This window comes from Salvelinus alpinus, chromosome 4 (assembly GCF_045679555.1).
Source record: "Salvelinus alpinus chromosome 4, SLU_Salpinus.1, whole genome shotgun sequence".
Lineage (NCBI taxonomy): Eukaryota > Metazoa > Chordata > Actinopteri > Salmoniformes > Salmonidae > Salvelinus > Salvelinus alpinus.
The window spans coordinates 96,148,711-96,220,799 of record NC_092089.1 but is presented as its reverse complement, the minus strand read 5'-3'; the positions used below and the strand labels follow the sequence as shown (position 1 = coordinate 96,220,799).

General features: G+C 45.1%; 3 protein-coding genes and 1 long non-coding RNA gene across 11 annotated transcripts in view; 1 reads left to right on the top strand and 3 right to left on the bottom strand.

The window, feature by feature from the left end:
* The window catches only part of LOC139574722 (BTB/POZ domain-containing protein KCTD12-like), a 9,825-nt gene extending 2,561 nt beyond the window's left edge, over positions 1-7,264 (bottom strand). The window contains exon 1 of the mRNA XM_071399552.1: positions 1-7,264. This exon is cut by the window's left edge and continues 2,561 nt beyond it. Coding sequence (XP_071255653.1) covers positions 5,304-6,158 — 855 coding nt within the window. The 5' untranslated portion in view covers positions 6,159-7,264 and the 3' untranslated portion in view covers positions 1-5,303.
* Positions 7,265-22,662: 15,398 nt separating this feature from the next.
* On the bottom strand, positions 22,663-46,042 carry LOC139574718 (zinc finger protein 711-like). Of its 2 annotated transcripts, XM_071399543.1 has the most exons (10): positions 45,830-46,041; positions 44,550-44,629; positions 44,200-44,297; positions 43,300-43,959; positions 40,359-40,508; positions 38,869-39,027; positions 38,402-38,539; positions 34,413-34,553; positions 26,481-26,647; positions 22,663-25,542 (listed from the first exon to the last, which is right to left on the bottom strand). In XM_071399543.1, exons 3-10 carry the CDS (start codon positions 44,276-44,278, stop codon positions 24,397-24,399), a joined length of 2,640 nt encoding a protein of 879 aa, XP_071255644.1. In that variant the 5' UTR covers positions 44,279-44,297; positions 44,550-44,629; positions 45,830-46,041; the 3' UTR covers positions 22,663-24,396. The 2 variants fall into 2 exon arrangements, with proteins under 2 accessions (XP_071255644.1, XP_071255645.1); XM_071399544.1 differs by lacking the exon at positions 34,413-34,553 and having other exon boundaries at positions 45,830-46,042.
* On the top strand, positions 36,254-39,706 carry LOC139574721 (uncharacterized). Its single transcript, XR_011674821.1, has 2 exons — positions 36,254-36,516; positions 38,407-39,706. It is a non-coding gene; the product is annotated as an uncharacterized lncRNA (long non-coding RNA).
* A 428-nt stretch (positions 46,043-46,470) lies between the features above and the next one.
* Positions 46,471-64,271, bottom strand: LOC139574719 (SLAIN motif-containing protein-like). Of its 7 annotated transcripts, none has more exons than XM_071399545.1 (9): positions 64,030-64,271; positions 62,774-63,459; positions 55,963-56,117; positions 52,858-52,983; positions 50,877-51,017; positions 50,223-50,552; positions 49,877-50,020; positions 47,805-48,072; positions 46,471-47,599 (listed from the first exon to the last, which is right to left on the bottom strand). In XM_071399545.1, exons 2-9 carry the CDS (start codon positions 63,442-63,444, stop codon positions 47,533-47,535), a joined length of 1,902 nt encoding a protein of 633 aa, XP_071255646.1. In that variant the 5' UTR covers positions 63,445-63,459; positions 64,030-64,271; the 3' UTR covers positions 46,471-47,532. The 7 variants fall into 7 exon arrangements, with proteins under 7 accessions (XP_071255646.1, XP_071255648.1, XP_071255650.1 ...); XM_071399547.1 differs by having other exon boundaries at positions 49,877-50,017; XM_071399549.1 differs by having other exon boundaries at positions 55,978-56,117.
* Positions 64,272-72,089: the final 7,818 nt, after the last annotated feature.

Genomic DNA, 72,089 nt, shown 5'->3' with positions numbered 1-72,089 from the left:
TTGATGGTAAAGATCAGAGACTCAGTTTACTCTGTTTTGATGGTAAAGATCAGACTCAGTTTACTCTGTTTTGATGGTAAAGATCAGAGACTCAGTTTACTCTGTTTTGATGGCAAAGATCAGAGACTCAGTTTACTCTGTTTTGATGACAAAGATCAGAGACTCAGTTTACTCTGTTTTGATGACAAAGATCAGAGACTCAGTTTACTCTGTTTTGATGACAAAGATCAGAGACTCAGTTTACTCTATTTTGATGGCAAAGATCAGAGACTCAGTTTACTCTGTTTTGATGGCAAAGATCAGAGACTCAGTTTACTCTGTTTTGATGACAAAGATCAGAGACTCAGTTTACTCTATTTTGATGGCAAAGATCAGAGACTCAGTTTACTGTTTTGATGGCAAAGATCAGAGACTCAGTTTACTGTTTTGATAGCAAAGATCAGATAACTAGTTTTCTCGGTTTCAATGGTAAAGATCAAAGACTTAGCTTACTCTATTATGATGGCAAAGATCAGAGTTAAATTTCTCTGTTTTGATGACCTAGTTTTCTGTTTTGATGAAAACCAGTGTTCCCTGTTTGCGGTCTACCTGACCTGGCTGTCACTCAACAACAACTATGTTTATTAATGTCTTGTGTCTGACTGATACTAGGTTGCTACAGTATACTCAGGTCTAATTAATGGATTAGAGGCAGAGACACACAGAGGTTCTGTAATCTGCTTTGACAGAGCCACTTACCTACCGTTGCTATTCCAGATCCGCTCTGTCACTGACTCTGGCCTGCCTTTTCACTGCGAGATAGAGAGGGAGAGGGTAGAGAGAGAGGCCTGCCTTTTCACTGCGAGATAGAGAGGGAGAGGGTAGAGAGAGAGGCCTGCCTTTTCACTGCGAGAGAGAGAGTGAGAAAGATAGAGAGGGAGAGGGTAGAGAGAGGCCAGCATTTCACTGCGAGATGGAGAAAGATGTGAAAAAGATAGAGGGAGAGGTTAGAGAGAGAGGCCTGTCTTTCACTGCGAGAGAGGGAGAACGATAGATAGAGAGAGAGAGAGGGTGGAGAGGGAGGCCAGCCTTTCACAACAAGATCCCACTGAGAACCCACTGAAGAAAAAGAGAGAGAGATTGAGGTGGAGAGAGAGAGAGAGAGAGAGAGAGAGAGAGGTGGAGAGGTGGAGAGGTGGAGAGAGAGAGAGAGAGAGAGAGAGAGAGAGAGAGAGAGAGAGAGAGAGAGAGAGAGAGAGAGAGAGAGAGAGAGAGAGAGAGAGAGAGAGAGAGAGAGAGAGAGAGAGAGAGAGAGAGAGAGAGAGAGAGAGAGAGAGAGAGAGTCTTGGAAGTATACAGTTACTTTATAGGCTTGTGGTGTCTTCAGTCAAAATAATTAAGAGTTTACTTGTGGAATATTTGTATGTTTTTTTTAAACAATTTTAGGTTCCAATAATAATATAAATGTACACAACTCTCCTGAAGCATGTCACCCTACTTTACCAGGTTAGTTAATAAATAATTCATAACGGACGTACAATGCAACTGTAGCAGACGATAAATAACACATTGGAATTGACAGATTACATTTTCCTTCCGCCTGCTGTATAACAAAAGACAGAAGCTGACGCACACCCAAAAATGTTTTGTAGAGGTGCTGACTAACGGAGAGTAGAAATAACAGCAAACATAAAGAAAGTCTCACACTAATCATGTTCCCACAACATGTAATAGGTATAGCAACCAGTGTTTTCTTCAGGGTGTACGGTGTACCTACTGAACGACAAAGATCTTTCCTCTGTTGACGTTTGGTCTATGTTTGACTTGTGACATCGATACTGAAGCTGACAAAAACATTGGCTCCGGAGTGGCGTAGTGGTCTAAGACATTGCATCTCAGTGCTAGAGGTGTCACTACAGAACCTGGTTCGATCCTGGGCTGTATCCCAACTGGCTGTGATTTGGAGTCCCATAGGGACGAGCACAAATGGCCCAGTGTCGTCTGGGTTTGGCAGAGGTAGGCCGTCATTGTAAAATAATAATTTGTTCTTTACTGACTTGCCTGGTTACATTTTTAATTTTTTTTTATTGCTCCTGTCAACACCGTGCTAACATACTCAAAGAATGTGCTATCATACTCTAGCGATTTCCAAGAAAACATTTATCATCCGTCAGGCATTCAGAATGTCTTCTTCACACCTTCACTCAAATTAAAATCCCTCTGTCTACCGAACCGCAAAGAACGTTTCTTGAACAAGAGTTTCACTTTATCAGGGAGAATATTCTGTAATTTACTAGTCACATTACTAGTTGATCCATTGATTATTACTGGTACAAGTTGAGCCTTTTCAGATAATTAGTGTTCCTTGGTATTTGGAGATGATTCGAAGCTTTATTTTACCTACTGAGGCACGGAAAGTTCAAATTGTAATGTTGTTGTTGAAATGCAGACTTGCCCTGAGTATACCTTAAAATGACCCCTACCACTTAACCCCTATTAACCCCTCTTAACCTTTAACCCTGTCTTAACCACTCTTAACATTTAACCCTGTCTTAACCCCTCTTAACATTTAACCCTGTCTTAACCACTCTTAACATTTACCCATTCTTAACCCCTCTTAACATTTAACCCTGTCTTAACCACTCTTAACATTTACCCATTCTTAACCCCTCTTAACATTTAACCCTGTCTTAACCCCTCTTAACATTTACCCATTCTTAACCCCTCTTAACATTTGACCATTCTTAACCCCTCTTAACATTTAACCCCTCTTAACATTTAACCATTCACACACTGTCTCCTGTTACTGTGGTTATAGTTGCTCTGGTTACAATTACTGTTCAGTCCAACTATAGTCAACTCCTGATATACAACTGTTATAACTGTAATGACAATGTGCACCAACCAGTGATTTTGCACTTATAAGAGGTGTACTTATCAGGAATCGACTGTATTACAACATTCCCCCCAAAATATCCACAATATCCATGTGCTATCCAAAGTCCTGTCCTGTACTGTTGTTTAGCTGCTACAGTTTTGAGAGAATGTCGTTCTTTGCTTGGCTATGGCGTAATCCTTTCTCCTTCTCATGGGTATACACATTATAGTCAATGAGAGCCATCATCAAATATGAAAGAGCTTAAAACTGGAATACTGAACTGAATAGAAGAGCTTGGGATAGATAGCTGAATAAAAACACACTCCAAAGAGAAAAAGAAACCACAGTTTCAGAAGAGGGCTAAGAGCCAAACGCTGTGGGCATTCAAAAACAATCGTATCCCTGTAAAATGTTCTTGTTTGAAGAAAGTAAAAACAGAAAGGCGGTGTAAAAACCAAGATGAGAGGAGGAGGAAGAAGAGGGGGAAGAGGAGGAGGAAGAGTAGAAGGAGGAGGAGGAGGAAGAAGAGGGGGAAGAGGAGGAGGAGGAAGAGTAGAAGGAGGAGGAGGAGGAGGAAGAAGAGGGGGAAGAGGAGGAGGAGGAAGAGTAGAAGGAGGAGGAGGAGGAGGAGGAGGAGGAGGAGGAGGAGGAAGAAGAGGGGGAAGAGGAGGAGGAGAGGTTTTGTGGACATTGTGATGTAACACTTCACATCTCTGGTCTTCCAGGCATGGGCGATTAGAATACTCAACACTCCATCGCACAATCAATAAACACACTTCATCAAGCACCCCTATTCCTTATGTAGTGCACTTTTTTTGAGCAGGGCCCACAGAGGACTTTGGTCAATGTAGTGCACAACATAGAGGATAGGGTGCCATTTCAGACAAACCCTCACCCTGTACTACAACCCCTTGTTTTTTTTTTCTCTTTCTGCAGTCAAATACACAACTTGATCTTTTTGAGTTATCATTATTTTCTCAACGTTTTCTTTCCTTGTTTGTTGGTTTTGACTCTCGGACAAGAATAGCGTTGTTTTTCTAGAATGCAAAGAACTGGGTTGTCCTGAAGAAGACACACATAAACAACACGAGAGGATGCTATTGGTCCATATAGGCTCTCTTTTCCCTTATAAGGAGTACAATGTGCTGTTTGTGAGACAAGATGGCATCATGTTAGCTAGTTGTCTTCACAAGCAGAGACTTAAAAGCTAAGGTATTATTCCCTTTCCACGAAATTGGGGGGGAAAATATGTTAATTCATTTGAATAGTAGAACTGAACGGTGCTTTCCCAACAGTTTGGTCACAGACATATCATAATGGAAATAAGAAGTAGGAGAAGGAGGAATGGAAGTTAAAGACTTTCGTTTGTGTAACACTTTGTTCTTGCTTGTGCCGGGCTGGCCACTCTCTCGCTCATTCCTCTAGGCTGCTTAGATGTCACATTAATCAGCCATTTTTTGTTCAGAGGAGTAGGAGTCTGATCTGCTGGAGTAAACAGCAGCAGAGGCTAGATTCAGAACAAAATAGTATCGACCAGGGGCCACTTCAAGCTAAGCTCTTTTCCAATAGGCCCCTCCAGCCTACTCTCTGAGTTCTACAATTAGTTAAACACAGACCAGGAAGGGCTTGAACTGGACTAAATAAGCTATTTTACACACAGCATTGTGCTTCACTGAGGCAGATACTATATACAGGAGGAGGAGACAGTACATGGAGGGTGGAGGGGGAGGCAGTTGGGTCTCTGGGGCTTGGTGCGGAGGCTTGAGGGGGCGATGGTCAGGTTATAGATGGATCAGGAGAGGGGACAGCAGAGGCGGTAAGGAGAGCAGCTGATGGGTCAGAAAGAAATATGGAGGAGGGGTGTTTGAAGCAGGGGGCCGGGGCCAATGGGGCTGGGGGCCAGGCCCATGGGGCTGGGGGCCAGGGGGCTTGAGGCAGGGGGCCAGGCCCATGGGGCTGGGGGCCAGGGGGCTTGAGGCAGGGGGCCAGGCCCATGGGGCTGGGGGCCAGGGGGCTTGAGGCAGGGGGCCAGGCCCATGGGGCTGGGGGCCAGGGGGCTTGAGGCAGGGGGCCAGGCCCATGGGGCTGGGGGCCAGGGGGCTTGAGGCAGGGGGCCCATGGGGCTGGGGCCCAGGGGGGCTTGAGGCAGGAATCCAAGGGAGTCTGGGAGAGTGGGGGGGGGGGGGGGGGGGGGGGCACATGGTGGTTGGGGCCAAGGGCTGGAGGCTAGGGAGCACTATGGGGGTCAAAGAGCCAGGGGGGCAGTGGCTGGAGGCTGGATCCAGGGAGGCAAGGGGACTCAGGGCTGGATCCAGGGAGGCAAGGGGACTCAGGGCTGGATCCAGGGAGGCAAGGGGACCCAGGGCTGGAACCAGGGAGGCAACGGGAGAGGGGGCTGGAGGCTGGGGAGCACTAGGTGGCCCGGGGACCAGGGCTGATGATGGCCTCACTCACGGTAGAACACGTATTCAGTGTAGCTGGTCCAGATCTTGTCGTCCGTCTGCTCGTGAGCGAAGGCGCAGGTCCCCGTGGAGTTACAAGCCACCATGTGAAACCCGGCGTCCGCCAGCTTGTCAAAGGCCTGCTCCAGGAAGGTGAATTTGAGGTAGTAGCGTGACGTGTAGCGCTCTGGGGGGCGGTCCGGGTCCCGGCTCTCGTTCAGCGTCTCCCCAAACACCTCTTTAGCCAGCGACGTCTTGCCACAGACCATAATGCGAGCAACACGTCTGAACTTGGCGTCGGACTGACTGTCACGCCCCAAAGTATAGGAGCCGCGATAACCGATGGTGATGAATCCTGAGCGTTTACCGTCTCCGCTGGGGACCAGACTGGCGCAGGCAGCGGCAGTGCCCAGCGAGGCTAGGTTGCGCCCGGTGTCGATGCCCGGCGAGGAGTCCTCCGGGTCGCTCTGACACCCCTCGTCGCCCAGCGAGTTCTGCTTGCTGAGTTTGGGCGCCAGGATCTTTATGAGCTCAGGTAGGTTGAAGAACTCAGCCTCCCGCTGCAGGCGACCCCGCTCTGGGAAGTGGTCTGGGAGCACCAGCTGCTGATCTCTCATGTAGTCCAGAATATACCGGAACAGGAAACCATCCCGGTCCAGGAAGAAACGGCCCTTGGTGTCCCTCGCCAGCCCTTTGGTGGTTTTCCTGCTAAACATCTCCCACAGGAGAGAGTCTGGTACGCTGATGAGGGTTGAGTAGCGGGTGATGTACACCTGGCCGCCCACGTTCAGCTCTACTATCTCAGGGAAGATGACTTCCTCCTCTACGGGAATGCCGGGGGTGTTATCTGGCAGAGCCATGGCTGTTGTCCTTCTGTCACAGAGAACTCCGCTCACACTGCAACCCTACTCTACTGTCACCTTGCTAGTGCAGTGGGTAGATGATTCCACCTTATAGCCTACAACTGTACACTGCAGATCAGAATAGGTTACTTGCGTTTATATGAATTACAATTGATTTTTTTTTATATATATATCGGTTTGTTGTCAAAATTAACAAAAGGGTATTTCTAAAAGCCTATAGGTGATCTGCGTAGCGTCTATCCCGATAGGCCTTTATCTGTTAAAAAGAGCTTAACTACAGCAGTGCACTATTCCTACCAGCGCAAAGCAATCCTCTAAACTGCAGTTATATCATCCCAGGCCGTTAATTGCAAAATAGAGAGCACGAAGACATATATTCTAACTACAGGGATAATTTATGGTAGCTAAAACATAACTTGCGTAGACAGTGGATAATAAACATTGTGTCCATGCCCTTTACACGCCAACCAATGGAATATCCTGAAAATTGCAGCCGAGGATTGAAACAAAATTGTCTATCAAAATCTATTTCGGGTAAAAATCCGTTCCCTTCTGCGTTTCTCAATGACCCGCTCTATAGATGGGGATCATTCCGGAATGGAAAATAACACACAGTCGTCCGTGATGGTTTCCTCTTACTTCTTATTGTCTTGACGCAGAAACACACAAGGTGGAACTTCAGTGCAATCCATAGTTGGAGGTGTCGGTTGATGTACCGATCAGGATTAGCCAATAAAGGAAGCAGATTTCCCAGACGAAATACGAGCTAGAGCCGTGAACAAAAACACCTCTAGCTGTGCCATCGCCGATGGAACGATTCCACGAGGCTCTGTCTTTTGTTCGGTCGGTAGGTTTTCTCCTCCCGTAGTAATAGCCACTCTTATGCCATCCCGGAGAGCTCTGCTGCTACAAAAAGTACCGTAAATAATCAGCCCCGTTAAACCCCACCTACCTGCCAGAGTCAGCGTTTATATTATGCAAAACTAACAGTTTCCCTTACAGCTATAAAAACAGATACGGGACTTTGATTGTTTAGATGAGGGAATTATAGAGATGATTCATAATTTGGTGTCATGTCATTGCTGTCATGAGCCATATAGCAAAGCAATTGAGATATCTATTTGATTTGCAATGTCAATTTCAATTCAATTGTCTTTGTTGTGAACATCAATTGTGAATATAGTAAACAGGAGTGTAAATTACCAACTAGAGTTAGAATTAGCATTTTAACGGTCCTTATAATAAAACTCAGGTCCTTATAATAAAACAGAGGACAACAGCGACACCTAGCGGAAGAACTATAACTATAATAATGGCAAATACCCAAGAGTAAATAAAAAACGTTTAACACTAAAAACGTTACATATCATTTGAATTCCAAATAAAAAAAGATATAATTTCAAAATCGCATTGTAATCAATATCACTTTATCGGTCAATTGCACACAAGATCCAACCGAAATTTGACTTCTGCTTTTAACCCAACCCCTCTGAAAAACACAAATGCACAACGTTTTTGGGGGAGAGGCGCAGGGGGCTGCCACACTGGATGCCCAGGGAGCAGTTGTTGTGGGGGGTTAAGTGCCTTGCTCAAGGGCACAACAGCAGGCAATGGCATCTAGGATATGATACCAGCAACCCTTTGGTTGCCAGGTCACTTCCAGACAGACTTTTCCCGTCAGACCCGGGATTAGAGTAGGCAGCCCTCCTGCCGCTCTGGTGAGTTAGCCGTGGCAGGTAGCCTAGCGGTTAGAACAGCACAACATTTGAGCCACATCCACGTGCCTTGTGTATAAGATATTTGATTTGCAATGCATCTTGCACCGTAGAATAAACTGAAGGTCAATAAGAGGTTGTCTGGTTGATTATTAAGGCACTTTGTTAGAACAGGGAGTATTCTGACACACCAGTGTTCCAGCTCCTACAGGAGTCCCTCCTGACACACCAGTGTTCCAGCTCCTACAGGAGTCCCTCCTGACACACCAGTGTTCCAGCTCCTACAGGAGTCCCTCCTGACACACCAGTGTTCCAGCTCCTACAGGAGTCCCTCCTGACACACCAGTGTTCCAGCTCCTACAGGAGTCCCTCCTGACACACCCGTGTTCCAGCTCCTACAGGAGTCCCTCCTGACACACCAGTGTTCCAGCTCCTACAGGAGTCCCTCCTGACACACCAGTGTTCCAGCTCCTACAGGAGTCCCTCCTGACACACCAGTGTTCCAGCTCCTACAGGAGTCCCTCCTGACACACCCGTGTTCCAGCTCCTACAGGAGTCCCTCCTGACACACCAGTGTTCCAGCTCCTACAGGAGTCCCTCCTGACACACCAGTGTTCCAGCTCCTACAGGAGTCCCTCCTGACACACCAGTGTTCCAGCTCCTACAGGAGTCCCTCCTGACACACCCGTGTTCCAGCTCCTACAGGAGTCCCTCCTGACACACCAGTGTTCCAGCTCCTACAGGAGTCCCTCCTGACACACCAGTGTTCCAGCTCCTACAGGAGTCCCTCCTGACACACCCGTGTTCCAGCTCCTACAGGAGTCCCTCCTGACACACCCGTGTTCCAGCTCCTACAGGAGTCCCTCCTGACACACCCGTGTTCCTTGTGGGGAGAGAATTCATCAGGAGGGTAGTGGATGTGGGAAGCTGAATCTTCTCTCTAACACACACACTCAAGCACACATGCACACACACAGTGTGTGTCTGACTCACACACACAGTTCCTGTCTGACTCATTGGTTCTGTCTCTCACCAATCTGTTCCCTGATTTCCCAGAGGACCTCTCTCTTTGGGTCCAATACGGTCCCTGTCCCTCAACACCTAGATCTGCCCGTTGTTAAAATAAAACAGTGTGTGTGTGTGTGTATATATATATATATATATATACAGTGGGGAGAACAAGTATTTGATACACTGACAATTTTGCAGGTTTTCCTACTTACAAAGCATGTAGAGGTCTGTAATTTTTATCATAGGTACACTTCAACTGTGAGAGAAGGAATCTAAAACAAAAATCCAGAAAATCACATTGTATGATTTTTAATTAATTAATTTGCATTTTATTGCATGACATAAGTATTTGATACATCAGAAAAGCAGAACTGAATATTTGGTACAGAAACCTTAGTTTGCAATTACAGAGATCATACGTTTCCTGTAGTTCTTGACCAGGTTTGCACACACTGCAGCAGGGATTTTGGCCCACTCCTCCATACAGACCTTCTCCAGATCCTTCAGGTTTCGGGGCTGTCGCTGGGCAATACGGACTTTCGGCTCCCTCCAAAGATTTTCTATTGGGTTCAGGTCTGGAGACTGGCTAGGCCACTCCAGGACCTTGAGATGCTTCTTACGGAGCCACTCCTTAGTTGCCCTGGCTGTGTGTTTCGGGTCGTTGTCATGCTGGAAGACCCAGCCACGACCCATCTTCAATGCTCTTACTGAGGGAAGGAGGTTGTTGGTCAAGATCTCGCGATACATGGCCCCATCCATCCTCCCTTCAATACGGTGCAGTCGTCCTGTCCCCTTTGCAGAAAAGCATCCCCAAAGAATGATGTTTCCACCTCCATGCTTCACGGTTGGGATGGTGTTCTTGGGGTTGTACTCATCCTTCTATTCCTCCAAACACGGCGAGTGGAGTTTAGAGCAAAAAGCTCTATTTTTGTCTCATCAGACCACATGACCTTCTCCCATTCCTCCTCTGGATCATCCAGATGGTCATTGGCAAACTTCAGACGGGCCTGGACATGCGCTGGCTTGAGCAGGGGGACCTTGCGTGCGCTGCAGGATTTTAATCCATGACGGCGTAGTGTGTTACTAATGGTTTTCTTTGAGACTGTGGTCCCAGCTCTCTTCAGGTCATTGACCAGGTCCTGCCGTGTAGTTCTGGGCTGATCCCTCACATTCCTCATGATCATTGATGCCCCACGAGGTGAGATCTTGCATGGAGCCCCAGACCGAGGGTGATTGACCGTCATCTTGAACTTCTTCCATTTTCTAATAATTGTGCCAACAGTTGTTGCCTTCTCACCAAGCTGCTTGGCTATTGTCCTGTAGCCCATCCCAGCCTTGTACAGGTCTACAATTTATCCCTGATGTCCGTACACAGCTCTCTGGTCTTGGCCATTGTGGAGAGGTTGGAGTCTGTTTGATTGAGTGTGTGGACAGGTGTCTTTTATACAGGTAACGAGTTCAAACAGGTGCAGTTAATACAGGTAATGAGTGGAGAACAGGAGGGCTTCTTAAAGAAAAACTAACAGGTCTGTGAGAGCCGGAATTCTTACTGGTTGGTAGGTGATCAAATACTTATGTCATGCAATAAAATGCAAATTAATTACTTAAAAATCATACAATGTGATTTTCTGGATTTTTGTTTTAGATTCCGTCTCTCACAGTTGAAGTGTACCTATGATAAAAATGACAGACCTCTACATGCTTTGTAAGTAGGAAAACCTGCAAAATCGGCAGTGTATCAAGTACTTGTTCTCCCCACTGTATATATGTGTGTGTGTGTGTCAGTGGGTATAGTCTAATGTGGCCTGCTATCCATATATAGTCTAATGTAGCCTGCTATCCATATTATAGTCTAATGTAGCCTGCTATCCATATTATAGTCTAATGTGGCCTGCTATCCATATATAGTCTAATGTAGCCTGCTATCCATATATAGTCTAATGTAGCCTGCTATCCATATTATAGTCTAATGTGGCCTGCTATCCATATATAGTCTAATGTAGCCTGCTATCCATATATAGTCTAATGTGGCCTGCTATCCATATATAGTCTAATGTGGCCTGCTATCATATATAGTCTAATGTAGCCTGCTATCCATATATAGTCTAATGTAGCCTGCTATCCATATATAGTCTAATGTAGCCTGCTATCCATATATAGTCTAATGTAGCCTGCTATCCATATATAGTCTAATGTGGCCTGCTATCCATATATAGTCTAATGTAGCCTGCTATCATATATAGTCTAATGTAGCCTGCTATCCATATATAGTCTAATGTAGCCTGCTATCCATATATAGTCTAATGTAGCCTGCTATCATATATAGTCTAATGTAGCCTGCTATCCATATATAGTCTAATGTAGCCTGCTATCCATATATAGTCTAATGTAGCCTGTTATCCATATTATAGTCTAATGTAGCCTGTTATCCATATATAGTCTAATGTAGCCTGTTATCCATATATAGTCTAATGTAGCCTGCTATCCATATATAGTATAATGTGGCCTGCTATCCATATATAGTCTAATGTGGCCTGCTATCCATATATAGTCTAATGTAGCCTGCTATCCATATATAGTCTAATGTAGCCTGCTATCCATATATAGTCTAATGTGGCCTGCTATCATATACTAGTCTGTGAATATAAAGTCCATATAAAGAACTCTGATATGATTCAGACTGTAGTGGTGTTTGGAGGACAGCAAAGTGATGCTGAGTGTGAGCATCTAAACCAGGGGTGGGCAACTCCAATCCTCGAGGGACTGATTGGTGTCACACTTCTTCTCCATCCCTAACGAACACACTGTTCACTACAGTATTCACTACCCACCACTACAGTATACACTACCCACCACTACAGTATTCACTACCCACCACTACAGTATTCACTACCGACCACTACAGTATTCACTACCCACCACTACAGTAACCACTACCCACCACTACAGTATTCACTACCCACCACTACAGTATTCACTACCCACCACTACAGTATTCACTACCCACCACTACAGTATTCACTACCCACCACTACAGTATTCACTACCCACCACTACAGTATTCACTACCGACCACTACAGTATTCACTACCCACCACTACAGAAACTACTACCCACCACTACAGTATTCACTACCGACCACTACAGTATTCACTACCCACCACTACAGAAACTACTACCCACCACTACAGAAACTACTACAGTATTCACTACAGTATTCACTACCCACCACTACAGTATTCACTACCCACCACTACAGAAACTACTACCCACCACTACAGTATTCACTACCGACCACAACAGAAACCACTACAGTATTCACTACAGTATTCACTACCCACCACTACAGTATTCACTACCCACCACTACAGAAACTACTACCCACCACTACAGTATTCACTACCCACCACTACAGTATTCACTACCCACCACTACAGAAACTACTACCCACCACTACAGTATTCACTACCCACCACTACAGTATTCACTACCCACCACTACAGAAACTTCTACCCACCACTACGGTATTCACTACCCACCAGTAAAGTATTCACTACCCACCACTACAGTATTCACTACCCACCACTACAGTAACCACTACCCACCACTACAGTATTCACTACCCACCACTACAGTATTCACTACCCACCACTACAGTATTCACTACCCACCACTACAGAAACTACTACAGTATTCACTACAGTATTCACTACCCACCACTACAGTATTCACTACCCACCACTACAGAAACTACTACCCACCACTACAGTATTCACTACCGACCACAACAGAAACCACTACAGTATTCACTACAGTATTCACTACCCACCACTGCAGTATTCACTACCCACCACTACAGTATTCACTACCCACCACTACAGTATTCACTACCCACCACTACAGAAACTACTACCCACCACTACAGTATTCACTACCCACCACTACAGTATTCACTACCCACCACTACAGAAACTACTACCCACCACTATGGTATTCACTACCCACCACTACAGTATTCACTACCCACCACTACAGTATTCACTACCCACCACTACAGTAACCACTACCCACCACTACAGTATTCACTACCCACCACTACAGTATTCACTACCCACCACTACAGTATTCACTACCCACCACTACAGTATTCACTACCCACCACTACAGTATTCACTACCCACCACTACAGTAACCACTACCCACCACTACAGTATTCACTACCCACCACTACAGTATTCACTACCCACCACTACAGTATTCACTACCCACCACTACAGAAACTACTACCCACCACTACAGTATTCACTACCCACCACTACAGTATTCACTACCCACCACTACAGAAACTACTACCCACCACTACAGTATTCACTACCCACCACTACAGTATTCACTACCCACCACTACAGTATTCACTACCCACCACTACAGTATTCACTACCCACCACTACAGTATTCACTACCCACCACTACAGTATTCACTACCCACCACTACAGAAACTACTACAGACACAAAAAGATTTCTAGCGTAGTGCTCCGAAGGAGGTAAGCAGGGTTCTTGGGAAGCCGGGGTAGATTGGGAAGAAATGCCGCTGGTAGCGGGGTAATTGACAGTCTGGTTACTGTAGTGGCGGGCTGCCTCAGAAAATCTGCAGAATTGCTCCAGCAATTTGTTGAAGGCACGATCCTAGCAGTACGCCAAGGTCTGTAATCCTTCCATAAGACCTTCAAGTAACTCCTCGTGTCTTCCAATGGTGGCTCCCTGGGAGGAGACGGCGTTGAGGAGCTGGTCCAAGTCTGCTGGGTCAGTCATGGTATGTTCGTACTATCACAACTCAGGATATGACTGCACCTGTACATAGCTCATCTGTAAATAGCCCATCCAATCTACCTCATCCCCATACTGTATTTATTTATCTTGCTCCTTTACACCCCAGTATCTCAACTTGCACATTCATCTTCTGCACATCCTACCATCCCAGTGTTTTAATTGCTATATTGTAATTACTTTGCCACCATGGCCTATTTGCCTTACCTCTCTTATCCTACCTCATTTGCACATGCTGTATATAGATTTTCCTACTGTATTATTGATTGTATGTTTGTTTACTCCATGTGTAACTCTGTGTTGTTGTATGTGTCGAACTGCTTTGCTTTATCTTGGCCAGGTCGCAGTTGCAAATGAGAACTTGTTCTCAACTAGCCTACCTGGTTAAATAAAGGTGAAAAAAAATGACCCAGATGCAAACACGGGAGAGGGATAGTACAGTTCTGAGATGATTTATTAGAAACACGGGGCAGGCAAACGGCAGGTCGAGGGCAGGCATAAGTTTGTGATCAGGTCAGAATCAGGCAGGTACATGACAGCAGGCAGGCTCGAGGTCAGGGCAGGCAGAGGTTCGTAATCAGGTCAGAGTCAGACAGGTACAGGACGACAGGCAGGCTCGGGGTCAGGGCAGGCAGAATGGTTAGACCCGGGAACAACTAGAAAACAGAACTAGAGAAACAGGAATGCGGAAAATAACGCTGGTAAGACCTGACAAGACAAGACGAACTGGCAACAGACAAACAGAGAGCACAGGTATAAATACACAGGGGATAATGAGAAAGATGGGCGACACCTAGAGGAGGGTGGAGACAAGCACAAAGACAGGTGAAACAGATCAGGGTGTGACACTCAAGAACATTTACTGTCTTATTGATTAGCAACTCCAGTGTAGATTTGGCATTGTGTTTAAGGTTATTTTCCTGCTGAAAGGTGAATTCATCTCCCAGTGTCTGGTGGAACAAGGTTTTCCTCTAGGATTTTGCCTGTGCTAAGCTCCATTTATTTTTTATCCTGATAGCCTCCCCAGTCCTTAACGATTACAAGCATACCCATAACATGATGCAGCCACCACTATGCTTGACGTTGCTACGTTGCTGAGGCACTGATCCAGCAGGTCTTCCGGAATTATGGCCTTCCGGAGGACATTGTCTCCGACCGTGGCCCCCAATTCATGTTGTGGGTGTGGAAAGCATTCATGGAGAAGCTGGGGGCCACGGCCAGCCTCACATCCGGGTACCGGCCTCAGTCCAACGGGAAGGTGGAGAGGACCAACCAGGAGCTGGGGAGGTTCCTTAGAAGTCACTGCCAGGACCGGCAGGGGGAGTGGGCCCGGTTCCTTCCCTGGGCAGGGTATGCCCAGAACTCACTTTGCCACTCCTCCACCGGGCTGACCCCCTTCCAGTGTGTCCTGGGGTATCAGCCAGCCCTGGCCACGTGGACCCCGAGTCAGACCGAAGTCCCTGCAGTGGACGAGAGGTTTCGGCATGCAGAGGGGGTTTGGAATGCTGCCCATGTGAGGCTCCCGTGTTCCATCCTGGCTCTCCACCAGGAACCTCCCGCTCCGCTTGCCCCGGTTTGTGTGGCCCTTCAAGATGAATGAGGTAACATACCGTTTACAACTCCCCACCAACTACCAGATCTCACCCTCTGTTCATGTTTCCCTCCTCAGACCGGTGGTTCCTGGTCCCCTGGTTGACGCAGTCCCCCGCGACACCCCTCCGCCTCCCCTGGACATCGATGGGATCCCTGCCTATGCCATCAGGTCCCTACTGGACTCCTGACTTCATGGGGGTCAGATTCAGTACTTGGTGGACTGGGAGGGGTACGGTCCAGAGGAGCACTGTTGGGTCCCGACGTCCTGGACACCAACATCGTCTGGGATTTCCATCTCAGCCGAAATATTTTTATTCTGTACAGGCTTCCTTCTTTTCACTCCGCCAATTAGGTTAGTATTGTGGAGTAACTACAATGTTGATCCTTTCTCAGTTTTCTCCTTTAACAGCTATTCAACTCTGTGTTTTAAAGTGGCCTCATGGTGAAATCCCTGAGCGGTTTCCTTCCTCTCCGGTAACTGAGTTAAGAAGGAAGCCTGAATCTTTGTAGTGACGGGGAGTATTGATACACCATCCAAAGTGTAACTAATAACTTCACCATGCTCAAAGGGATATTCAATGTCTGCTTCATTTAGTTTTACCCATCTACCAATAGGTGCCCTTCTTTATGAGGCATTGGAAAACCTTTCTGGTCTTTGTAGTTGAATCTGTGTCTGAAATTCACTGCTTGACTGAGCGACCTTACAGGTAATTGCATGTGTGGGATACAGAGATGTGGTAGTCATTCAAAAATCATGTCAAACACTATTTTTCCACACTTATTGAGTCCATGTGACTTGTTAAGAACATTTTTATTCCTGAATTTATTTAGGCTTGACATAACAAAGTTATGGCTATCTACACTATCTACACCTTGTAGTAATCATGGCTGAATTACTGACCAGGCACGCAGGGCCCGTGCCCAGGGGTCCTGTCCTCCAGTGGGACCCCATTGATTTTGTTAGTCACTCTCACTCAGACATCATATGAACATGGCCTAAGTCAAGGCAACATTAAAAAGATATCTCCATCCCATGTGTAGAATTGCAGGAAATTAGCTATAAAACTGAACATTTTGCATCTCAATTGAATAGTACAGTTGGGATCACATGAGTAAAAATGCATGAAATTACTCTTCGTCACATGGCAAACTTTGTAGAATTGTATGAAATTTGTTAAAACCTGCAACATTTTCTCTATGCCCAACGGCAAAAGGTGTCGAATTTCAGGAAATTAACTTTACATTTCTAGGAAGGACAACTTCCAGGAAGAAGTTTCAGGAATTCTGTCAATATGGAATAGCAAATATGGTGAAACTGGAAATTCATGTCTATTGATTACTGCAGTAAGAGAGAGAGAGAGAGAGAGAGATGAGTCATGTCTATTGACTATTGCTGTGTGAGAGAGAGAGCGAGAGAGAGAGGGGAGAGAGAGAGAGAGAGAGAGAGAGAGAGAGAGAGAGAGAGAGAGAGAGAGAGAGAGAGAGAGAGTCATGTTTATTGACTACTGCAGTAAGAGAGAGAGAGGAGAGGAGAGTCATGTCCACCAAAATAATGCCAAAATGAACGCTTGCTTTATCGACTTCTAAAAAGTATTTGATTCTATTTGGCATACAGGACTGTTCTACAAAGTTATTGAAAGTGGTATAGGGGGTAAAACATATGACATAATTAAATCAATGTATACTGGCAATACGTGCAGCATCAAAATAGGAAAGAAAATAACAGAATTCTTTAACCAGCGGCGGGGCCTTCACCAGGGTTGCAATCTGAGCCTTGCACTCTTTAATATTTACATCAACGAATTGGCCACTATTCTAGAAAAATCCTCAGCACCCTGGTGTTAATTCTCACAATTCAGAGATTAAATGCCTGCTCTTCGCAGATGACCTGTGCCTGCTGTCACACACAGCACATGGCCTACAGCAGAGCCTGGACCTGCTAGAGCAGTACTGCCAGACCTGGGCCCTGGCAGTAAACCCCACAGCACATGGCCTACAACCGAGCCTGGACCTGCTAGAGCAGTACTGCCAGACCTGGGCCCTGGCAGTAAACCCCAACAGCACATGGCCTACAGCAGAGCCTAGACCTGCTAGAGCAGTACTGCCAGACCTGGGCCCTGGCAGTAAACCCCAAAAATACTACAATAATGATTTTCCAGAGAAGATCCAGATCTCAGGGAATTAGACCAAATGTCTTAATTGGTACAAAATATATAGTCCTCTTCTTACACACTACAATTACATAGGTTTAAACATAAGCTCAACTGGACACCTTAATGAGGCAGTGAATGAACTGAGAGAGAAAGCATGCAGGGCATTCTACACCATTAAAAAACGAATTCAAATAGAAATACCTATTAAAATTTGGCTAAAACGAATTGAATGTGTCATTGAACCAATTGCACTTCATGGCAGCGAGATGTGGGGTCCACTTGCAAAACAATATTTCACAGAATGGGCCAAACACCCCATTGAAACCCTGCATGCAGAGATCTGTGTGATTCTCCTACATGTCCAGAAGAAAACTACAAACAACACATGCAGGGCAGAATTAGGCCAATATCCACTAATAATAAAAACTCAAAAAAGAGCAATTACATTTTGGAAACATCTAAAATACAGTGACCCCCTCTCATATCATTACCAATCCCTGCAATACCAAGAGCTGAGCAAAGAAGAGTCCCCTCATCCAGCTGGTCCTGGGGCTGAGTTCACAAACTTGTTCTACTAACACACTGAAGCCTCAGTACCAGAACATCCAATCAATCAGAATAAACCAAATTACAACACAGTCAAAACAAAACTACATTACTTATTGGGAAACACAAGCACAAAGCAAAATGCAGTGCTATCTGTCCCTAAACCTACAGTACACCGTGGCAAAGTACTTGACTATGGTTACTGATCATAACCTTAGAAAGACCTTGACAAAGTGCAGTCTCAGTGAGCACAGCCTTGCCACTGAGAAGGGTAGACACAGGAAAACATGGCTTACTGTAGAGGAAAGGCTGTGCAGCCACTGCACAACAGCAGAACCTGAGACGGAGCTGCATTTCCTGACAAAATGTAAAAAAATATATAAAACAATTCGTGTCATTTCCCCAAATTTGAATCCCTTATTCAAGGTTTCAAAGAGCTCTGATGAGAGTAGGCTACCCGTCCTGTTGGGAGAGGACGCAGAGAGGTGTGGGTTGGCAGCTCACTACATTGCTGCCTGTCTAAAGATGACGGACAGTGTCTGACAGACCAACCAACCTGCACATGTCCTCTATGCTTATTGTTATTGTTCAATGTATGGTTATTTTGACCCTTTGTTATTGTTGTTACTGTTGTCCCATTGACAAATTGACTATTATTAATATGTTAATATTGTAAATCTCCAAAGTAAGCTTTGGCAATATGTACATTGTTACGTCATGCCAAAAAAGCAAATTGAATTGAGAGGGATCATTAAAGGCAGAAAGTAGGAAGACATAAAGACCTCTTCTTATTGATCTCACTGTTCTCAGCAGCTTTACCTTGCAGACAGCAGCATTTAGTAAGTGGTGTGTGTGATATATTCAGTGTATCAACCATGGGAATATGACGTTGCATTCCTCTTCCTCTCCCCGGTGCCCATAGCAACGATGTGAACCCACCTGTCCTATTCCGTGTCCCTCCTGTGAGAGGCATGGTCCATCAGCAACATCTACAGAGAGAGAGATTATTAACATATTACTGTTACAACTGTCTCTAAACCATTATTAACATTTCCGGGATGTCCTTGTCCCATCGCGCTCTAGCTACTCCTTGTGGCGGGCACGCTGACTTCGGTGACCAGCTGTAGGGTGTTTCCTCCTGGTTTCCGGGTTAAGCGAGCAGTGTGTCAAGAAGCAGTGCGGCTTGGCAGGGTCGTGTTTCGGAGGACGCATGGCTCTCCACCTTCGCCTCTCCTGAGACCGTACGGGAGTTACAGCGATGGGACAAGACTGTAACTACCAATTGGATATCACAAAAAATAGGTAAAACGTTTAAAATATATATTTCTAAAATAAACTATATTCTATATCTTTATCAGTATTGAGGGTCATGTACCAATGGGGATGATGCCACCACCCCTAAAAAGCACAGAACAGCCAGAGCATCCCTTCCACAGAATATTAAATTAGGCTGGCGAACTTGATGTAGCCCAGAGCATCACTTCCACAGAATATTAAATTAGGCTGGCCAACTTGATGTAGCCCAGAGCATCACTTCCACAGAATATTAAATTAGGCTTGCCAACTTGATGTAGCCCAGAGCATCACTCCCACAGAATATTAAATTAGGCTGGCCTACTTGATGTAGCCCAGAGCATCACTTCCACAGAATATTAAATTAGGCTGGCCAACTTGATGTAGCCCAGAGCATCCCTTCCACAGAATATTAAATTAGGCTGGCCTACTTGATGTAGCCCAGAGCATCACTTCCACAGAATATTAAATTAGGCTGGCCAACTTGATGTAGCCCAGAGCATCACTTCCACAGAATATTAAATTAGGCTGGCCAACTTGATGTAGCCCAGAGCATCCCTTCCACAGAATATTAAATTAGGCTGGCCAACTTGATGTAGCCCAGAGCATCACTTCCACAGAATATTAAATTAGGCTGGCCAACTTGATGTAGCCCAGAGCATCACTTCCACAGAATATTAAATTAGGCTGGCCAACTTGATGTAGCCCAGAGCATCACTTTCACAGAATATTAAATTAGGCTGGCCTACTTGATGTAGCCCAGAGCATCCCTTCCACAGAATATTAAATTAGGCTGGCCAACTTGATGTAGCCCAGAGCATCACTTCCACAGAATATTAAATTAGGCTGGCCAACTTGATGTAGCCCAGAGCATCCCTTCTAATATTAATTAGGCTGGCCTACTTGATGTAGCCCAGAGCATCCCTTCTAATATTAATTAGGCTGGCCTACTTGAAGCCCAGGCTGTATCTTCTCAACTACAGGACTAACGCCCCCCAGCGTCCACCCTCTCCGTCTGGGTTAAAGTCTACCAGTGGACATACAGTCAGTGTGAGCATCCCAAAAGGCAACGTGTTCCCTATACAACCCATAGGGCTCTGGTCAACACGTAAGTGCTATATACATATAGCACTTATATATACAGTGGGGAGAACAAGTATTTGATACACTGCCGATTTTGCAGGTTTTCCTACTTACAAAGCATGTAGAGGTCTGTAATTTTTATCACAGGTACACTTCAACTGTGAGAGACGGAATCTAAAACAAAAATCCAGAAAATCACATTGTATGATTTTTAAGTAATTAATTTGCATTTTATTGCATGACATAAGTATTTGATACATCAGAAAAGCAGAACTTAATATTTGGTACAGAAACCTTTGTTTGCAATTACAGAGATCATACGTTTCCTGTAGTTCTTGACCAGGTTTGCACACACTGCAGCAGGGATTTTGGCCCACTCCTCCATACAGACCTTCTCCAGATCCTTCAGGTTTCGGGGCTGTCACTGGGCAATACGGACTTTCAGCTCCCTCCAAAGATTTTCTATTGGGTTCAGGTCTGGAGACTGGCTAGGCCACTCCAGGACCTTGAGATGCTTCTTACGGAGCCACTCCTTAGTTGCCCTGGCTGTGTGTTTCGGGTCGTTGTCATGCTGGAAGACCCAGCCACGACCTATCTTCAATGCTCTTACTGAGGGAAGGAGGTTGTTGGCCAAGATCTCGCGATGCATGGCCCCATCCATCCTCCCCTCAATACGGTGCAGTCATCCTGTCCCCTTTGCAGAAAAGCATCCCCAAAGAATGATGTTTCCACCTCCAAGCTTCACGGTTAGGATGGTGTTCTTGGGGTTGTACTAATCCTTCGTTTTCCTCCAAACACGGCGAGTGGAGTTTAGACCAAAAAGCTCTATTTTTGTCTCATCAGACCACATGACCTTCTCCAATTCCTCCTCTGGATCATCCAGATGGTCATTGGCAAACTTCAGACGGGCCTGGACATGCGCTGGCTTGAGCAGGGGGACCTTGCGTGCGCTGCAGGATTTTAATCCATGACGGCGTAGTGTGTTACTAATGGTTTTCTTTGAGACTGTGGTCCCAGCTCTCTTCAGGTCATTAACCAGGTCCTGCCGTGTAGTTCTGGGCTGATCCCTCACCTTCCTCATGATCATTGATGCCCCACGAGGTGAGATCTTGCATGGAGCCCCAGACCGAGGGTGATTGACCGTCATCTTGAACTTCTTCCATTTTCTAATAATTGCGCCAACAGTTGTTGCCTTCTCACCAAGCTGCTTACCTATTGTCCTGTAGCCCATCCCAGCCTTGTGCAGGTCTACAATTGTATCCCTGATGTCCTTACACAGCTCTCTGGTCTTGGCCATTGTGGAGAGGTTGGAGTCTGTTTGATTGAGTGGGTGGACAGGTGTCTTTTATACAGGTAACGAGTTCAAACAGGTGCAGTTAATACAGGTAATGAGTGGAGAACAGGAGGGCTTCTTAAAGAAAAACTAACAGGTCTGTGAGAGCCGGAATTCTTACTGGTTGGTAGGTGATCAAATACTTATGTCATGCAATAAAATGCGAATTAATTACTTAAAAATCATACAATGTGATTTTCTGGATATTTGTTTTAAATTCCGTCTCTCACAGTTGAAGTGTACCTATGATAAAAATTACAGACCTCTACATGCTTTGTAAGTAGGAAAACCTGCAAAATCGGCAGTGTATCAAATACTTGTTCTCCCCACTGTATATACTATATCCCTATGTAGGGAATATGGTGCCTTTTGGAATACAAGCCAGGGTGAGCGCTCCGTCTCAGGGTTCATTTAAACAATCTTGCCTGGAGAATCAATCCTGATGTATGGAAGGGGAGGAGCACAGAAGTGCTGACATCACTTCATCATAGTTCGATAAGTTCTGTCTCTTAGATGGAGCAGCATGGTGGCGTCACATATAGTCTGTCCCAAAAGGAACCATATTCCCCATGTAGTGCACTACTTTTTAACAAGGCCCTTAGAGCTCTAGTCAAAAGTAGTGTACTATATGGGGAATAGGGTGCCATTTGGAACATATATTGGATAAGTACTCCTTCCCCATTTTCAATGTGGTAACCCACTCTTGACCTAAGTTAATTACTATGTATTTTATATGATCATTTATGTGAGTTGTCATACTATTCAACTGAGTAATACCTTATCGGTAAAGCTTGAACTAACGTTTGAATTTTCCTAAATTTCCATGGAGTTAGACCGCCATCTTGTGGTGATGATTGAGCAAGAGGAGACATTCTATTCCCTCATCGTGCACTACTCACTAGTCTTTGAGGCTCTAAATACCCCCCCCCAAGAAAACAGCAAAAACTAAAAAGATAATTGTTTATTTTGGTTGCTCCTCACCAGTATTTCTGAACAATCAGACAAAAATTAGACAACAAAAAAAAATCTAGAAAATGCATACATTTTTTTTTACACAATTCATTTCATGGCCAGCCTACTATGTGCATACTTTAATACTCCAACGACAATCTCTCCACCATTGTACTTAAGTGACTGTGGGGTTACTGGACACCAGTGAGCAGAAATCTCAACAGAAAGACCAACCAATTACCTATCAGATATCAAAACAGAAGAGTTCATTAGACAGCTTTCTATTGATAATACATTTAGATGAATACTGGCCGCTACCGTCCCACTCCAGGCCCGGAAATACCCACAACTCTTTTCCAACACTCATATTGTCTCATTCAGGGAATATATATTATACACCGTACATGTCAAATGAACAAAACAATAGTTAAAGTGCTTTCTACTGACTCAAACACACAATCTCTTTACACGGCATATGTTTGAGACTTAAAATCACTTTACTTTTCAGATGTCTGTTTTAGCAGAGCTCAGTGCATGAGGAGAAACAGAACATAACACATGACCATCGGATGGTTGGCTTGTGTGTGACCACATCTGTGTTCTATGTGAAGACACATACACATCATATACACAACTTACAGTGGCATTCACAAGGTCATATACACAACTTACAGTGGCATTCACAAGGTCAAAAAACGGTGGTGACAACTGCCGAAGTTTTTACCAAACATACAGAACAGAACCATCTGTCCACCAAACACCAAAACATTAAACAAGTTTAATTAATAATAAATTGGCACTGTTAAGAAACAAAACAAAGTTCTATTTGTTTTAAAAAATGAGTTGGTTTCGTAGCTCGTAGGTTAAGGTGCTTGTGTAAACATTGTTCCACTCTGACCTCACAGGTGGACCACCCAAACAGGGCCCACAGGCTCATAATGACATGATTGGTATTAGGATATAAACCAGGTTATTGGGAGGATACTTAGACCTGGGTTCAAAAACTATTTGTAATCATTTCAAATACATACCTTCGCTAGGCTTGCCTGGCACAACGGAACCAACCGATTCGCAAAAGTCCACTCTAGGCAGGATAAAGGAAATGCTAAAGGTATAAGAAATAGTTCTAAAATGATTTGAACCCAGGTTTGAAGATACTAGTCGGTAGCAGAGCCTTGCAGCTCTCCAGTATGCACTAGTTTGATCCACTAGTTTGATCCAGATACAGTCTGGTGAGATAGAGAAGAACAGGCCTGAATAACGATCTCACATAACCACTTCCTATATTAGAGGACGCCGTCCTTCTGTCCATTTCTTTCTCCCAGAGATTCAACAGGTATACACAGACATATTTTGAGACCCTGAAAAAAAACGTCATCATATGGTGAATCCTCTCGCTGCAGATAAATAAATACAGAAAGTGACAGGCGCCCCACTGACAACATATACACTGGTTTTAAACTTCACCAACTTCCACCACATGCTTAGTTTGATTACACCTGGGGGAGAGGGAATGGGGGGGGTCTGGTGAGACCTATTCCTACTCTATACAACCAGTAGAAAAAGAGAAGCAGTCAGAATGTTATCATTGCTAGCAGTCTAAATGTACCATTCCATCCTTATCAACTGCCTAAATGTGTTCCCCCTTCATCGTGTGAAAAAGGTCTACATAGACTAAGGAGTGAGTGTGTCAGTCTGTCTGTCCGGGTAACGTGGTGTCAACATTGTATTAACAACGTTCCATCAGCATATCTTTGTGATGTCTGGCTATGTGCTGACTCTTCTCCGAGGGTCTTCTGAAGCCTTTACAACAGTAGTCACAGCAGTGGGGGTATTCCTTGGTGTGGATCGAGATCACGTGGCGTTTGAATCCTGAAGCGTCCGGGCTGTTGTACTCGCAGTACTGACACTGGTACACCTTCCTCCCGCTGTGGGTCTTCATATGTTTCTTCAGCTCCGTGGACTGGCGGAACCCTCGCCGGCAGCGTTTACACTTAAAGGGGAGGTCCTTGGTGTGAACGGACAGGATGTGTCTGCTGAGGGTGAAAGGGTCAGAGGTCGTGAAGTTACAGTGCCTGCACTGGTGCACCTTGCTACCCTTGTGCGTCTCGGAGTGTTTCTTCAGCTCAGAGGGCCGGTGGAAGCCCTTCTCACACACGTCACACTGGTGAGGGAAGTCTTTGGTGTGAACAGATATAATGTGTCGTTTTAGATCAGAGGAGTTGGTGCTCTTGTGTTCACAGTGGGGACACTGGTGGGTCTTGTGTCCCTGCACCATCTCTGTGTGCCGCTGCAGCTCCCCCTCGTCTGCGTAGGCCTGGGGGCAGTGGCCACACTTAAAAGGCAGGTCGGCACCGTGCTTGCTCTTGATGTGAGTCTTTAGGTTGGACTGGTCTGCACAGCGAAAGTCACAGTGCGGGCAGCAGTACGGCTTCTCGCCCGTGTGGGTCCGCATGTGCTTCTTGAGCTCCGACGGGTGACGGAAGCCTTTAGCACACTCCACGCACACGTGGGCGAAATTCCTACTGTGAACGGCCAATAGGTGGCGGTTAAGGAGCCCCTGCTCTGCAGTCTCATAGTCACAGTACTTACAGTAGTGCAGTTTGGACTCCTTGTCCCTCAGGATCAGCTTGTTAGACCCTAGCTGGCTGTCTTCATGGTAACGCCGGGTGTACTCTGTGTACTCTGGGGTGGTCCTGTTGTATTCTGGGTACTCTGGGGTGGTCCTGTTGTATTCTGGGTACTCTGGGGTGGTCCTGTTGTATTCTGGGTACTCTGGGGTGGTCCTGTTGTATTCTGGGTAGTCTGGGGAAGAGGTTCTGTCTCTGTGATGCACCAGTAGCTTGTGGGACTCCAGGTGGTTGTGGAAGTTGACCTTCAAAAATAAAACAGAATATATTTATAGTGCATTTTACAGACATGTCACAAGAGCAACACACTTAACAGGGAGGCGTTACAACGTAATATTATAAAACGGGTTGTCTGGATCCTGATTGGTTGATATGCAGGAGTTGAGACAACAACTCGTGCAAAATACCATGACGTATTAATCGCATAATTCCACTGTCCAGCAGACCAGGCAGGAAATTCATCAACTTAATTTCCCTCTGGGGAAAAAAAACATCACACGATTTTTTCCATGCTACTATTTGGTTTGCAACAGTTGGGGGGGATCTCTCCCCTGCCAATAGGCTAGCTAGCCCAAGAATGAACCTGAAACTAATAATTCACCATGGAAACCAAACACTCAGAAATCCATGAAATCTATTGGACATTTATTGAATCATTATTTACTGAGGTGCTTGTCTTATCTTCATTGACTCTCTGCTAGCTAGCTACATGCCAATGATTTGTTTAGCATAGCAAGGTCAACTGGCAAGGTCAACATCGAATTAATAGAATGATTACCATTAACGACAGGGTCAAAACATGAGAAAATAACTAATGACCAGTAGTACACTTGGGTATAAACTTCAGAATGCAAAAACAAAATATACTCGTTAAAATAATGTTTTTAATTCTAAAATGTCCATCATATTTTAATGAATACATATATGTTTGCAACCATTTTACAAAAAGTTATAATGCCCTCAAACCCGGGAATTATCGAGGGACAACTCCCTCCAAGGCAGTATCCTGGCCCTTGGCTTCGTCTTTCAGAACAGCCCTCGTCTGATAATTCCCGGGTTCTCAGGCATTATTGCTTAAATAACACAAAAGAATAGAGAGAATGAAGGGGAGAAGAAAAGAGGAGAGTAATAACAGAAAAAGTCCAATGACGGGAACATCAGAGATATGAGAGACGACAGAGACCTTCTTGTTGGTGGTGAAGTCACAGTCGGTACACTGGTACTTCTTAACGTGGTGGTCAGGATGGTTCTTCATGTGACACTTGAGGAAGCCTTGTGACCTGAACTTCTTACCACAGATGTGACAGGGGTAGACGGTCAGGGGCATGCCGTCTGGACCGATGATCACAGCTGGGATGAGACAGAGGGGAAATGTATTTAGCCTTTAATTATCCAGCTGAGCCAATTAAGAACGTATGACCACAGCTGACGAGACAGACAAAGAGCAAAGATGCACAACATGGCCAAAAGTATGTGGACACCGCTTCAAATTAGTGGATTCGTCTATTTCAGCCACACCCATTGCTGACAGGTGTATAAATTTGAGCACACAGCCAAGCAATCTCCACAGACAAACATTGGCAGTAGAACAGCCTTATTGAAGAGCTCAGTGACTTTCAACGTGGCACCATCGTAGGATGCCACCTTTCCGACAAGTAATTTCGTCCTGCTAGAGCTGCCCAGGTCAACTGGAAGTGTGGTTATTGTGAAATGGAAACATTTAGGAGCAAAAATGGCTCAGTCGCGAAGTGGTAGGCCACACAAGCTCACAGAATGGGACCGCCGAGTGCTGAAATGCAAAAACTTTGTCTGTCCTCGGTTGCAACACTTGCTACAGTGTTCCAAAATGTATGTTCCAAGATGGCGTAGCAGTCAGACGTGTGTTTTGTCTTGTCCCGTGTATATAGTTGTGTTCCTAGTTTTTTCCCCATATATTTGAATCTCACTTTCCATCTACGGACAGAATATACTCTCCTATAACCCGCCTCACCCAATGTGGTACGGATCTGTTATTTTTATACTTTAGAACCGGAACCCCCTTCAGAAGCTAGCCAGCTAACTAGCTAGTAGTCAGTTAGCCACAGCTAGCGGTCTTCACTGTTAACTCGGACACCAGCCAGCCTCAGCTCGGTCAATACCTGACAGTCTGCACAGCACAATATCAACCCAGAGCATATCGGACTGTTTTTTCTCTACCCCATCTTCGGATTCCTACCGCAAACTCAGGACCATTACACCGGATCATCACAGCTAGCTAGCTGCAATCCGAGTGGCTACTCCTGGCTAGTGCCTCTGTCCCGAAGCAAGCACCAGTTAGCCTCGAGGTAGGCCCATCTCCCGGCTAGCCGTAGAGGTCTACCAGCTAATTATTGGGCTACAATACCTCTTTTGCCAATTGGCCTGGACCCTTTATTGCTGACACAGAGCCCCGCCGATCCATCACGACAGTTCTGCCGACATTTACATTTACATTTAAGTCATTTAGCTGACGCTCTTATCCAGAGCGACTTACAAATTGGAAAGTTCATACATATTCATCCTGGTCCTCCCGTGGGGAATGAACCCACAACCCTGGCGTTGCAAGCGCCATGCTCTACCAACTGAGCCACACGGGACCAATCGTCCGAGGTGTTTTCAACAGGCCTCCTCATTGCGACGTCGCCGAAGACCCATCTGCTGGCTATGGCCTGCTAGCCTTCTGAATCGCTGTGCCTCCAGCTCGCCTAGCGTAGTAGCGGCTACCGAACAGCTCCCTGACTCCCCTATTGCTGCTCATTGGACCCTATGATCACTCGGCTACACATGCCTCTCCCAAAAGTCAATATGCCTGGTCTACTTCTGTTTAGGTTAGTTATTATTGTATTATTTCACTGTAGAGCACCAGCCCCGCCCTAAATGCCTAAGATAGTTCATTTGTCGCACTCTCCATACATGCGGAGACCTCAACTGGCGCCTCCAGAGACGCAACCGCTCTCATCGTCACTCAATGCCTAGGTTTACCTCCACTGTACTCACATCCTACCATACCCTTGTCTGTACATTATGCCCTGAATCTATTCTACCACGCCCAGAAATCTGCTCCTTTTATTATCTGTCCCCAACACACTAGACAACCAGTTCTTATAGCCTTTAGCCGTACCCTTATCCTACTCCTCCTCTGGTGATGTAGAGGTTAACCCAGGCCCTGTAGTCCCCAGCTATTTCCAAGGCGCTCTCATTTGTTGACTTCTGTAACCGTAAAAGCCTTTGTTTCATGCATGTTTCATGCATTCATACATCAGAAGCCTCCTCCCCAAGTTTGTTTTATTCACTGCTTTAGCACACTCCGCAAACCCTGATGTTCTAGCCGTGTCTGAATCCTGGCTTAGGAAGGCCACTAAAAATTCTGAAATCTCCATCCCCCACGACAACATTTTCCAACAAGATAGAACTGCCAAAGGGGGCAGAGATACTGCAGAGAAAGCCTGCAGAGTTCTGTCTTAATATCCAGGTCTGTACCAAACAATTCGAGCTTCTACTTTTAAAAACCCACCTTTCCAGAAATAAGTATCTCACCGTCGCCTCTTGTTATAGACACCCCTCAGCCCCCAGCTGTGCCAGGGACACCATATGTGAATTGATTGCCCCCCATCTATCTTCAGAGTTCGTTCTGTTAGGTGACCTACACTGGGATATGCTTAACACCCCGGCCGTCCTACAATCTAAGCTATATGCCCTCAATCTCACACAAATGATCAATGAACCTATCAGGTACAACCCTAAATCCGTAACCATGGGCACCCTCATAGATATCATCCTGACCAACTTGCCCACTAAATATACCTCTGTTGTCTTTAACCAGGATCTTAGCGATCCCTGCCTCATTGCCTGCATCCATAATGGGTTCGCAGTCAATTGACCACCCCGCATCACTGTCAAACAATCCCTAAAACACTTCAGCAAGCAGGCATTTCTAATCGACCTGGCCCATGTATCCTGGAAGGATATTGACCTCATCCCGTCAGTAGAGGATGCCTGGTTGCTCTTTAAAAGTACAGAATGTAGATCTAAGAACAGATATAGCCCTTGGTTCTCCCCAGACTTGACTGCCCTTGACCAGCACAAAAACATCCTGTGGCGTACTGCATTAGCATCGAATAGCATCCGCGATATGCAACTTTTCAGGGAAGTCAGGAACCAATATACAGAGTCAGTTAGGAAAGCTAAGGCTAGCCTTTTCAAACAGAAACTTGCATCCTGTAGCACTAATTCCAAAAAGTTTTCGGACATTGTAAAGTCAGTGAGCACCTCCTCCCAGCTGCCCACTGCACTGAAGATAGGAAACACTGTCACCATCAATAAATCCACGATAATCGATCATTTCAATAAGCATTTTTCTACAGCTGGCCATGCTTTCCACCTGGCTACCCCTACCAACTGCTCTGCACCCCACAGAAACTTGCCCAAGCCCCCCCGCATCTCCTTCACCCAAATCGAGAAAGCTGATGTTCTGAAAGAGCTGCAAAATCTGGATCCCTACAAATCAGCTGGGCTAGACAATCTGGACCCTCTCTTTCTAAAAATGATCCGCCGAAATTGTTGCAACCCCTATTACCAGCCTGTTCAACCTCTCATATCATCTGAGATCCCAAAAGATTGGAAAGCTGCCGCGGTCATCCCTCTCTTCAAAGGGGGAGACACTCTTGACCCAAACTGTTATAGACCTATATCCATCCTGCCCTGCCTTTCTAAAATCTTCGAAAGCCAAGTTAACAAACAGATCACCGACCATTTCGAATCCCACCGTACCTTCTTCACTACGCAATCTGGTTTCCCTGCTGGTCATGGGTGCACCTCAGCCATGCTCACCTCAGCCTAAACGATATCATAACCACCATCGATTAAAGACAGTACTGTGCAGCCGTCTTCTTCGACCTGGCCAAGGCTTCGACTGTCAATCATCACATTCTTATCGGCAGACTCAATAGCCTTGGTTTCTCAAATGACTGCCATGCCTGGTTCACCAACTACTTCTCAGAGTTCAGTGTGTCAAATCGTTGTCCGGACCTCTGGCAGTCTATGGGGGTGCCACAGGGTTAAATTCTCTGGCCGACTCTTTTCTCTGTATATATCAACGATTTCGCTTTTGCTGCGGGTGATTCTTTGATCCACCTCTACTCAGACGACACAATTCTGTATACATCTGGCCCTTCTTTGGACACTGTGTTAACTAACCTCCAAACAAGCTTCAATGCCATACAACTCTCCTTCCGTGGCCTCCAACTGCTTTTAAATGCAAGTAAAACTAAATGCATGCTCTTCAACCGATCGCTGCCCGCACCCGCCCGACTATCATCACTACTCTGGACAGTTCTGACTTAGAATATGTGGACAACTACAAATACCTAGGTGTCTGGTTAGACTGTAAACTCTCCTTCCAGACTCACATTAAGCATCTCCAATCCAAAATTAAATCTAGAATCGGCTTCCTATTTCGCAACAAAGCCTCCTTCACTCATGCTGCCAAACATACCCTCGTAAAAATGACTATCCTACAGATCCTTGACTTCGGCGATGTCATTTTCAAAATAGCCTCCAACACTACTCAACAAATTGGATGCAGTCTATCACAGTGCCATCCGTTTTGTCACCAAAGCCCCATATACTACCCACCACTGCGACCTGTATACTGTCGTTAGCTGGCCCTCGCTACATATTCGTCGCCAAGACCACTGGCTCCAGGTCATCTATAAGTCTTTGCTAGGTAAAGCCCCGCCTTATCTCAGCTCACTGGTCACCATAGCAACACCAACACGTAGCACGAGCTCCAGCAGGTATATTGCACTGGTCACCCCCAAAGCCAACATCTGCTTTGGCCACCTTTCCTTCCAGTTCTCTGCTGCTAATGACTGGAACGAATTGCAAAAAATAAATAAACTGAAGCTGGAGACTTACATCTCACTCTCTATCTTTAAGCATCAGCTGTCAGAGCAGCTTACCGATGTACCTGTACACAGCCCATCTGTAAATAGCACACCAAACTACCTCATCCCCATATTGTTACTATTTTTGTTGTTGTTGCTCTTTTGCACCCCAGTATCTCTACTTGCAATTCATCATCTGCACATCTATCACTCCAGTGTTAATGCTAAATTGTAACTATTTTGCCTCTATTCCCTATGTATTGCCTTACCTCCCTAATCTTACTACATTTGCACACACTGTACATAGAAAAAAGTCTATTGTGTTATTGACTGTACGTTTGTTTATCCCATGTGCAACTCTGCAGGGTTGTTTTTGTTGCACTGCTTTGCTTTATCTTGGCCAGGTCACAGGTGTAAATGAGAACTTGTTCTCAACTGTCCTACCTGGTTAAATAAAGTGAAATAAATAACAATAATAATAAAAATGCCTCTGGAAGCAACGTCAGCACAAGAACTGTTCGTTGGGAGCTTCATGAAATGGGTTTCCATGGCCGAGCAGCCGTACACAAACCTAAGATCACCATGCGCAATGCCAAGCGTCGGAGAGGTGTAAAGCTCGCCGCCATTGGACTCTGGAGCAGTGGAAACACGTTCTCTGGCGTGATGAATCACGCTCCATCTGGCAGTCCAACAAACAAATGTGTCGGATGCCAGGAGAACGCTACCTACCCGAGAACGCTACCATCGCCGTGCACAAAGCGAGGTCCATACAGAAATGGTCTGTCGAGATCAGTGTGGAAAAACTTGTCTGGCCTGCACAGAGCCCTGACCTCAACCCCATTGAACACCTTTGGGATAAATTGGAACGCCGACTTAGAGCCAGGCCTAATCGCCCAGCATCAGTGCCCGACCTCACCAATGCTCTTGGTTGAATGAAAGCAAGTCCCCGCAGCAATGCTCCAACATCTAGTGGAAAGACTTCCCAGAAGAGTGGAGGCTGTTACAGCAGCAAAGGGGGGGACCAACACCATATTAATGCCCATGATTTTAGAATGAGATGTTTGTCTAGCAGGTGTCCACATACTTTTTACCATGTAGTGTATATTACTGAGGAGCAGATCAAAACTCACACAAGGTCTAAGAGCAGAATTTCAAGAAACAAAAAGGAAGCCACAGGGAATCTCCGCCATGTTTTCAACCCTCTGATCATTTTATATATTAAGGAGACATAACTAGTTGTATGTTCTTTGAGCTCATGTCAGACGAAGGGATAATGTAATGTCTGTCTGTACCGGTCTGGCACTGCCGTGATAATGTAATGTCTGTCTGTACGGGTCTAGCACTGCCGTGATAATGTAATGTCTGTCTGTAGCGGTCTGGCACTGCCGTGATAATGTAATGTCTGTCTGTAGCGGTCTGGCACTGCCGTGATAATGTAATGTCTGTCTGTAGCGGTCTGGCACTGCCGTGATAATGTAATGTCTGTCTGTAGCGGTCTGGCACTGCCGTGATAATGTAATGTCTGTCTGTACCGGTCTGGCACTGCCGTGATAATGTAATGTCTGTCTGTACCGGTCTGGCACTGCCGTGATAATGTAATGTCTGGCACCGCCGTGATAATGTAATGTCTGTCTGTAGCGGTCTGGCACCGCCGTGATAATGTAATGTCTGTCTGTACCGGTCTGGCACCGCCGTGATAATGTAATGTCTGTCTGTAGCGGACTGGCACCGCCGTGATAATGTAATGTCTGTCTGTAGCGGTCTGGCACCGCCGTGATAATGTAATGTCTGTCTGTAGCGGTCTGGCACTGCCGTGATAATGTAATGTCTGTCTGTAGCGTTCTGGCACTGCCGTGATAATGTAATGTCTGTCTGTAGCGGTCTGGCACTGCCGTGATAATGTAATGTCTGGCACTGCCGTGATAATGTAATGTCTGTCTGTAGCGGTCTGGCACTGCCGTGATAATGTAATGTCTGTCTGTAGCTGTCTGGCACTGCCGTGATAATGTAATGTCTGTCTGTAGCGGTCTGGCACTGCCGTGATAATGTAATGTCTGTCTGTAGCGGTCTGGCACTGCCGTGATAATGTAATGTCTGTCTGTAGCGGTCTGGCACTGCCGTGATAATGTAATGTCCGTACGGGTCTAGCACTGCCGTAATAATGTAATGTCTGTACCGGTCTGGAACTGCCGTGATAATGTAATGTCTGTCTGTACCGGTCTGGCACTGCCGTGATAATGTAATGTCTGTACCGGTCTGGCACTGCCGTGATAATGTAATGTCTGTCTGTAGCGGTCTGGCACTGCCGTGATAATGTAATGTCTGGCACTGCCGTGATAATGTAATGTCTGTAGCGGTCTGGCACTGCCGTGATAATGTAATGTCTGTCTGTAGCGGTCTGGCACTGCCGTGATAATGTAATGTCTGTCTGTAGCGGTCTGGCACTGCCGTGATAATGTAATGTCTGTCTGTAGCGGTCTGGCACTGCCGTGATAATGTAATGTCTGTCTGTAGCGGTCTGGCACTGCCGTGATAATGTAATGTCTGTCTGTAGCGGTCTGGCACTGCCGTGATAATGTAATGTCTGTCTGTAGCGGTCTGGCACTGCCGTGATAATGTAATGTCTGTCTGTAGCGGTCTGGCACTGCCGTGATAATGTAATGTCTGTCTGTAGCGGTCTGGCACTGCCGTGATAATGTAATGTCTGTCTGTAGCGGTCTGGCACTGCCGTGATAATGTAATGTCTGTCTGTAGCGGTCTAGCACTGCCGTGATAATGTAATGTCTGTCTGTAGCGGTCTGGCACTGCCGTGATAATGTAATGTCTGTACGGGTCTAGCACTGCCGTAATAATGTAATGTCTGTCTGTACCGGTCTGGCACTGCCGTGATAATGTAATGTCTGTCTGTACCGGTCTGGCACTGCAGTGATAATGTAATGTCTGTCTGTACCGGTCTGGCACTGCCGTGATAATGTAATGTCTGTCTGTACCGGTCTGGCACTGCCGTGATAATGTAATGTCTGTCTGTACCGGTCTGGCACTGCCGTGATAATGTAATGTCTGTCTGTACCGGTCTGGCACTGCCGTGATAATGTAATGTCTGTCTGTACCGGTCTGGAACTGCCGTGATAATGTAATGTCTGTCTGTACGGGTCTAGCACTGCCGTAATAATGTAATGTCTGGCACTGCCGTGATAATGTAATGTCTGTACCGGTCTGGCACTGCCGTGTCTCGCCATTCCTCTTCTTCTTCTTGATCTTCTGTTTGAGGGCTCTGTTGGTGCCCTGACCGTCTCTGATCTGAAGGTATGGCCTGGTCCCTCCATTCTTCACTGTGTCCACACTGTTGTTATCTACATTTAAACAGCAGGAGAAACAGACTTATCTACATATAAAACACATTAAGCCCCACCCTCTTCAACATGTATATCAACAAATTGGCGAGGGCACTAGAACAGTCTGCAACACCCAGCCTCAACCTACTAGAACCTGAAGTCGAATGTCTACCGTTTGCTGATGATCTGGTGCTTCTGTCCCCAACCAAGGAGGGCAAACAGCAGCACCTAGATCTTCTGCACTAATTTTGTCGGACCTGGGCCCTGACAGTAAATCTCAGTAAGACAAAAATAATGGTGTTCCAAAAAAAGTCCAGTTGCCAGGCCCACAAATACAAATTCCATTTTGACACTGTTGACCTAGAGCACACAAAAAAACGATACATACCTCGGCCTAAACATCAGCGCCACAGGTAACTTCCACAAAGCTGTGAACGATCTGAGAGACAAGAAGGGCCTTCTACGCCATCAAAAGGAACATAAAATTCAACATACCATCTGGCTAAAAAATACTTAAATCAGTTATAGAACCCATTGCCCTTTACGGTTGTGAGGTCTGGGGTCCGCTCACCATCCAAGAATTCACAAAACGAGAAACACCAAATTGAGACTGCATGCAGAATTTTGCAAACATATCCTTTGTGTACAACGTAAAACACCAAATAATGCATGAGGAGCAGAATTAGGACGATACCTGCTCATTATCAAAATCCACAAAAGAGACGTTAAATTCTACAACCACCTAAAAGGAAGGGGACTCCCAAACCTTCCATAACAAAGCCATCACCTACAGAGAGATGAACCTGGAGACCAGCAACACAATTGGACCCGACCAAATCATGAGTAAACAAAAGGATAATTCTTTCCAATGTGTCAAGTAATTAATAAAAAAACAAGCAAATTAGAATGCTATTTGGCCCTAAACAGAGAGTAAACAGTGGCAGAATACCTGACCACTGTGATTGACCCCAAATTAAGAAAAGCCTCGACTATGTACAGACTCAGTGACCATAGCCTTGCTATTGAGAGAGACCTTAGTAGGCAGACATGGTTCTCAACTTAAGACAGGCTATGTGCACACTGCCCACAAAATGAGGTGAAAACTGAGCTGCACTTCCTAACCTCCTGCCAAATGTATGACCATATTAGAGACACATTTTCCCTCAGATAACAGACCCATAAATAATTTGAAAACAAACCCAATTTGCTCAACTCCCATATCTACTGGGTGAAATACCACCGTGTGCCATCACAAAGGCAACCCATATTTCGATGTATTTTCCCTTTTGTACTTTAACAATTTGCACATCGTTACAACACTGTATATAGCCATAATGACATCTAAAATGGGTCTATTCCTCTGAAACTTCTGTGAGTGTAATGTTTGCTGTTCATTTTATTGTTTATTTCACTTTAGTTTATTTTCTATTTCACTTGCTTTGGCAATGTAAACACATGTTCCCCATGCCAATAAAGCCCTTTAAATTCAATTACACAGCAGAGGAGGAGAAAGACTTATTTACACTGAACAAAAACGCAACATAAAACAATTTCTAAGATTTTACTGAGTTACAGTTCATAAGGAAATCTGTTAATTAATTAGGCCCTAATCTATGGATCTCATATGACTGGGAATACAGATATGCATCTATTGATCACAGATACCTTAAAACAAAAAGGTAGGGCCTTGGATCACAAAACCAGTCAGTACCTGGTGTGACCACCACCTGCCTTATGGTGGTGTGTACAGATCCTTGTGACATGGGGCCGTGCGTTATCATGCTGAAACATGAGGTGATGGAGGCAGATAACGTAGACCTCCCGGAGAGTGTTTCTGACAGTTTGTGCAGACATTCTTCGGTTGTGCAAACCCACAGTTTCATCAGCTTGTCTGGGTGGCTCGTTTCAGACCATCTACAGGTGAAGAAGCCCGATGTGGAGGTCCTGGCTGGCGTGGTTACACGTGGTCTGCGCTTTTGAGGTCGGTTAGACGTACTGTCAAATTCTCTAAAACAACATTGGAGGTATGGTAGAGCAATTTACATTCAATTCTCTGGCAAAACCTCCGGTGGACATCACTGCAGTCAACATGTTAATTGTACTCTTCCTCAAAACTTGAGACATCTGTGGAATTGTGTTGTGTGACAAAACTGTACATTCTAGTGTGGCATTTTATTGTCCCCAGCACAAGGTGCACCTGTGTAATGTGCATGCTGTTTAATCAGCTTCTTGATATGCCACACCTGTCAGGTGGATGGATTATCTTGGCAAAGGAGAAATGCTCACTAACAGGGATGTAAACAATGTGTGCACAAAATTAGAGAGAAATTTCAGGGATCTTTATTTTCAGCTCATGAAACATGAGACCAACACTTTACATGTTGCGTTTATATTTTTGTTCAGTATACATATGAACAGCAGGGGAGGAGAAATAAGGTTTAGCAAATACTAAAACAAGCACTACTCCTGAAAGGTCTGTGTGTGCGCCTGTGTACACGTTTTACTATACTTGTGAGTACCAGAAGTCCTCACAAGAATAGTAAACCAACTAAATTCAGCTGTTGGTCAACTGTTGGTCCCCAAAAAGTCAACACAAGTATAGTAAGACTCAGGCCAACGGGTTTCGACGTCCATCGTGAAACGAGAGATGAGAACCTCTGTGAATACCGGCCAGCCTCGTATTTAGAAGTTATTTTCCTGTAACAAATTGTTTTCCCGTTTAATTTTTTTAAACCCAAGTCCTCTGTAGGCTACTCTTACCCTCAGCCTACTATAACGAAGGCTGGTTCAACAGCAATTTGGCTGGTTCAACAGATTTTATGATATCATTACATTTTACATGGATTTATTGTTGTTGAAAAACATATTGGTTTTAATAAAATTAAACAAAAACAAGCAAACTTATTAGAATGATTCAGTGTCCTGGTTTAATGGTGAGGACGTCCGTGGCACTCATGCAATGCACTTCTGGAAAAGTGTGACTGCGATCTGTAAGATGGTTCCAATATGTATATAAAACATACTTGGAAGCAGTATAACGGGTGAGGGGACATTCTCTCAGACTGCTGTGAACAGTCTGGATGTGCGTAAAACCAGAGCCTGCGTTGTTTAAAAATTATATTCCCACAGGAAGCAATTATGGTGCCTGTAAGTGTGTTTAGCTTATTTAAAAACAAGTTGTTTTCTTTCGAATTGTATTACAATTATTCACTCTCTTTTAAGCCTAAAATAATAATGAATTTAATCATGCTTGTTGACATGGCATGTCCATGCTCAGTCCTAATGCAATTTACTGTAGGCCTAGCCCATATTTCAGTGCTGATTGTATGTATATCTTTCCACATTAAAGCCATGCAATTACCTAGAACAATGTGGACTGCAAACAGGTTCGAGCCAACATATTCAGCAAAGACGGGATAGGTCTATATTTAGTTATTTTGTTTCTGTAAGCTGTTTAACAAACTATAAAACAAACTAACATTGGAATTGGAGTTGATTCCAAGGCAATACATAAAAGATAGTAAATACACAACCACATATTTAGCCATGGAGCATGTTACGATTGGCAAGTGAGGGGCCAAGCCCCGACAAAAGCCACAATTTGTTTATTCATCAAACCCCAGCCCTTTCATACAACCGCCAGCACCGTGACGTACATTTTTGGTTGTGAAAAGAGCTAAAATACTTCTGACCCCCCCAGCGAACCTATAGCGCTACCTCCAGGGCTACCTCCAGCGCTTGGACTTAGCATTGCGTTAGGTTTGTGAAAATAGAGGCCATAGTTGTGTGTGTGTTATATCCAGATGAAGGAATACTGTTATTAATGAATAAAAAACCAGTTGATCACACAAATCCTTATTCCTTACCGTAGGCAGCAGCCCAGGAGACAGGGGCTAACATCTTGCTGTTTGGAGAGTCATCTAGCTGGTTCTCCTGGACTGCAGAGGTCTCCTCCTCTCCTACAATCACCTCCATGTACACCTGCTCTGCCATGTCTGACACATCTGTAAACACACAGACAGATTCAGTAACAACCCTTACCCTCCTCCTCAACCACCTACACCTGCAAGGCCACGTCGGCCAGGTCTGGAAAACAGAGCGACACAGACACATGTACAGAACATGCACAAACACTGTTGATTTGCACAAAGCCCTCTTCAAATCCTTCTGAACGGCACCTGTGAAATCTATATGTTTGAGAGGGGAAAAAATGAAGAATAATGAACCTACCCAGGCGTGTTTGATCACATGATTGGACAGATGAAATGAAGGGTTCCACTAACAAGCCTTCACAGACGGGGAGTTATTTTTTTAAAGAAGAGTGTTTACTCACTGATATCTTCCTCTGACTGGGCGTGGTCTGACTGGGCGTGGTCCTTCACAGCCATGTAGACCATCCTCTCCCCCCGGCCATGTCTGCCTCCTCCCCCAGACTCTAACACAGCATGGTGGCCGTTATGGAAGTCACTCTCAGACACCACCTCGGTCCCACCTACAGACAAAGACAGTAACCACACTTCAATAGACAATTTTTAATGCTAGTAGAGTTTCAGAGTGTTCAATAGACAGTTTAATGCTAGTAGAGTTTCAGAGTGTTCAATAGACAGTTTAATGCTAGTAGAGTTTGAGTGTTCAATAGACAGTTTTTAATGCTAGTAAAGTTTCACAGTGTTTAATGGTCACATGTACAGGGTTGCAGGTGTGATTGCAGGGTACATTGAAAATGTTAGGGTTCGAGCTCCAACATGCAGGACTAGTGAAATATAATAAAAACATAGAAATAGCACTATATAACTGTTTTAAATAAATAAAGTTATCCCATATATAGTAATTTTTTTTTTGCAACAGCTGTGATGGAAACGGGAAGTTTTGGTACAATTTTATAGATGCTGACAGATAATTAGTTAATTATTCGACATGGTGGGATCGTTGTATGACGGTAAAATGAATTATGCGAGAAAACGCCTTCATGCGCAAATATAGATATATAATAACTATATGGAAGTATACTTGGGAGTCATGCGATGTGTTGTTGTGTGGTCCTCCCAATACAACTGGGAAACCGTGCAGTTTATTAGGCGACAGATGAAATAAGTTGTGATGAACTTCACAGGGTGCTGAAAGTGCACTGTGACATTGATGCTCTTTTCAATAAAATACTGAGGGTCTTATTCTGGTGAGATGATGACGCTTGACTGCTGTTTGACAAATAAACTACATCTGCCTCTTCTCCATAATAATCTCATTATGTAGACTAGCCTACCCTCACTGTATCTGAGAGCTGTTGTACCCAGACCAGGGTAGACACATTTGCCATTTAAAACGCAACAGTTTGTGACAAAACTATCAGTTGAGTTGAAAATGATGCAAACACATTGAACTTTACATTTTTATTCAGTACATGAAAAAGTACATGTTGTGTGCACTACGTCATCACGCACTGATTTTATATACAAAAAGTAAATTTTTTTGGAACTAGCACTGGTGGGAAAATGCACATATTTTCTTATGCAGATTTTTTAATATTTGCATAAAAATCTGTCGCCAATTGGAAGGAAACATAGCTAGCACTTATGTTCTCTCTGCTCCTCCAGGGAACACTTACCATCTAAACTATCATTTCCATGCATGTAGCTGATAATTCACGTTAGAAGATAATAGTTTGATGCCATTCAGCATATGAAAATGATGCTTCACGTTTCAATTGACACATGGCTCTTGAAATGTTGGCCTCGTTGATGAAAGAATGGCGCTTTCAAGACAAGTGGGAACTGAAGTCGGAGAGTTCCCAGTTGTTTTGAACGAGATAGAAGTATCACTCACCTATCTCCACATCGTCATCAGCCTCGGCTTTGAAGATGTAGACCTTGATGACCTCTGACCCCTCCTTGTTGGAGGCGTCGTCCTGCATCACCTCAGTAGTGATCTCTAGAGGAGTGTCTCTTCTGTCCAGCTTCTCACCAACGTCATCCACTGGATGGACGGAGACACACACACACACTAAGATTACAGTAGTGATCTCTAGAGGAGTGTCTCCCCTGTCCAGCTTCTCAACAACGCCATCCACTGGATGGACACATAACACGACAGTAAGCTTTTACCCAGCAGCAGGGTAGGACAATACCAAGGACTTGAAAGGCAAAAATGATCAGAAGAGTTCATGAAATATGCTCTCAAAACAGACTTCAGAAACTGTCTACAAACAATCCTTCAGATATATTCTAGCCTGTTAATTTGCAGCGGTTGTAAACATTGATTCAAATTAGGGCTGTCCCCAATTAGGCGACTGGTCGCTTGGTCGTTAGGCTGTTGGTCGACCGAGATGGTTTTAGGTCGAGCAGTAACACACACATTATATATATACACACACACACACACACACACACACACACACACACACACACACACACACACACACACACACACACACACACACTACCAGACAAAAGTTTGGACACGCCTACTCATTCGAGGATTTTTCTTTATTTTTTACTATTTTCTACATTGTAGAATAACAATGAAGACATCAAAACTATGAAATAACACATATGGAATCACATAGTAACCATAAAAGTGTTAAACAAATCAAAATATTTTATATATGAGATTCTTCAAAGTAGCCACCCTTTGCCTTGATGACAGCTTTGCACACTCTTGGCATTCTCTCAACCAGCTTCATGAGGTAGTCACCTGGAATGCTTTTCCACCAGTCTTGAAGGAGTTCCCACATACGCTGAACACTTGTTGGATGCTTTTCCTTCACTCTGCGGTCCAACTCATCCTAGACTCCAGACTAAAGGCCAATTTATGCTTGATTCCAAAATGTAGTCGGAGGCTCCATATGGAAGGTGTGAAGCAATTGCGTAACCTCCAAAGGCCAAATCGAGCTCTGTACCACAGTCAATGAGCCCCCTAAATGTTGTAACAAGAAGGGCTCTGAATAGCTCCGCATTGACATGATTGGTTGACGGTAGGGGGAAGCGGTACACCCTGTATAAATACAAACTCACTTCCTTGACAACAGCTCTGCACTGCTCCGCGAAGTGCAAGTATGAACGCCCTGACTTCTGCTGAGGCCAAATCACGGTAAATGCCGACTTCGGCATTCGTCTCTCTACCGCCAATTTGTGCACATTCATTATCTCATAACTTCATTGTGTGAATTGGTTGCGTTTGATTGTTAGTGTCTATCAATTCCCCTTTACATATTTCACCACTAGTACATTTACCCTTCATTCCTAATCTACAATGTTGGTTAATTTGGTTACAGTCATTTTTTTTATCCATTCAATATTATTCCAGTCTTCCTGTTGTAAGTGTCAGAGTGGACATGTTGATTGCAGAGTTCACAACCTATGCCTGGTACACTTGTGAGAAACAACTTTTGGTTCATTTAATTTCATTTACGAGTTCTGTCAAATTAGTCATTGTCTTTTGTTTGGAGCACTACTGTCAAATGTTGAGTAAGGACGCACACACATGGAAGTAGGCCCATAGGCTACCTGTCATGCATGTAAATGTAGACATAAATGTGCCCATTTGGGGATCTGATAGTATTTCTGATTGGCTTAACACACCACCTGTGGAGCGTCTCAATGTAATGTTTTCTTCACCTCAAACAGCAAGCAAACAAATTCTGTTTTTCCATCCATTGAGAATGACAATAGTTCCTCAATGTATTTGAACAATATTTCCAGCCCTCTCTCTTTGATAACCACTCAGTGTGAAAGGGAAAAATGTGATTCTCTGATCCAGTGAAAACATCATAAAATATGCTTCTTATCAGTGCTCGACTTGAACTGTAATAGGTTCCGGTACTCATTTTGGGTGCTGCTACTGTTTATATTTAGGTGCAGGAGCTCAACAATACTTTTTAGCTCATTTTCTATAAGAGGAACAGGAGCTCAAGAGGTAGAACATTTGAGGTACCTGTTTTCAGCTCCGGTGAGCTCCTGCCCAAGTCAAGCACGGGTTCTTATCCCTTGTGTCTGTCCTGAGCTCACTGGCGGAAACTGAGGGCCCAGAATAATGTTATACAATGTTGCAAGTTCGATAGTGCTAGCTTCAGGCTGGACACAAGTTAATACAATGTTTCAAGTTTGTTGCAGACAGGCCATGTGTAGCCAATGTGATTTATAGGGGGGGGGAAATATATATTTTAAATCAGGATATTTTCTACCTGCAGGCTGTAATATTTGTATTTGTTTTTACATAGTTGGCAATGGAAGTAACGTTTTAGGTTTGTATCATGTTCATTTAGATTTGGATATAATTTTTATTAACCACATGACAATGATTGAGATATGAAGACGTTATTATTAATTCAATTAAACTTTCACGAAAATGTGAATATGAAAACCATAACTGTCACGTAGATCGGTAGAAATGGTAAGATAAATTGGCATTCCACCTGAGAAAGTTGGCTGACTCCTCGTGTAGCCTATTACCGGAAACTTCAGGAGAGTAATGGCAGAAAGCCAGCAGGAGAGGGAGGATAGTTGGGCCAGGTTTTTTCCCCTTCTGGTTATCTAGATCTCTGGCACCCTCTTAAGGCATCAAACGGTAAACTTTAAGCATCAGACAAGCTCAATGCACATAGATGATTTTATTAAAACACATAGGGTGTGTTTATATAGAAAAATACATGTTTAAAAATTAACCAATCCATTGGTCGAAAGAGGGACAGCCCTAATATCACTGATCATAGCAAATCATTCAATGAAATCAAGCCTCATTAGTCTGTTTCTAGGGCTAGTTGACTCACAGGAGATCATGAGGTAGTCCTCATCAGTCTGCAGAGAGACAGCCTCCACGTCCACCGGCAGCTCCTCGTGGGCCTGGATCACTGTCTCCTCCTCCCCCACCTCCTGGTCCAAGCCCTCCAACCCGTCCTCCTCCTCCTGGTGCTCCACAAAAAGCTGGTCTGGCATGTGGTGGTGGTGATGGTGGACTGAGCCCTGGATGAGGTCTGAGGTTAGAACATGGTGATGGTGAGAGTCTATAGCCTCCACGATGGCCACTTCGGAACCCAGCAAGTGTTCGATGTCAGGGCCTTCAATCACCTCAGTCTCTAGATATTCCTCTAGGACCTCTACCTCTTCCTCAAGGCCCTCGACTTCCACCTCCGCTTCAAGGCCCACGACTTCTACCTCCGCTTCCAGGCCCTCGACCTCCAGGCCTTCAACCACCTCCGTCTCGAGGCCCTCGACCATCTGTGTCTCTAGCTCCACCACCTCCGCTCCAAAGCCTTCAACTTCCGTCTCCAGGCCTTCCACCTCCACCTCCGTCTCCAGGCCCTGCACCTCCAGGCCGTGCTCCAGCAGGATGCCTTCGTCCGTCATGACGTCAGACAGGAGCATGCCCTCAGGCACAGACACCAAAATGTGATCCCCGTCGATGTGGGCCAGGCCCCTCATTCCTGCCACTGCACAGGGAAACAGTAAGAGGGGGAAGATTATTACAGGAATGTTTTTCCACTGCAGCCCTGGTTTGGCCTGAGGCATTTCCAGGCTTTCCTCTTAGTGGAAAAGCACCAAAAAAAAGTACAGCTACACAAGACATTGATGTAGTGTGTTCAGCATCTAACTTTGCATGAGGCATTGGGCTATCAAGTGAAGGCTAATGAACCCAAAGTATACATTATCACAAGGCTATATTGACCTACCAAAGTCTTGCATGATCATGGTGTGAGGCATCTTTAACTCCTGTGTGTGTAGCTCCAGGATCCCTCCGCCGTGGTCCATCTCTTTGATCTTAAAAAAGCTTAAATAAAAGGATTCATGTTAGGCCTACACATCCTTTCAAGAGGTTCAATACTCATTACACACTATATGAATTCAGAAATGTCAGATGATTAGGGCCGGTATCCACAAAGTATCTCAGAGTAGGAGTGCTGAACTAGGATCAGTTTGGCTTTTAGATCATAATGAATAATATTATATGGACAGATCCTAGAGCAGCACTCTTACTCTGAGAGACAGGCTCTGGAAATGAATTACTGTCAGTGTGTATTACCTTCACATTTGATGTCAATGCACTCTAAAATAAGAACAGTGTGTTGCTGGTGTTTCTTCCTTCCATTGGGAGAGAGCACCCTGCAAAGAATGGACAACAAACTGTGAGATAGATGCCACTGAAAACATTGATCTTTCATCCAGGGAACGCAAGAGGAAGTGTGGGAAAAACTGATGACATCACATATCCAGTAGATATCCTCTGTGTATGATATGGATGCTGAAACTGCCGTATTCTAGCTACTGGCATTGCTGTGTCTGTCTTGACAAAATTAATGTCTGGAAAAATATGACCACATACTTAATTGGTGCTACTGTGGAAACTGTTGATTAGTTAACACTTGTTGATGACATTTGAGTCAGTCCTAGCTCATATGGAATATAACTGAATAATGAGATATTCTGTCATATTTCTATTATGCGACGGTCGAAAGAGACCTAGAACGGATATAATAACGGTTGTTTTTCCTGCTTCTCAAATGTAATGATTTGAGCTGTCCCACACACGCCCACCATTCATTGCTCAATTTCACGGCTGCCTGGATTATGCAACTGTAGGGCATGCTAGTGAGCACTCGCTATTTAAAAAATAAATAAATGAACAGAACCAACTAGTTAGTGTTACTAATTCCACCTGGTTGCCAAATGTTCGAGTTAACACTTGCAAACATCCACATGCATTGGGTGGCGGTGGGGTAGAGAGCTATCTGTATCGGGCTAGCCAGCTAGCTAATAACGAACTAAGCAAGCTTGTTCCGAGTTGTGCAGACGTTTTGCGGCAGATGTCGACATCTGTGGGGAAATTCCACAAACGCAACGTTGTGTTATACTGCAAAGAAGTATTGAACAGTGTATAAGTCGTTGAACAGTGCATAGTGCTTGGTGGCTGTTATTTATGGTATATTTATATATAAAACGTTGCGCCCACAACAACCGTAGCTAGTTAGCCTTGATTCCGCCATTTTGGTTAGCTAGTTTGATAGCGTGTTTTAAAACTCCATAAAACCTCCATACATCAACGATTGGTGCTAAATGAACGCGATCGACACCACAAAATAAATACAATCGACGTGTACATTCACAACATTGCTAGTAGCTAAACATTTATCGATGCATTTGTAATTGCGAAAGGACATTAGCTAGCTAGCCTAGCATGTTAGCTAGCGCATGCGGCATTATCAACCATGTTGTTTTTTGATGGGCTGTAGAAGGCCCGTAACGGCCGACTGGGCCCTAGTCTTATATTTGATATGCAATTTCAATCGTTTCGAAATGTTTTACCTTATTATGGACTCCTTCAAATGGATCGTCGATATGTCTCCTTTCTCGGTTGTGTCTGTTATTGTTTGGGTTTATTTTTTCGACACTAAGATAAATGCGGCCTGTACATTTGGATCCCCGGGCACTCTTTCCGAGGCCTGGGCCAATCACGTTGCTCGCTCGCAACCGAGGGCGGGAGGGCCAGACAATGCGTGGCCTCGTTTAGCGCTGATCCCTGTCTATTTGCGTCACGCAAGCGAGAGTTTTGAGTACACATCGATATTGTCAAAGAGAATTTACTTACCTACTGATCAGGAATGTTACAGCAGTTGATGAAATAAGAATATACATGTGTGTTTTTATGTGTTTGATTATCGGGCAGGGTTCAACATTGGATAGAGATGACAGCAGTGCATTGAAGTGCATACACTCATCATTCATGTTCCCTAATAAAGTTGTCCCTTACTATGACAGCTACACATGTTGGAAAAGACACATTGACTTGCTCAATAGGATATAACAGTGGGATTATTCATAGGTTCTGAGTTTTATTCACAATTTTTTTTTTTTTATATATAGCAGAATGTGTTCCAGCCTACGGCACATCGATCTATGGTCCATGCATGCGGAACAGAGGAAGAGCATCTGCACGAGAAACAAAGTAAACGTTAAAGTTCTGGGTAGGTTTTATTGTTCGTTTTCATTACAGTTCCTGATTTTAAGAGGCACTCCGCATGTGGGTGCATAGCTGGTTGTCTTAGAAAAGGCATAAGGCCTTTGCTTCGTGCATAAAACAGTTCATTTTATTAGTACAGTGGTATTCAAAAACCAGAACAGATTAACCTACCGATATGCAGTAAAAACAACTGTGGTAAATCAACGCATACAGTATCTCAACTACAAGTCGTACTTTATTGGCTTTTAGAAACAGTGCTGCAGCATCAGAAATGCACCTTGGCAAAAAGAATTTAACCCAACAATAACATGTTTTATTTTTCTTAAGGGGGTCTTGATGGAAGGGCAGTGTGGTCCAGAGATGTTGCGTTGTGTCAGACTCGGCAAAACACAAATAGACAACACATCATTATAGGAGAAATCACAATCAATCACTCACAAACATTCAAAAAAACCTTCCCACACGCATCAACATGGGGTTTGTTCCTTGGAAGAACAGACTTACTATTGATAAGGCTATTATGTAACAAACTAACTTCTTTGTCCTCAGAGGAGAGAAAACTAAACAGAAACATCATGCAACACCCAAGATGAGATCGCCTTCATATCAGTTAGGAGTTCAACTTCACACAATAGAACAGTCCACCCACGGTCTTCAATCATTTGTACATCTACAGAACGTAAACAAATCAAAAACAACCCGTAGTCTTCTCTCAACAACTATCATAAAATATAGACGGGAATTGACTTGTTAAAAACAACATTTTGTGGAAGCTTTGTCTAGGTCCCTAGAGCGAAAGAACGGTGTGTGTTTGTGCGCTCAGTCACTCTCTATCCGGTCTCTCTCCAGTATATCCATGGTGTGAGAGGGTTCTTCATGCCAAGGAAGGTCTGTTCATCTACAGTGGTCCAGCCTACAGAGGTATGTTCAGAGGCAAGTAAGTTGGTGTTGCCCACAGGGGTATGTTCAGAGTCAGTACACAATGTTGGTGTTGTTTATACTAAAATGTGAGGTAAAGGAGAGCGGTGGAGGAAGTTTCCTTGTTGCCTCAGTAGCAGCCGTCTCTCCACGACTCATTTGAGATTGGGCCATTCATTCTAGTCATCCCCATAGACCTAACAAACAAAGACAACAATGACATGAGTCTTGATAGCTGTAAGAGTGCCATACAAACGGTTTGTGGCCGCCACTGATAAGGAGTAATCAGGTTTAACCAACGGAGTGACTGTACTGAAAAATCACACTCCTATCAACTCACTTTATGAGAAGTAATCATCCCAAGTCATAATGCTGAATGTGTATGTCTAAATAATCAATCACCTTCTAGGTGTCTGGGCCAGTCTTCCCCTGGAGGATGGGGCTGCTGCTTGCCTCCCACCCCCAGTAGAGGCTCTCCCAGCTGGGTAGGCTCCCCCATTGGCAGGCCCTGGGGACTGGACCCTCCGTACCCCTCCATTGGGTCCACTCTGGACTACAGGCAGGCCCCTGGAGGGCTGGCGGGCCCCTGGCATGGAGCCCATGGCTTTGACAGGGACCCGCATGGACAGAGGGGACTGGCCACTGCCTCGCATCCGACTAGATGACATACCTGGGGAGGGTGTGATGGGCATGATGAGATGGGTTTAGGAGAGTGCTATCCACACTGCAAAGTAGTACACATGTGGTCTTCTCACTTATTTCATGTTCATATGCCAATGATCTGATGACAGTACAATTCAGGTAATGAGAGAGAAGAGCACATATTCTCTGTATACTTGACATCAGGAATTGTGGCAGAAAAGAGTTGTAGACTAGATGCCTGTACCCAGAGGACTATTAGTGGAACGGAGGTGTATAACCAGGGAGGGAGGGACAGTAATGAGGGAGAGGGAGGAGTTGTAGACTAGATGCCTGTACCCAGAGGAATATTAGTGATTTTAGGGGGGGTGGGGGGGGTAGTTGTGAGACAGGCGAGGTACCGGTAAGGGTTACCTGAGGGGAGTAGGGTACATGTGAGAGGCTCCCTCTGAGCCTCAGGATAGGGTACACAGTATCAAGTTCTATTTGAGAGAGTGGGGCAGGTGCACAGGCCAGGTGAGGGTTACCCGAGGAGGGGGCAGGTGGACAGGCCAGGTGAGGGTTACCTGAGGGGGCAGGTGCACAGGCCAGGTGAGGGTTACAGGAGGGGGCAGGTGTACAGACCAGGTGAGGGTTACCCGAGGAGGGGGCAGGTGTACAGGCCAGGTGAGGGTTACCCGAGGAGGGGGCAGGTGTACAGGCCAGGTGAGGGTTACCTGAGGAGGGGGCAGGTGTACAGGCCAGGTGAGGGTTACCTGAGGAGGGGGCAGGTGTACAGACCAGGTGAGGGTTACCCGAGGAGGGGGCAGGTGTACAGGCCAGGTGAGGGTTACCTGAGGAGGGGGCAGGTGTACAGGCCAGGTGAGGGTTACCTGAGGAGGGGGCAGGTGTACAGGCCAGGTGAGGGTTACCTGAGGAGGGGGCAGGTGTACAGACCAGGTGAGGGTTACCTGAGGAGGGGGCAGGTGTACAGACCAGGTGAGGGTTACCTGAGGAGGGGGCAGGTGTACAGGCCAGGTGAGGGTTACCTGAGGAGGGGGCAGGTGTACAGGCCAGGTGAGGGTTACCTGAGGAGGGGGCAGGTGTACAGGCCAGGTGAGGGTTACCTGAGGAGGGGGCAGGTGTACAGGCCAGGTGAGGGTTACCTGAGGAGGGGGCAGGTGTACAGGCCAGGTGAGGGTTACCTGAGGAGGGGGCAGGTGTACAGACCAGGTGAGGGTTACCTGAGGAGGGGGCAGGTGTACAGACCAGGTGAGGGTTACCTGAGGAGGGGGCAGGTGTACAGGCCAGGTGAGGGTTACCTGAGGAGGGGGCAGGTGTACAGACCAGGTGAGGGTTACCTGAGGAGGGGGCAGGTGGACAGACCAGGTGAGGGTTACCCGAGGAGGGGGCAGGTCTACAGGCCAGGTGAGGGTTACCTGAGGAGGGGGCAGGTGGACAGACCAGGTGAGGGTTACCTGAGGGGGCAGGTCTACAGGCCAGGTGAGGGTTACCTGAGGAGGGGGCAGGTGTACAGACCAGGTGAGGGTTACCTGAGGAGGGGGCAGGTGTACAGACCAGGTGAGGGTTACCTGAGGAGGGGGCAGGTCTACAGGCCAGGTGAGGGTTACCTGAGGAGGGGGCAGGTGTACAGACCAGGTGAGGGTTACCTGAGGAGGGGGCAGGTGTACAGACCAGGTGAGGGTTACCTGAGGAGGGGGCAGGTGTACAGACCAGGTGAGGGTTACCTGAGGGGGCAGGTGTACAGACCAGGTGAGGCTTACCTGAGGGGGCAGGTGTACAGACCAGGTGAGGGTTACCTGAGGGGGCAGGTGTACAGACCAGGTGAGGGTTACCTGAGGAGGGGGAGTGGGGCAGGTGAGATATGCGGTTGCCAGAGCTCTGGAGGTTAGCCTCCATGCTGCGGCTGTTCCTGACCGCCTCCAGGGAACGCAGGCTGGTGCGGGGGGCCAGGTTAGGCATGCTGTGCCTCACCTCTTCTGGAACCACACACACAGTTTGAGTTGGAGAAAGACTGAACTGAAACTGCGTTCTATAGAACTAATCGATTTAGAAGTCATGTCTTCAAACGATACAGAGTACATCTGACTGACAATTCCATGTAGTTCTGACTGTACAGGTACTGCTATGTTTTCGGGTTAGTGTGTGATGCATGGACACTCCTCTCCAGTCTCCACCTACCCTCGGTCTTGGCAAACTTTAGCAGTTCGGGCCCGGGCCCCTGTAGCGATCGACGTGGAGCGCGTTGCCGTGGGGCCCCTAGCCTGCTGTACTCTGCCTGGCCCTGGGTGCCTGGGGAGGGGGAGAGGCAGCGGGGCGAGCCCAGGGGAGAGGGGGAGTAGCGGAGGCGTCGCTGGGGCAGAGAGCAGCACTCATCCTCCTCATCCTCCAGGCTGTAGGTGTCAAACTCCTGGTCGCTGTAGGTCCCACCCCGACGTAGAGACTGGAGGGAGGCAGAGGAACTACGACGAGACACTGAGGCAGAGCTGGAGGCATAGTCCTGTCTCAGACCTGAGAGGGCAGAGAGTTACAGGGCCTGGACGCTGCCACAGACATACACATGGAAGAACAAGCGTCTACGGGCTTGTGTATTTAGTATCTACATGGACAATAACTTTGAAAGACATGCACACCCACACACTACAAACACAGTCCTGCCCTAAGCACACTACCACAGAGTGAGCATATTCACGGTCTTCTTCTTTATCAGTTATCTGTGGCATATTGACAAGCACAATGTAACCCTTTAGAGACTTAACAGTATTCTACACACCATTCACCCTCTTCCTGAAATATATTATCACCACAGTCATTATTCTAGATAACACCACTCACTCTCTTCCTGTAGGCGGGCCATGATCTGGACGTCAGTGAGGTCCTGTAGCTTGTAACCCATGGTGATGGAGTCGTCTGAGGTACTCAGCTCACTGTCTATAGACGACTGGGAACTCAGAGCAGAGTACATACTCATGTAGCCTGGAAAAACAATAACACACCATGATTTAGATATAATCCTCCACAGTAGTCGCACACAACAGCCCCTTGAGGGATAAAAATAAGGACTATAATACAACCTGAAAACCAAGGACATGCAACTATACATTATCCATACGGTAGTCAATTATCTTTATTAGTCTAAGTCAGAGACTGGTCCAGTAATAATCTCTGTGTATGGAGACCTGAGAACACTATAAAGCTAGGAAATTGTTTCTGGACCAGGCCTGCATTATGAGAAGAGATATTTAGAAGTCCTGACTTCCCTGTCTGTCCTACTGTACTAGTATAGACACAGTGCTGAGGACAGCTAGAAGCATGATGTTTCTACTAGGCATCAGCAAGGCCATCGTCTGACACACACACCCACCCACCCTTCATTCAAACTGAAACACACACACACACTTCATTCAAACTGAAAAAGAGGCAACATAATCCAGGGTGTTTGGTTATATAACAGATGGGATTAGGAGGGGTCACCAGCAAGCAAAGCATTTACATATTTCATGCAAAGAGTGTTATTTACAGTCTGTGTTCATCATAACAATAGCATTGTGTTGGTTTACATAGTGCCACCCACACCTTGAGAAGTTAAAACGTTTGTTTTCCCAGTACCGCTAAGGGCCAAAGTATTTGATATCCACACCACTCTGCAAAACATGCCTGTAAATGCCATTAGTTGTGAAATAATCATCAATGCATAACATAAGATACCATTCAGCATCGTTGCTGTAGAAGGCCAATATACACTATACATCCAACCTTTGACCCTTTACGTTGAGTTGAGGAGAACAACCCTTTGAAAACTTTCCAGAAAAAACAGCAAACATTGTAAACAAACACTTGTTACAAACCTGTTACTTTAAAGTCCTACTCCAGTCTCCCTTTCAGCTCATTCATCACCTGATTTACTTAACAAAAGGCACATCTCAAAAGGTGATCCAGGTGTCCAGATTACTCTATTTATACATGGAATATTGTTTTTCAACATGAAGTTCCAAAATCACTTGGGTGTGTCTTAAACAAATCAAAATATATTATTTTAGATTCTTCAAAGTAACCCCCCTTTACCTTGAAGACAGCTTTGCACACTCTTGGCATTCTCTCAACCAGCTTCACCTGGAATGCTTCTCCAACAGTCTTGAAGGAGTTCCCACATATGCTGAGCACTTGTTGGATGCTTTTCCTTCACTCTGCAGACCAACTCATCCCAAACCATCTCAATTGGGTTGAGGTTGGGTGATTGTGGAGGCCAGGTCATCTGATGCAGCACTCCATCACTCTCCTTCTTGGTCAAATAGCCCTTACACAGCCTGTAGGTGTGTTTTGAATCATTGTCCTGTGCAAAAACAAGTGATAGTCCTACTAAGTGCAAACCAGGTGGGATGGCATATCGCTGCAGAATGCTGTGGTAGCCATGCTGGTTAAGTGTGCCTTGAATTCTAAATAAATCACACAGTGTCACCAGCAAAGCACCATCACAGCTCCATGCTTAAGTGGGAACCACACATGCGGAGGCACATCCGGCCCGCCACAGGAGTCGCTAGAGCGCAATGGGACAAGGACATCCCTCCCCGGACAACGCTGGGACAATGGGTCTCCCGGTTGAGGTCGGCTGCGATTGAACCCGGATCTGTAGTGACGCCTCAAGCGCTGCAGTGCCTTAGACTAGCCTCCCGAGTGGCACAGCGGTCTAACTTAAGTTATTTTTAATCTGATACTACTTTAATGTTGAGTTCCACCAACACTGTTAAACACACTAGAGAGAGAGAGAGAGCAGCTGAAAGTAAAGCAGCACGTGGTGTATTAATATCATGCATACCTGAGCCACCACTGGTTAGTAGGATTTTGTTAGTGGATTTGTTGTGGTACCCAGGAGAGAGGAGGCCAGAGGAGCCAGCCTCCCTCGTCTGACCAGAGCTGCTGTAGATGTTCCTCCAGCGAGATGCTAAAAGGCACACAGGAGAGGAGACAGGAGAGGAGACAGGAGAGGAGACAGGAGAGGAGACACAGTTACATAAACAGAGTCACGGCACCGTTTAAAAGGCAACCTGTATCGTGCAAAGAGTGTTTACTTCAATTTTTGGCCAAAATCTGTGACCTTGTAGACAAATAAAACCCCGTCGGGTGGAAGTGTGTGCTCAGGATTCCTTTACCAGTTCTTTAGGTACTGATTCTGAAGTGAACAAGAACTTTAAAAGTAATTCCTGATCAAAAGAGAAATGACAACTTTCATCATCGTTTCAAAATGGTCGGCCGTGGCTGGTTCATTTAAAAAACTGTTGCAAAAGAGCGAGTCCAAACTAAAGGCATTGATTTTGTGTATTTAGTAGGACAGGTGATGTTCCCAAGAGCTTATGGTGGGACCATGTCTGTGCCTGCACAAAAAGAGTTTTACAACTTACTGTCCTATAGCAATACTTATGAAGAGCTAACAATATGGTGTCTATATTATTTACCGACTTCACACAGCGTCATTGTTGGCCACAACACAAGTTTGGGAGGGTGAAACTGTTCTCGTAGCCTATAAGGGTGATCTAGAGGTAGCAATGAGGCTATGGTAGGTCGTTATTCCTAAGGCACTGGTTCCTATATTTTTTTATTTAATTTACTTCCTCCAGGAAGCAGTATTGTTTGCCATTGGCCACATCAAGTGTGGGAGGGTGAAACTCCAATATCACACTTATATAACATAACTATGGGGTAGGTTATAGCCTAGTGAATGATTTCCTATTTCGCCGGCTGCCTGTGCCAGTGGGTAGCTGATGTAATACATTGAGCGCAGGAGTTCTTTGATCTTTTCTACAATGAAGTCAACTCTGGGGCTGTAATCTCCTGTACCACACATGAGCAGCACGGTGGTGTGCATGTCAACGTCTCACTTCTAAAGTGGGTAGTTTCATGGCCTGACAGACAGAGGTATTCGCTATCTGACCCAGGGCAAGGTAATCCAACCCAACTGCCAGCCTCTACACCATGACATCAAGTGGTCATTGAGCCAGGCCCTGGTCGGGTGTGAATGGCTTGGTTGTTGAAGTTCAGTAGCTGCAGGAAGTACCAGATGCACACCGGATAAATAAATAATGAATGGGGGTGTGCTGCTGGATCGAACACTGGTAAACTACTGGTGGTGGCTGAGTTGCAGGGAATCTCTACATTAGGAGCACTACATGAAATTTAGGAGCACCAGATTATTTATTTTTTGGATTGGGAGCAGCATATATGGGGCATATATAGAATCTAGCTACTTTCGAAGCACACGTGCCTTAGAAACTAACATGTAACACCGTTAAGACAGTTTATTATAAAAGCAAAAAATGTCGATATGAATACATGTCATTGAAATTACAAAGTCATTTTGTAGATTATTAGGTTTCTACATTGTGTAAAAATCACAATTTCCCTATTGAGATGCATTACATTGACAATTGTACACCGTCTCTAAAAACATCAGGTTTGTCATTCATCGCTATGATCATTGATCTCCTGAAGAAGATATACCCCTTCCTTTCTTTGCCCCCAGATGTTTGCGTATACTAGCAAAGTAACCAGGTTGTTAGCTAGCTAACGAGGTAACATGACTGAACGAAGTGTAAACAAATAGTTAACGGCGCAAGTAGTTTCAGAATGGCCCAAGACATGGTTTATGAACGTTAAATGCGGTCCCGGCGATCCGCTATAGGAAGATTAAAATGTTGCGGCGGTAATATGGGTCCGATCTTTTGACCTGGTTGGGCTAGAAGCAAGCCATTTTCACTGTAGTAATGGCGCAACCGTGACGCGAATAAATCTGCACTCACAAACATTAATTCCAGAGAAGACGCGTGAATAAAAACATTCCCTCGTTATGCCAAGATCATACATTTTCTCGTAATCACGACAAGTTGTTTTGTGGAGATTGAGAGAAACTCTATACATACAGTAGGTGTGGACATATTGATGATCGGTTGACAGTAGTGTCATAGTGCCTCAGAGGCAGTAAGACTCTACAATGACCTTTAATTAGAGCACATCTGCTGTAAGTAGCCGTGTGCTACTGTATAGGCCTGGGCCGTATCAAACCCCCAGCAATTAAAGCTGATTTCAATCAATCAATACGTCCACTCCTATTTATAGAACTTCTCATGGGTTGACAAAACTTTTGTTACATCATTATGAACAGAAAATTGTCTTGTGATCTCGCCATAACGTTGAGGTGTGATTATATTTCCCCATAGTACCAAAGTTGACTGACAAAGGGAACGTAACGTTATGACTATAAACTACTGTCCCGGAAGGATGGGAAACGAGGTACAACACCTGTTTGGCGCCACACCGCCTGTTTCTGGCCTCGGTGAACAGCGGTATTAAAATCAAGTACTGAATCCAAGCCTCATACTTATAACCTGTGGAACAGGGGGCTTCCAGAGAGTCGCAGATTTCATTGGCCATGTCAGGCGTGTTTGTAGATCCTTCAACTGAAGTCGCTGGAGTGAGACTCCCTATAGTATGTTGTACCTCGCTTCCCTCCTTCAGGGAACAATAGTTATAGTCATAACGTTATTGGATAGGAGGCTGTACTGGTTATTGCCTCAGGTAATGTGTTATGACTGCATTCACTGTTGGTCAGTGGCAAGCTCATCTTATTTGTATATTGCTTGTTATGAGGTTATTGGGTGTTGGACAGGAGCATTACTTTGCACTGGTACTGTTGGTATAGGGTTACTGGGCACTGGCAGGAAGCAAGGTTATTGTAGAAGTGTTCCTACAGGGTTGTTATAATGTTAATGTAAGGTTGTTTTTTTATGGTTATCAAAAGGTTGTATATGGTTATTATAGGATTACTATAAGGTTATTTTACATGGTTAGTATAAGGTGACTGTGGTTACTATAGTATAGTTACTTTAGAGTTGGTATATGATCATTATAAGGTTATTATCAAGGTTACTAGGTAGGTGTGTACTCTGGTCGAGACGGTTGAGCAGGGTGCGACAGGCCACCTCCGTCTCTGGGCTGGGGTGGTCCAGAACCTTCCGACACCACTTCAGAGGAGACTCAGGCCTGGGCTCAGCAACTACCTGCTTCTTAGGGGAGACATACAACCTGCAGAGAGACGAGGGAGAGAAGAAAAATATATATATATGAAAGCGATAGAGAGAGAGGGTAGGGAGGAGAAAGATGAGGCCGGGAGAGAGGAGAGATGTGGTGGATAATGGGGCATGCAGCAATGAAAGGAGGTGGTGGATGGAGAGCACGAGACAGCAAGAGGAAGGGACAGAAAGAGGAAAAGAGATTTACATTTTGCAAAGCCCCAAAGCCTGTTCATCCAGCCTGCCTGCAGCCAAGCAAACAGCAGAATAGTGGGATAAGAACACAGCATTAATGGTTCTCTGGCTTGCGAGTTACACATTTAATAACTTGTACTATGTGGGAATGTTTGCAGGAGGCCTGTCTTCTAGTCTTACGCATTGGTGGAACAACCACACAAACTCGTTATCCTTCATACCACTAATCACCTACTACTAGAAATAGACTCCACGTGTTTCAACATACAGCATGTCTTTGTTACATACATAAGGCATTGCCATAGGCTGAACCATCCTTTTATCCAATCCTAGACGGTCACCACTCCATCTCAACCCATTTAGTTCGGCCCATTCTAGCCTATCCCAGATTCCCGGGCAATAACCACAGTCCACAGCTGTGCTGTTTGTGCTCAGCCCATACCTGGCAGTGTTACCTCTTCTTTCCACAGTAGCAATATCAGCAGCACTGTGGCCTGTGCATGACCCCATCTCCTAATGAGGGCTCTACTGTACGGTCCTCTCCCAGCAATCACTATGCATTACCTTCTACTGCATGAGTGGTCTGAAATAGGCACATCTACAGCAAGTCTAGCCTACTGTAGACAATGTGCCTAGTCTCCTACACAGCAAGGTGATGATCTCAACTGACATCAGCGCTGGGCCTGATCGCCTTGCACATCAGCGCTGGGCCTGATCGCCTTGCACATCAGCGCTGGGCCTGATCGCCTTGCACATCAGCGCTGGGCCTGATCGCCTTGCACATCAGCTCTGGGCCTGATCGCCTTGCACATCAGCGCTGGGCCTGATCGTCTTGCACATCAGCGCTGGGCCTGATCGTCTTGCATTGCTTTAACAGTTTGAGTACATGTGAAGTAAAGTCAGGTAGCAGTGAGTGTTTAAGTCTCCTTGAAAAGTGCAGCGCAAACTGCCAAGTTCGTTAGGACGTTTGATCCGGGTCACATGGGGGAATGCTTCGAGCCACAAAACACACACAAAAGAGGCCTGGCTGTGCTAACTGGTTTTTGAGTAATCAACTTGGGCTCATCTTCCCATTGGACAAACACAAAAGACAAGCCCTCTATCCCACTGGGACCAGCAACAATGAAGACAGTAGTCAGCCAGGTCTCTCACTACAGATGTTTCAGCAGTCAGCCAGGTCTCTCACTACAGATGTTTCAGTAGTCAGCCGGGTCTCTCACTACAGATGTTTCAGTAGAAAGCCGGGTCTCTCACTACAGATGTTTCAATAGACAGCCAGGTCTCGCACTACAGATGTTTCAGTAGTCAGCCGGGTCTCTCACTACAGATGTTTCAGCAGTCAGCCGGGTCTCTCACTACAGATGTTTCAGCAGTCAGCCGGGTCTCTCACTACAGATGTTTCAGCAGTCAGCCAGGTCTCTCACTACAGATGTTTCAGCAGTCAGCCGGGTCTCTCACTACAGATGTTTCAGCAGTCAGCCGGGTCTCTCACTACAGATGTTTCAGTAGACAGCCAGGTCTCTCACTACAGATGTTTCAATAGACAGCCAGGTCTCTCACTACAGATGTTTCAATAGACAGCCAGGTCTCTAAAATCAGAGAACTTGATCCTGGAACAGTTTTGTTCTAGTAATTGGAGAGCTGCCCAGCGGTGGCTGATGCTAAGTAGTAGGCCTAGTTACCAAGGCCAGTTGTTTAACAGGCAGATCATTTGGTACACAGAGCTACAGTTGAAGTGATGAGGCACTAAGGGCAGATCATTTAATACACAGAGCTACAGTTGAAGTGTAGAGGCACTAAGGGCAGATCATTTAATACACAGAGCTACAGTTGAAGTGATGAGGCACTAAGGGCAGATCATTTGATACACAGAGCTACAGTTGAAGTGATGAGGCACTAAGGGCAGATCATTTGGTAAATGGACCATTTGTTGTTGTTATTTATACATAGAGCTAAATATAAATACTGGTAGGCAGGCCATCATCTGCACACAAAACAAAGTGCTCATGCATGGACATTGGACACTTTTGTTCACCTTAGCTTGTGTGCCATTTCTTGGCTTGTTCCTTGCACAGCCGGGTTACTTCTAGACTCAACCCCCACAGATGACCAGAATTCTCCATACCTCTCAGTAAATGTTTTTAGAAGCAGAAGGTCCATGATGGATCACATGCAGCCTAAGCCACCCCCCCCCAAAAAAATAAGTTTAGGCCCCAGCAGCAGCCATCCAGCCTCTAGCCCAAATGGCACCCTATTCACTATGTAGTCCACTACAACCATAGGGTTCTGGTGGAAAGTAGTGCATCATAAAGGGAACAGGGTGCCACTTGCGACTCAGTCCTGAGCCCTAGCCACCAGCCCAAAGCAGCTTAGGGGTCCATGCCTGGGCAGATTATTTATTTAATGTTGTAGTAGTGGTAACCACCTGGGGCTCATACAGACTGGTTCATAATGTGGTAGAAAGAACAAGGCTTTGCTGCTTTGGGTTGTTAATCCACAGATCAGCTGCTAAAGTAGCTACCAGGAATACAATATGGTACCCGTTTGTATCGGACAATACTGTAACAAAATGGGACAGCTAAAACAAACGCATACGTTTTTATTTTTAAAACACCCTGAACTTGGCAAACACACACAAGCCTCATGCCCAGATGAACATTGTGGCGTACAGAGGGGAAATTAAATGAAGATGGACTCACTTGGAATTAGCAGTCTGCCATTACAAAAATTGAGGTAATCCAATCCTGTTAATTCAATCCTGGTAAACAAGCCAAGCTCCTCCTACACCACAGAAGAACCCAGACTAGACAGCAACAGCAGTACAGGGTTGACATTCATTTGAAGAGAGTGAGATGATCATTTGAATGATGCAAATCCTGACTGAGCCAGCAGTAGTAGAAGCCCTGAGTAGCGACTGAGCCAGCAGTAGTAGAAGCCCTGAGTAGCGACTGAGCCAGCAGTAGTAGAAGCCCTGAGCAGCGACTGAGCCAGCAGTAGTAGAAGCCCTGAGTAGCGACTGAGCCAGCAGTAGTAGAAGCCCTGAGCAGCGACTGAGCCAGCAGTAGTAGAAGCCCTGAGCAGCGACTGAGCCAGCAGTAGTAGAAGCCCTGAGCAGCAACTGAGCCAGCAGTAGTAGAAGCCCTGAGCAGCGACTGAGCCAGCAGTAGTAGAAGCCCTGAGCAGCGACTGAGCCAGCAGTAGTAGAAGCCCTGAGCAGCGACTGAGCCAGCAGTAGTAGAAGCCCTGAGCAGCGACTGAGCCAGCAGTAGTAGAAGCCCTGAGCAGCGACAGAGCCAGCAGTAGTAGAAGCCCTGAGCAGCGACTGAGCCAGCAGTAGTAGAAGCGCTGAGTAGCGACTGAGCCAGCAGTAGTAGAAGCCCTGAGCAGCGACTGAGCCAGCAGTAGTAGAAGCCCTGAGCAGCGACTGAGCCAGCAGTAGTAGAAGCCCTGAGCAGCGACTGAGCCAGCAGTAGTAGAAGCCCTGAGCAGCGACTGAGCCAGCAGTAGTAGAAGCCCTGAGTAGCGACTGAGCCAGCAGTAGTAGAAGCCCTGAGTAGCGCACTATGCCCATACATGGACTCCCGCATGGTTCAGCGGTCTAAGACTCTGCATCTCAGCGCAAGAGGTGTCACTACAGACATCCTGGTTCAGCGGTCTAAGACTCTGCATCTCAGCGCAAGAGGTGTCACTACAGACATCCTGGTTCATATCCAGGTTGTATCACATCTGGCCGTGATTGGGAGTCGAATAGGGCGGCGCGCAATTGGCCCAGCGTCGTCCGGGTTTGGCCGTCATTGTAAATAAGAATTTTTCTTAACTGATTTGCCTAGTTAAAAAGTTACAAATAATTATTATAATAATGTGGGATAAACAAAGGACCACTAATGCCTTGTTTCCACTTCTCTGGCTGTGGAAAATGCTGCAGCCTTGGTTCATCACACACACACACTTACGAACTTTGCCAAGTATGACGCAATAAGTCAAGTCATGCTATTGGACTGCCTATGGCTGTATGTATTAGGGCTAGAGGTCGACCGATTAAATAGGGCCGATATCAAGTTTTCATAACAATCGGTAATCGTCATTTTTGGATGCCGATTATATTGCAATCCACGAGGAGACTGCGTGACAGGCTGACCACCTGTCACACGAGTGTAGGCAGCAAGGAGCCATGGTAAGTTGCTAGCTAACATTAAACTTATCTTGTAAAAAAACAATCAATCTTGACCTAATCACTAGTTAACTACACATGGTTGATGATATTACTAGTTTAACTAGCTTGTCCTGCGTTGCATATAATCAATGCAGTGCCTGAAATTGTGTCAGTTCTCTTGCGTTCAGTGCAAGCAGAGTCAGGGTATATGCAGCAGTTTGGGCCGCCTGGCTCGTTGCGAACTGTGTGAAGACCATTTCTTACTAACAAAGACCATAATTAATTTGCCAGAATTTTACTTAATTATGACATAACATTGAAGGTTGTGCAATGTAAAAGCAATATTTAGATTTAGGGTTGCCACCCGTTCAATAAAATACAGAACGGTTCCGTATTTCACTGAAAGAATAAACGTTTTGTTTTCGAAATGATAGCTTCCGGATTTGACCATATTAATGACCTACGGCTCGTATTTCTGTGTGTTTATTATATTATAATTAAGTCTATGATTTGATAGAGCAGCCTGACTGAGCAGTGGTAGGCAGCAGCAGACTCATAAGCATTCATTCAAACCGCACTTTCCTGCGTTTGCCAGCAGCTTTTCGCAATGCTTGAAGCACAGCGCTGTTTGACTTTAAGCCTATCAACTTCCGAGATTAGGCTGGCAATATAGTAGTGCCTATAAGAACACCCAATAGTCAAAGTTATATGAAATACAAATCGTAGAGAGAGAAATAGTCAGATAATTCCTATAATAACTACAACCTAAAACTTCTTACCTGGGAATATTGAAGACTCATGTTAAAAGGAACCACCAGCTTTCATATGTTCACATGTTCAGAGCAAGGAACATAAACATTAGCTTTTTTACATGGCACATATTGCACTTTTACTTTCTTCTCCAACACTGTTTTTGCATTATTTAAACATGTTTCCTTATTTATTTGAGACTAAATGTATGCATTATATTAAGGCTGTATATATTAGGGCCCAATGGCTGTATGTATTAGGGCACACCATAGCAAAATGCTTTAAAAATGGAAAACAAGTGCCTTTCTTATTGGACACGTTTCAGTCCATTTGATTCAGTCGGGTGCCTAGTGAATAGGACCCATGTCTCCTCGGCCGTTGAGAGGCCCAGTTGTGCTGCACTAGTTCTGGCTCTGAGCTCAAGCCTCCCTCTCTGGGTATTCATGTCAGAGGAGAAAAATCACTATTGCTGCTGAGCGCACACACACAGTGCCCAGAGTAAATCACGTTGGCTGGCTGCCCCTCGCCCAGCGACAACAGTGGCCCCTCTCCCTCTAGAGCAAGGCACCCCCCCTCTCTGTCCATTTCAGTCTCCCTCTCAGTCACTACCCATCCTCTCTCTCCACACTAACCCCTCTTTTCTCTCTCCCAGTCACATAGATTCAGTGATCAGAGGCACTGCCTGTCAGTGCCCATTTTATACAGCCCACAAAGCCGAGCATTTCCAAGGCAGAAGCAGCGCACAGATATTTCCATCTAAAGACCTACTAGCCCAGCTGCATCAAATCTGCATGTATTTTCTGCATGTTTTCCTCTGGTTGCTGCGTATCACGGAAACCAGGCCAACTGCCACAGCAGAGACCCACCTTCAACCTAGGGCCACGTCCCAAACAGTACCTTATTCCCTACATAGTGCACTAGGGCCCTGGTCAAAAGTAGTGCACTATAACGGGAATAGGGTGCCTTTTGGGACGTTGGTATGACTAAAGGTCACAGTCATAGTCCCTATACTTATGAGATTGAAAGGTTCAACAGAACAGTAACATAATGACTCATCTGGCTATAGGGCCTTCCATCATCCTGAGTGTGATCACAAACTCATCCCCCACACACACACAGTATGACATCACGCTGACCCCTGGAGACAGTGGTAAACAGATGTCTCCACTCCAACATGTGGGGGTGCAGACTAGTGAAGATACGTCTACATGTGTTCCTCTCCTTCATCTGCAGTGATCAGAATGCATGTCTAGTGTCTACTGGGAATACGTTTCATCTGAACAGAGCAGAATCTGCAGATACACAGCAGATGAGGAAGGGACCGTAGACTAAAAAGCTGACTAAGACCCTTTATGATCGGAGCAGAGAAAATAAAAGGTAGGAGACCTTCCAAACAGAGTGCAGAGGATATTTGACTGAATCTGAAATGACCCTCTATTCCCTATATAGTGCACTCCTTTTGAGCAGAGCCTTATGCAGGCCCCCGTTTAAAGTACTGCATTAGCTATATAGGAAATAGGTTGGAATTTCAGATGCTTCCTTTGTCTCGCTCCTATCCCCATGGTACCTACCAGCTGTCCTCGTCATCCACCTCTGCAAGGTCCTCCCATAGGTCCAGAACATCAACCTCATCCAGGGCCAACTGGTCCACCCCCGAGTCGCTCTCCGCCAGAGTCTCAGACTCATAGCTGTCCAGAGAGGGACTCTCTGGGGTTGGGCTTAGCCCCTGGGTCTGCGCCGGTCCTGGTCCGTTCCCGCAGGGCAGGGTCAGAAAGCCTGCGCACAGTCCACCATCCGCATCCTCTATCTGGTTAGCTGCCGGGAGCGGGGACATATCCTCACTGCTACTACTGTCCTGAGGAGGGGACAGCTCCACGTCACTGCTGCTGCTGCCTAGTTCTGCTCCACAACTTCCACTGCTCCCCAACCTGAGAGGGGAGTTGGTGTTGGTCACCTCTTCACTGGAAGAGATTCTCTCATTGATGTTGGTACTGGTTGTGAGGTTACTGTTTGTGGTGGTCGCTCCTCTGAGATGTAGATTTTTACTGCCTCCCCTGTTGCGGAGTGTTTGATTCTGGACCTCGAGTCTTCGAATGAGCTCCTGGAGCTTACGTACCTCTTCCAGCTCCACCCCTGCTAGCTCCTGCTCCTCCTCGTAGCTCGGCTGGGACGTCTTCATGAGACCCCCGGTACAGTCATTGCCTGCCGGTTGGACCTCACCGGCGCTGTCCGGAACTACCATGTTGCTCCTGTTCTGCTAGGGGAAGATAATCGAATGTTTCGATCAGCAGCTCGCGTAAGGAACAAACCATTCAAACCACTGTTTTGAGATAAGCAATCATCCGAACAAACACTCAAACTGCAAGCTCATCGTGGTGGGATAACTAATCAATTTGACCATAGCTAGTTACTTCGTTACGTTTACATGCCAATAAAAGCCATAGACGGCAGTTGAATATATTTTCTGGCTACATCAACTAACAAACTCCCATGTTTATAATTAATAACGCTGCCATGATGAATAAAGAAATAACGGCCGAAGCTTCGAAGGCTGACATTGTCGGTTAACAGCGGGCACAAACCGCATCTCCCCCCACTCACATTCAGTTTCATTGAATGCCGCCAACATTTACAGCTAAAGATAAGTGCAGCGTCTAGTTGCCATTTGTTGCTAGCTAATTAGATCAAATTAACGTTAAAACACATGCATTTATATAATTTATCATGCAAGCCAATAGATCATTGTCCTTACATCGATGCATTTCCAAGAGAACTGTTGATTAGCCAGCCACCAAGCTAAAGCGCTAGCTAAACATAACAAACCTACCTTGGCTTCACCGGTTGAGATGAGCCGTGTTGTCAAGAAATGCTCGAATTAGCCTGATAAATCCAACGCACGAGTTTGCGTTAATCAAGTACGTTTACAAAGATTTTTTTGTAAATGAAGTAAATGAGATGTATGTAATAAAAATATAGCTATATGATTATCGATGTAATTGCTCGAACCACGCTAAGCCATGTCCCTGTTAGCCTGTAACTGGCTAGTTAGTAAAGATAGCTAACTAAGCAGCTATGTTTTGCCAGCTTTGAGGGACTCGAGTTGACCCAATCAGAGCATTGGTCCCGCCCCCTACCTGACATTAACACGATATTTGGTGCCACCTACAGGATACTTCAGGTATTACCTGTCGTTCTCTTCTCATGCGCTAGAGGTCACCAAATAAAAGGGGAAAGAAAAACTAACCCAATGTCACAGCTGAGGTGCGTCGAGTTCGCGTCAACGTTTTCTACGTTGCGTGACGATTTGAAATGAAACCACACGTTTCCCCAAAACGATGAGAACCGTTCTTCAACAGCATTTGAGGTACGTTTGCTCCCGTTTGGTGGGTGTGGCGAGGTGTGTGCTGATCAATATGGGCATGACCAGAGCCATGTATTTAGAATAAATAAATAAAAACATTGCTCTGGGTGTGACTATTTCAAATTGCAAAACACTTGCAGCACACTATAGAGTAATCAATCGCCTTCTGAGCCACCATAATTACAGCGTTTTTCGACTGGACTCAGTACAGTACAGTTTCCTTTCTGGTGTACTTAACGCAGCTCTGTCATCAGTACTATACACTTTTTGGCCACAAAAGTTTCAGTCAACATGAGAGTAAATTACATACCTAGTACCACACCAAACATTCCAAGACATCTAATTTACTCTCATGGTAGATTACATACCTAGTACAACACCAAACATTCCAAGACATCTAATCTACTACAATACTTATAATTATCCAAATAACCTGTCTTCAACATAACAAACTACATGAGCTGTGAAAGATAAACTAACTGAAGAAAATAACTCCTCTGTAGTATTGTGATGCAACACCTCTCTTTATCTTTGCCAAGACCCACACATACCATCATTGCTCAAATTCTGCAGAACCCTTACTTCTGTTGCAACGGTGATTCTCATGGTAATAAACATGCTTCACTTATTGAATTGTACCCGTAGATAATAGAGCTATATGAGTTAGTAGCCTACGACCAGAAACAAGCCCTGGGCAGAGACCTGCTGTTGATCTAGTGGAAGAATACTGGGTTGGGTGAAACCTGTGAGAGTGTTAGTTTGATAATAACTCTGCTGGTTCGGGAACATGTACTAACAAGTAGGCTTCAGCACATGTTACTGTGTGTGTACACCACCCTATTCTTCACTATATGAGCTGTTATGGTCTGGATTCAAAGTAAAGATGAGAGGGGGGACTTTTCTGTTCAAAAGTAAAGAAAAAAGTCTTATTGTTGCTAGATAACCACCATAAATATGGGATCATGAAATACAGAAATATCAAATTTACATAAGTATTCACACCCCTGAGTAAATACATGTTAGAATCATATTTGGCAGTGATTACAGCTGTGAGTATCTCTGGGTAAATCTCGAAGGGCTTTGCACACCTGGATTGTACAATATTTGCACATTATTCTTTAAAAAATTCTTAAAGCCTTGTCAAGTTGGTTGTTGATCATTGCTAGACAGCCATTTTCAAGTATTGCCATAGATTTTAAAAGACAATTTAATTCAAAACTGTGACTAGGCCACTCGGGAACATCCAACGTCATCTTGGTAAGCAACTCCGGTGTATATTTGGCCTTGTGTTTTAGGCTATGGTCCTGCTAAAAGGGGTTGCTACCAGTGTCTGTTGGAAAGCAGACTGAAAAAGGTTTTGCTCTAGAATTTTGCCTGTGCTTAACTCTTTTCCGTTTCTTTTTATCCTAAACAACTCCTTTGTCCCCACCGATGACAAGCATACCCATAACATGATGCAGCGACCACCATGCTTGAAAATATGAAGAGTGGTACTCAGTGATGTGTTGTATTGGATTTGCCCCAAACATAACGCTTTGTATTCAGGACATAAAGTTAATTTCGTTGCCACATTTTTTGCAGTTTAACTTTAGTGCCTTATTGCATGTTTTTGAATATTTGTATTCTGTACAGGCTTCCTTCTTTTCACTCTTTCAATTAGGTTAGTGTTGTAGAGTAACTACAACTTTCTAGTTACTCCTAAATCAAATTAAATCAAATGTATTTATATAGCCCTTCTTACATCAGCTGATATCTCAAAGTGCTGTACAGAAACCCAGCCAAAAATCCCAAACGGCAAGCAATGCAGGTGTAGAAGCACGGTGGCTAGGAAAAACTCCATAGAAAGGTCAAAACCTAGGAAGAAACCTAGAGAGGAACCAGGCTATGAGGGGTGGCCAGTCCTCTTCTGGCTGTGCCGGGTGGAGATTATAACAGAACATGGCCAAGATGTTCAAATGTTCATAAATTACCAGCATGGTCAAATAATAATAATCACAGTAGTTGTCGAGGGTGCAGCAAGTCAGCACCTCAGGAGTAAATGTCAGTTGGCTTTTCATAGCCGATCATTAAGAGTATCTCTACCGCTCCTGCAGTCTCTAGAGAGTTGAAAACAGCAGGTCTGGGACAGGTAGCACGTCCGGTGAACAGGTCAGGGTTCCATAGCCGCAGGCAGAACAGTTGAAACTGGAGCAGTAGCACGGCCAGGTGGACTGGGGACAGCAAGGAGTCATCATGCCAGGTAGTCCGGAGGCATGGTCCTAGGGCTCAGGTCCTCCGGGAGAGAGAAAGAAAGAGAGAAAGAGAGAATTAGAGAGAGCATACTTAAATTCACACACTCCTCAGTTTTGTCCTGTCACAGCCATTAAACTCTGTAATTGTTTTAAAGTCACCATTGGCCTCATGGTGAAATCCCTGAGCGGTTTCCTTCCTCTCAGGGAACTGTTAGGAAGGACGCCTGTATCTTTGTAGTGACTGGGTGTATTGTTACACCATCCACAGTGTAATTAATAACTTCACCATCCTCAAAGGGATAGTCAATTTCTGAATTATTTTTTGTTTACCAATCTACCAGTATGTGCCCTTCTTTGTGAGGCATTGGAAAACCTCCCTTGTCTTTGTAGTTGAATTTGTGTTTGAAATTCACTGCTGGACTGAGGGACCTTATAGATAATTATATGTTTGGGGTACAGAGATGAGGTTAAAGAATCATGTTAAACATTAATATTGCACACAGAGTGAGTCCATGCAACTTATTATCTGACTTGTTGTGTAAATATTTCCTCCTGAACTTATTTAGGCTTGGCATTTTTTATTTTTTTTATTTCACCTTTATTTAACCAGGTAGGCAAGTTGAGAACACGTTCTCATTTACAATTGCGACCTGGCCAAGATAAAGCAAAGCAGTTCGACACATACAACAACACAGAGTTACACATGGAGTAAAACAAACATACAGTCAATAATACAGTAGAAAAATAAGTCTATATAGAATGTGAGCAAGTGAGGTGAGATAAGGGAGGTAAAGGCAAAAAAAGGCAATGGTGGCGAAGTAAATACAATATAGCAAGTAAAACACTGGAATGGTTGATTTGCAGTTGAAGAATGTGCAAAGTAGAGATAGAAATAATGGGGTGCAAAGGAGCAAAATAAATAAATACAGTAGGGAAAGAGGTAGTTGTTTGGGCTAAATTATAGATGGGCTATGTACAGGTGCATAATCTATGAGCTGCTCTGACAGCTGGTGCTTAAAGCTAGTGAGGAATAGGAAGCCAATTCTAGATTTAACTTTGGATTGGAGATGTTTGATCTGAGTCTGGAAGGAGAGTTTACAGTCTAACCAGACACCTAGGTATTTGTAGTTGTCCACATATTCTAAGTCAGAGCCGTCCAGAGTAGTGATGTTGGACAGGCGGGCAGGTGCAGGCAGCGATCGGTTGAAGAGCATGCATTTAGTTTTACTTGTATTTAAGAGCAATTGGAGGCCACGGAAGGAGAGTTCTATGGCATTGAAGCTCGCCTGGAGGGTTGTTAACACAGTGTCCAAAGAAGGGCCAGAAGTATACAGAATGGTGTCGTCTGCGTAGAGGTGGATCAGAGACTCACCAGCAGCAAGAGCGACATCATTGATGTATACAGAGAAGAGAGTCGGTCCAAGAATTGAACCCTGTGGCACCCCCATAGAGACTGCCAGAGGCCCGGACAACAGACCCTCCGATTTGACACACTGAACTCTATCAGAGAAGTAGTTGGTGAACCAGGCGAGGCAATCATTTGAGAAACCAAGGCTGTCGCGTCTGCCGATGAGGATGTGGTGATTGACAGAGTCGAAAGCCTTGGCCAGGTCAATGAATACGGCTGCACAGTATTGTTTCTTATCGATGGCGGTTAAGATATCGTTTAGGACCTTGAGTGTGGCTGAGGTGCACCCCCATGACCAGCTCTGAAACCAGATTGCATAGCGGAGAAGGTATGGTGGGATTCGAAATGGTCGGTAATCTGTTTGTTGACTTGGCTTTCGAAGACCTTAGAAAGGCAGGGTAGGGTAGATATAGGTCTGTAGCAGTTTGGGTCAAGAGTGTCCCCCCCTTTGAAGAGGGGGATGACCGCAGCTGCTTTCCAATCTTTGGGAATCTCAGACGACACGAAAGAGAGGTTGAACAGGCTAGTAATAGGGGTGGCAACAATTTCAGCAGATAATTTTAGAAAGAAAGGGTCCAGATTATCTAGCCCGGCTGATTTGTAGGGGTCCAGATTTTGCAGCTCTTTCAGAACATCAGCTGACTGGATTTGGGAGAAGGAGAAATGGGGAAGGCTTGGGCGAGTAGCTGTGGGGGGTGCAGTGCTGTTGACCGGGGTAGGGGTAGCCAGGTGGAAAGCATGGCCAGCCGTAGAAAAATGCTTATTAAAATTCTCAATTATAGTGAATTTGTCGGTGGTGACAGTGTTTCCTATCTTCAGTGCAGTGGGCAGCTGGGAGGAGATGTTCCTATTCTCCATGGACTTTACAGTGTCCCAGAACTTTTTTGAGTTTGTGTTGCAGGGAGCAAATTTCTGCTTGAAAAAGCTAGCCTTTTCTAACTGCCTGTGTATATTGGTTTCTAGCTTCCCTGAAAAGTTGCATATCACGGGGGCTGTTCGATGCTAATGCAGAACGCCATAGGATGTTTTTGTGTTGGTTAAGGGCAGTCAGGTCTGGAGAGAACCAAGGGCTATATCTGTTCCTGGTTCTAAATTTCTTGAATGTGGCATGTTTATTTAAGATGGTGAGGAAGGCATCTAAAAAAAATAACCAGGCATCCTCTACTGACGGAATGAGGTCAATATCCTTCCAGGATACCCCGGCCAGGTCGATTAGAAAGGCCTGCTCGCTGAAGTGTTTCAGGGAGCGTTTGACAGTCATGAGTGGAGGTCGTTTGACCGCTGACCCATTACGGATGCAGGCAATGAGGCAGTGATCGCTGAGATCTTGGTTGAAAACAGCAGAGGTGTATTTAGAGGGCAAGTTGGTTAGGATGATATCTATGAGGGTGCCCGTGTTTACGGCTTTGGGGTGGTACCTGGTAGGTTCATTGATAATTTGTGTGAGATTGAGGGCATCAAGCTTAGATTGTAGGATGGCTGGGGTGTTAAGCATGTTCCAGTTTAGGTCGCCTAGCAGCACGAGCTCTGAAGATAGATGGGGGGCAATCAGTTCACATATGGTATCCAGAGCACAGCTGGGGGCAGAGGGTGGTCTATAGCAGGCGGCAACGGTGAGAGACTTGTTTTTAGAGAGGTGGATTTTTAAAATTAGAAGTTCAAATTGTTTGAGAACAGACCTGAATAGTTGGACAGAACTCTGCAGGCTATATTTGCAGTACATTGCAACACCGCCCCCTTTGGCCGTTCTATCTTGTCTGAAAATGTTGTAGTTAGGGATGAAAATGTCAGAATCCTAAGCCAGGATTCAGACACGGCTAAAACATCCGGGTTGGCAGAGTGTGCTAAAGCAGTGAATAAAACAAACTTAGGGAGGAGGCTTCTAATGTTAACATGCATGAAACCAAGGCTATTACGGTTACAGAAGTCATCAAAAGAGAGCGCCTGGGGAATAGGAGTGGAGCTAGGCACTGCAGGGCCTGGATTCACCTCTATATCACCAGAGGAACAGAGGAGGAGTAGGATAAGGGTACGGCTAAAAGTTATGAGAATTGGTCGTCTAGAACGTCTAGAACAGAGAGTAAAAAAGGGATAAAAAGGCATAACAAAGGGGTTGAGTACTTATTGACTCGACATTTCAGCTTTTCATTTTTAATTCATTTGTAAAAATGTAATTGCACTTTGACATTATGGAGTATAGTGTGTAGGCCAGTGACACAACATCTCAATTTAATCTATTTTAAATTCAGGCTACAACACAACAACATTTGGATAAAGTCAAGGGGTGTGAATACTTTTTAAGGCACAGTATGTGCACTTTCACAATAGGAGAGATCTGTAAGATCTGGCAAGTGGAGGCATGATCCATGATCAATTGTGGAACGCAGTTGTTTTAAATCTCCTCTGCTAAATTCCTAGACATGATTCCTTCCTTTCTCAACTATAAGAACAGGCAGACCTGTTAGTAACACGATCTTGACTTCCCCTTTTTTTTGCAGTGGCATAAATTGTAAGAAGTGTTGTGTAATTGTGCAGAAGAAGACCCCAGAACATTCAACTGAGCTAATGTACTTATAATCTCACGAGTGGCGCAGCAGTCTAGGGCGCTGCATCTCAGTGCTTGAGTTGTCACGACAGACACCCTGGTTCGAATCCAGGCTGTATCACAACCGGCCGTGATTGGGAGTCCCATAGGGCAGCGCACAATTTGCCCAGCATCATGTAGGTGTCATTGTAAATAAGAATTTGTTCTTAACTGACTTGCCTAGTTAAATATATATATTTTTTTTAAATAACCAGGGTTGGGGAGTAACGGATTACATGTAAGGGATTAAAAAAACTGTAACTGTAATCCATTATGTTACCGGCAAAAATGTTGTAATCAGATTAAAGATACTTTTGAAAAATGTAGATGATTACTTCGAGGATTACTTTTAAATTCAGAAAGGATGTTTGCGAAAAAAATATTTGACACTTCTGTTTTCTCAATGACAGTTCAAATCACAATTGAAAAAAGGCGCAGGTTTAAATTTGTTCCACCTGAGCGAGTCTGACCACGTCAGAGACCACTATGATGACAGAACAAATGTGGTTGATGGATCGCGGTAAAAGAGCAGGAATGGGCTTTTGTAGGCTACAGTCCAAGTTATGTCTCCCAATGGTACGACTGCTGTCGGCATCCAAAGATTATCCAATTTGAATAAAGGCTTTGAGGTAAGGACAGCAGTGGTGTAGTCTACGGTGATACGGATATCACTTATTATTGATATCTACATAGCGCATTGATGTGAATCACACTGCTGCTCTCTCATTTAGCTATTTGCGCCTTACGGATTGTGGTTGTTGTGGATGGCTGTTTACGAATAGAAATGTGTATTTGTTAATCAAAGGGCTACCCAGACCCCTCCTTTACTCTGCAGCTACTCTCTGTTTATTATCTATGCATAGTTCCTTTAACTCTACCTACATGTACATATTGCTATTGTTATTTTACTGCTGCTGTTTCATTATTTGTTACTTTTATTTCAATTTCTTTACTTAACAATTATTTTTCTTAACTACTTAATTAAAGCATTGTTGGTTAAGGGCTTGTAAGCATTTCACTGTTGTATTCGGCGCATGTGACAAATACAATTTGATTTGAACCCAATAATGGTTGAATTCAAGAAGTTTAAGCTGCCTAACAATTATTGTTTTTGAAACCAGTGGACAGCCAGTGGAAAATGCGCTCTTGCAACAGCTGCATAGTGCGGATCGAGGCTATGGAATAACAGCTGCATAGTGCGGATCCCAGCCTATGGAATAACAGCTGCATAGTGAGGATCCCAGCCTATGGAACAACAGCTGCATAGTGAGGATCCCAGCCTATGGAATAACAGCTGCATAGT

Coding starts and splice junctions, on each gene's coding strand:
- LOC139574719 (XM_071399545.1), bottom strand. CDS start 63,444: ATGGTAGTTCCGGACAGCGCCGGTGAGGTCCAACCGGCAGGCAATGAC. Junction 52,984..55,962: donor CCAGAGTACACACCTACCTA/GTAACCTTGATA, acceptor TGTGCCTTTTAG/CATCTCGCTGGAGGAACATC. Junction 50,021..50,222: donor AAAGTTTGCCAAGACCGAGG/GTAGGTGGAGAC, acceptor GTGTGGTTCCAG/AAGAGGTGAGGCACAGCATG.
- LOC139574718 (XM_071399543.1), bottom strand. CDS start 44,278: ATGGACCACGGCGGAGGGATCCTGGAGCTACACACACAGGAGTTAAAG. Junction 39,028..40,358: donor TGATGACGATGTGGAGATAG/GTGAGTGATACT, acceptor CTTTGTCTGTAG/GTGGGACCGAGGTGGTGTCT. Junction 26,648..34,412: donor GACACGGCAGTGCCAGACCG/GTACAGACATTA, acceptor GTCTCATCCCAG/CTGTGATCATCGGTCCAGAC.